This window comes from Apium graveolens, chromosome 4 (assembly GCF_009905375.1).
Source record: "Apium graveolens cultivar Ventura chromosome 4, ASM990537v1, whole genome shotgun sequence".
In the NCBI taxonomy this organism is placed as follows: Eukaryota; Viridiplantae; Streptophyta; class Magnoliopsida; order Apiales; family Apiaceae; genus Apium; species Apium graveolens.
In genome coordinates, this window is record NC_133650.1 from 267058548 (window position 1) to 267130636 (window position 72089).

The 72089-nt window shown below is 35.8% G+C and overlaps 2 protein-coding genes across 2 annotated transcripts; both read left to right on the forward strand.

The window, feature by feature from the left end:
* Positions 1-15735: 15735 nt before the first annotated feature.
* LOC141719602 (uncharacterized) lies at positions 15736-16338 on the forward strand. The gene has a single exon (XM_074521982.1). The coding sequence runs from the start codon at positions 15736-15738 to the stop codon at positions 16336-16338; it is 603 nt and encodes a 200-aa protein (XP_074378083.1).
* Positions 16339-19832: 3494 nt separating this feature from the next.
* LOC141719603 (uncharacterized) lies at positions 19833-47439 on the forward strand. The gene is made up of 3 exons (XM_074521983.1): positions 19833-20391; positions 39771-40318; positions 46813-47439. Exons 1-3 carry the CDS (start codon positions 19833-19835, stop codon positions 47437-47439), a joined length of 1734 nt encoding a protein of 577 aa, XP_074378084.1.
* Positions 47440-72089: the final 24650 nt, after the last annotated feature.

Here is a 72089-nt window from a genome sequence, read left to right on the forward strand (position 1 = left end):
GATTAAGAGGAGGAGAAAGAGATTCACAAGGAAGTTAGGTTAGGCCGTACCAAAAGTTTCAGGGTAGTGTACACCTTGTGGAGGTTTAGTTAAAATTTAATCATTGCGTAATTTAATGACTTAATTTTAATTGTATATATTAGTAATTTTATTTTCAGGTTGATAACTATTTGTACACATTTTTTACATACTTACTCCCTCTATCCCATTTTAATAGTTTACTTTGCAAAATAAAAAATTTCCAAAATATTTGTCATGTTCATCAACCCATGCAAATTTTATAGTTTCAATATTGACTAGAAAACCCTTCTCATAAATGTCCTTGTATAGAAATTAAAAATGCACATTATTTTATAGACTTTTGTGTGTGTATATATAATTGTGTACATTTACTCATCTCTTGGAGTATATGATGTTGGGTTTGTGGAATCTATTAACTAAACTCATAAAAATAGACTATTCAGATTAGTTTATGGATTAGTCTACTTTTCAGATTTGGACTATAATTTTGATTTAGGCCTAATTTCTTCTCTTATAAATATTCATGTAATTGTGAAATCATAACATAACAAATTGTGAAAGATCAATACAAAATTAGTGCGGCTTGTGGAGTAGGAATTTCCGAACCATGTATCTTGTATGATTGTCGTTTATTTTCTTTTTCTTATTTATTCACTTTGGGTTTTACTTTCGTTGTTGTATACTCAACAACTGGTATCAGAGCTTAGGTTTTCAGGCGAGTGGGAGCGATGGAAGAAGACGGGAAGGTAAAGATCGACAAATTTGATGGCAAAGATTATGGGTTTTGGAAGATGAAAATTGAGGATTATTTGTATCAGAAAAAACTATACGAACCGTTGGAAGAGAAGAAACCAACTTCAATGAAGGATGAAGACTGTAAGCTATTGGGCAAGCAGGCTCTGGAGGTTGTCAGGTTGACTTCGGCGAAGAACGTTGCTTACAATATCATCAAGGAAATGATAACTTATAGTTTGATCAAGGCTTTGTCAAACATGTATGAGAAGCGATCTGCTTCAAATAAGGTGTATTTGATTCGCTTGTTAGTTTCCACGAAATTGAATGAAGGATATTGTGTTGCTGATCATGTGAACGAATTTAATTCTATCCTCGCAAGATTGGCATCAGTAGATATTAAATTCGATGATGAAGTACAGGCCTTGTTGTCGACATCCTCATTCCCAGATAGTTGGTCAGAATTTGTCACTGATATAAGTAATTCATCTAGGAGCGGTAAGATGACTTTTGATGGAGTTCGAGATTCGATTCTTGGAGAAGATATTCATTAGAGAAACTCAGGAGAGTCATCAGGTTCCTTGTTGAGTGATGAGAGTAGAGGCGGAAAGTTCGAAAGGGGGCAGAATAAGGGGCGTAGCAGATCGAAGTCACAGAAGAGAGGAAAATCCAAAGATCGCAAGGATATTGTTTGTTGGAATTGTCAAAAGAAGGGTCACTTTAGAAATTAGTGCACGGCTCCAGCAGCTCCTAAAGGAAAGAGTAAAGAGGATAATTCAGCTAACGTAGTCGAATAAGTGGTGGATGACGATGCTTTGATTTGTTGTGTTGAATGTTCAGTTGAATCATGGGTTATGGATTCTGGTGCATCATTCCATGCTATCCTTACAAGGATTTAATGTTAAATTTCAGAGTTGGAAATTTTGGTAAAGTTCGTCTTGTTGATGATGAGACTTTGGATATTACGGACATGGGAGGTATTAATCTCAGAACCTCTTTAGGAACTAGCTGGACGTTGAAATATGTAAGGTACATTCCTAGACTGAAGAAGAAATTGTTATCTGTGGGTCAGTTAGATAAGGAAGGGTATCGAGTTACTTTCGGAGACGGACAATGGAAGGTTATAAATGGGAATCTAGTTATTGCTCGTGAAGAGAAAAATGGGACTTTGTACATTGTTGAACAATCTAGCTATGAAGCAAATGTAGTTGTTGATGAGATTGGGTCTTCAACTTTGTGGCACCAAAGGCTTGATCATATGAGTGAAAAATGTATAAAGCTGTTAACTTCGAAGGGGAAGATTCCAGAGTTGAAGAATGTGGAAGTTGGATTCTGTGAGCCATGTGTTCTTGGAAAGCAGAAACGTGTTACTTTTACAAAATCAGGGAGGACCCCCAAGGCTAAGAAGTTAGAGCTAGTTCATATGGATGTATATGGTCCAACAACAGTTGCGTCGTTGGGCGGATCTCGCTACCATATCACTTTCATTGATGATTCCACTAGAAAGGTATGGGTTTATTTTTTGAAGAATAAATCAGATGTGTTTGCTACTTTCAAGGAGTAGAAGACTGAAGTTGAAAATCAGACCGGTTTAAAGGTGAAGAGTTTGATGTCAGATAATGGAAGTGAATACAGTAGTGATGAGTTTAAAGGCTATTACGCGGGATTTGGGATTAGAATGATTGAAACTATTTCAGAGACACCACAACAAAAATGGTATTGTAGAGCGCATGAATAGAAACTTGAATGAGAGGGCCAAGAGTATGAGATTACATGCAGGGTTGCCAAAGATGTTTTGGGCTAATGCAGTTTGCACATAAGTGTATCTCATAAATAGAGGACCTTCAAGTCCTTTGGGGTTCAAGATTCCTGAAAAAGAGTGGCAAGAAAAAGAGGTAAATCTTTCACACTTGCGAGTTTTTGGTTGTGTTTCTTATATGCGTGTTAAATATTCCGACAGAGACAAGCTTGATCCGAAAGAAAAGAAGTGTATCTTCATTGGTTATGGCTCAGATGATACGGGTTACCGTTTCTGGGATGAACTGACTAAAAAGGTCGTTATAAGTAGAGATGTTACTTTTAATGAGAATGCAGTGTATAAGGGTAAGCTTGTAGTCGATTCTGAGTTTACAAAGGCCTGAGAAAGAGGAAGTAGTGCTTGAAGATATTACAGAAACATATCTTGCAGGAAATAGTGGGAGTTCGGAGAATGTTGATGACAGGGTCCAGTAACTCCACGGACTGAGATAAAAAAAATCTAGCAGAAGTGTGAGGCCACCACAAAGATATTCTCCTTCAGCATATTATACGTTATTGACCGAGGACGGGGAGCCTCAGTGTTATTTAGAGTTAGTACAAGTGGATGATTCAGTTCAGTGAAAATCAGTCATGAATGATGCGATGAGTTCTCTTGAGAAGAATGAAACTTGGTCTTTAACAGAGTTACCAGCAAGAAAGAAGGCTTTACAGAATAAGTGGGTGTTCAGGATCAAAGAGGAATATGATGGCAGCAAGAGATACAAGGCGAGGTTAGTAGTCAAGGGTTATCAAAAGAAAAAGGGTATTGACTATACCGATATATTTTCTCCCGTTGTTAATATGACTACAGTTAGAATTGTGCTAAGTATTGTGGTTGCAAAGGATTTACATCTAGAGCAACTAGATGTTAAGACCGCGTTCTTACACGGTGATCTTGAGGAAGACATTTACATGGTTCAGCCAGAGGAATTTCAGGTAGCTGGGAAAGAAAACCTTGTTTGCAAACTTCTAAAAAGCTTGTATGGTTTAAAGCAAACACCAAGACAATGGTACTTGAAGTTTGACAGCTTTATGATGAAGAATGGGTACACGAGGAGTGCCATGGATCTTTTTTGTTACTTTAAACAGTTTAATTCATCTTATATCATATTGTTGTTTTATGTTGATGATATGTTGATAGCAGGATCAAACATGAGGGAAATCAACAGGTTAAAGAGACATATGTCTGAGGAATTTGAGATGAAGAATATGGGTGCAGCAAAACAGATACTTGGTATTAGCATCATAAGGGATAGAGTTCAAGGTACTTTAAAATTATCTCAAGAAAAGTATGTTGAGAAATTATTGCAGAAATTTAGTGTCCGGGATGCGAAGACCAGAAGTACACCGTTGCCGAGTCACTTTAATCTCGGAAAGAAGCAATCACCTAAAACGGATGAAGGGAAGAAAAATATGGTTAAAGTTCCTTATGTATCTGCAGTTGGCAGTTTAATGTATGTTATGGTGTGTACAAGGCCAGACATTGCTCATGCAGTGGGAGTTTTTAGCATATTTATGTCTAATCCAGGAAGAGAACATTGGAAAGCAGTCAAGTGGTTGTTACGCTACTTGAAAGGCACACCCAAGGTTGCACTATGTTTCAGTAAGAAAGATGTTATCTTGGAAGGGTTCTCTAATGTAGATTTGGGTGGATGTTTGGATACAATAAAACGTACAACATGTTATATTTTCACTCTGGGTGACACTGCAGTTAGTTGGATGTCTCGACTTCAAAAGAGTGTTGATCTTTCAACCACAGAAGCAGAATATATGGTTATCTATGAAGCTAGCAAGGAGATGATTTGGTTGAAAAAATTTCTTGAGGAGTTGGGCAAGAAACAGGCGGACAGTGCTTTGTACAGCGACAGTCAAAGTGCTATTCATCTTGCGAAGAATCCCGTGTTTCATGCTAGGACGAAGTATATTCAGCTGAGATATCACTTTACAAGAGAGTTGATAAGCAATAGTACTTTGTCTTTGAAGAAAATCCTTGGTTTAAAGAATTATGCAGATATGTTAACTAAGGTGGTTACGAATGAAAAGTTGAAGGTTTGCGTAGCTTCAACTAGCCTTCAGAATTGATTGATGAGAAGGCGTTGCACTAGTTAGAGAGTTATTGATTGAAGAATTGATTTTACTAGACTTACAAGAGTGAAGTGAAGATTGACCAGACTCCAAATGGGAGATTGTTGGGTTTGTGAAATCTATTAATTAAACCCATGAAAATAGATTATTCAGATTCATATTAGTTTATGGATTAGTCTACTTTTCATATTTAGACTATAATTTTGATTTAGGCATAATTTCTTCTCTTATAAATACTCATGTAATTGTAAAATCATAACACAACAAATTGTGAGAGATCAATACAAAATTAGTGCGGCTTGTGAAGTAGGAATTTTCAAACCACATAAATCTTTGTCTTGTGTGATTGTCGTTTATTTTCTTATTATTATTTATTCGCTTTGGGTTTTACTTTAGTTGTTGTATACTCAACAGATGCAATCAATGTAATGTGTAAAAACTAAGTTATATTATTGTGTGAAAACGAGAAAAAAAAGACATTATAATTTCTATTTCTTAATATGTGTGAGATTTACAAAATGGAATATTAAAATTCGATGGAGGGAGTAACTTTTAGAGAAGCCCTCTAATGGTTGAAGGAAGGGCGTGTCTTGCAGGTTTATATCGAGTTGGATTCCGTTATAGTAGTTCAGGCGTTTGATAATAAGAAGCAAGATTCTTTATATCTTGGGGCTATCCTAGTAGATTATTATGTTCCTGTTTAGGACTTAAGGTCTTATTAGTGTACTTCGTTATACGTTCAACGAACTAAGCAGCTCACTTCATAACTAGAGAGACCGGGTCAATATATGATCGTAAGGAATGACATGTTGCCCCATCCTTTCACATATCATTTTTTTAATTCATATTAATATTTAGACTCCTTGTTTGTATAATATTTTCACCCTTACCGGTTACTATTTCTCACTTTCAATCATGTATTTCTCTTTATTATCGAAAAGAATCGTGTACGTATTTTATAAAATCGATATCTTTGTGCAAGTGTCTTAATATTCTCTAAAAATTTCTTTTTTTAACATTTTCTTTTTGTGCAATTTATTTTGAATAAGGATATATTTCATTATTATCGGAAAAAAGTGTGCAAGTATTTTAAAAATTCGATATCTTTGTACAAAACCTTAATATTCTCCAAAAAATTCTATTTTAATATCTTCTTTTTGTGCAAGTTATTTTGAATAAGGATATGTTACGTTATTATCGGAAAGAAGTGTGGAAGTATTTTAGAAAATTGATATTTTTGTGCAAGTATTTTAAAAACCGATATCTTTTTATTTAAGTAAGTATTTTAAAAAAGAGGATAATGTCCATGAGGTTAGCTCACCTAAATTTTATGAGGTAAAAAAATCTCATATAAAAATATGAGGACACTATTGTAATTACAAAATTTTTTGTACATTTACGAAAATACTACTAATATTGTACATCAAAAATCACGTGTATTTTAGGTATATTTTCCTGAGGTAATCTCAGGAAAATTATTCTCTTTAGAAAATCAATATCTTTGTGCAAATATCTTAATATCCTCCAAAAAAAACTCTTTTAACATTGTATTTTTGTGCAAAATATTTTGAATATGATATATTTCGTTGTTATCAGAAAGAAGAGTGCAAATATTTTAGAAAATTGATATCTTTGTGTAAGTATTTTTAAAAATAGATATATTTTTAATTAAGTTAATTGTGTTTATAGTATATATATATGTATATATAAATATATTAAAATCGGAATTACTTAGAGATGCGATAAAATCTTACGCAAAAAGTTTTAGAATTACCTAATTAAATTTAGGATTTCGTGTGCCTATATAAGATCCCTTTGAGTAAAGTCTTATAGAAATTCTGCACAAGGTACATTCCTTTTTGTTTTCTATGAGATTAAAAAATTTGCAATTTACGTTCTTTAACTGATTTCGTAAATTGGAAAAATATATGTATTCGTATGTTAGTGCTATATAATTAAGTTACTGTTTGGATATGTTTATACTCGGAAAAATCTCCGTGACTCAAAATTGTTTACACAAAATTTATTAATTATGTTGAGTTTTGAAAATCATATTTACAACATGATAGCATGTATGCTTTATCTTCTGTTGGATCCCATGAATTATGTATTTTTTGTCATCGGTGAATTACATAATTTAAGCGTGGCCATTATTTAGACATTTCATATTTTTTAAATACATAAAATATTAGTGTAGTTGGCTACTAGTTGTCCTAAATAATTACATTATTAGATTTAATTAATTCATTAAATATATATATTATTGCTAAATTACAACTACTTTCTGTTCGAAAATCGGTATTATAAAAAATTTTGAATAACTTATTTCTACCGTATATTTGACTAATTGACATTTAACACTTTTGACTGATCTAGATTTATGTCCATAAACGGAGTTTTATTCAAATGAATTTATATACTCTCTTATATGAGGTTAATCTTTTAAACACCGCATTTAATCCATAAACCATCTCTCCTTCATGTGAGAGCCTTTGTTTTTCTCTCCTTTCTTCTTCGTAAGAGTGTGGGAGTTTTGATCATGGCGAGAGTAGACGATCTTAATGACAGAATGGCGGGGATGGGTATTGAGGATGAGGAGAATACTGAACTCATCTTTGATGAGGAGGCGGAGGATGTTTCGAATAAGTTTGAGACATGTCTGGTAGGTCGTTTCTTAACAGAGAAGGGTTTGAATGTTAGGGCTATGAAGTCCAAGCTTGCAGACATCTGGCGCCCTCCACGAGGAATAACCATTAAAGATTTGAAACCAGGTGTATACTTATTCCAGTTTTATCATGTTGATGATTTGGAGTGGGTCTTAAATGGTGGACCATGGTCCTTCGACGGGGCAATGCTTGTCCTTAGTAGGGTTGGAGCCAACGAGGATCCTCTGGAGGTTCAGCTATTTAACCTTCAATTTTGGATTCAGCTTTTTGGTGTGCCTGCAGGATTAATGACGGAGTTAGCCGGAGAACAGCTTGGTAATTTCTTTGGGTCATTCATTGCTTATGATCCGAATAACAACACAAGCATTTGGCGAGAATGTATGCGGATTAAGATTAGTATTGATGTGCGCCAACCTTTAAAAAGAAAGAAAAAGATCTGCAGGAAGAATGGCACGGAATGTATTGTTCAGTGTAAGTATGAACGTCTTGGAGATTTCTGTTTTGTGTGCGGATTGGTGACTCATACTGAACGATTCTGTTCAAAGAAAATCAACATGACAGCAAGTGCTGACACAAGAGAATGGGGGGCATGGCTTCGTGCTCCGGCGAGGAGGGCAGGTGGCCAAGATCGGAGTAAATTTTTACGGGATGAAAGAGATGTTGATTGGGGCGCAAATCAAGGAAGTTCTAACGTCCAGCAGCGTTTTTCGGGGGATTTGGATAAGCAAGTTGTTCAAACTGATATGTATCGGGGTAATTCTAGTAATGCCTTATCTACAAATGATAGAATTATGGGAGCTTATTCCGGAATAAATAATGAGGCTGTTTTGGTGGCAAATTTCAAAATTCATAATGGGCCTCCAGATGATGAGTTAAATGGGCTTAATATGGAGGAAAGTAATAAAAGAAGAAGAGGCCCAGACATGCATATGTTAATGGAAGTAGAAGGTAACAGTAGAGAAGTTCACCCTGGAACTGGTCTTTCTAGCTCTGATTGTCCAGTTTCTTCCCCAACTGATTTGGCTAAGCTTGCAGTGCAAGATAGCCATCCGCAATGAATATCCTAAGTTGGAACTGTCAAGGATTGGGTTCCCTTCGCACAGTTCGAGCCCTTGGTGACCTTATAAAGTCACATAAACCTGATTTTATTTTCTTGTCAGAAATAATTTCTTTTTCTAATAAGATTGAAGAGTTGCGTGTTTCTTTTGGTTATGCTCAGTGTTTTTCAGTAGATAGAGTTGGTCGTAGTGGTGGTTTGGCGATTTTTTGGAAGAATAATGTGAATTGCGAGATCACAGGATATTCTCGTAATCATATTAATGTCAATTTTCTCCATAATGGTGTTGCTGTTTGGTCTTTGTCTTGTTTCTATGGATTTCCTGAGAGCACTCGCAGGAAAGACTCATGGGATCTTATTCGTCAGTTAGCTGGTATGACTCATCTTCCGTGGACTATTATCGGAGATTTTAATGACTTGTTGGTTAGTGCTGATAAGTGGGGGGGAAATCCTCATTCTCGTTCTCTCATGACTGGTTTCCAATCTGCTATTGATGATTCTCTGCTGGTTGATATTGAGTTGCAAGGTGGTAAGTATACTTGGGAGAAATCTCGTGGTACTAATGGTTGGGTTAAAGAGCGTCTAGACAGAGCTTTTGCAACTCGTTCCTGGTTGCACATGTTCCCTCTTTGTAAGCTTTCTCTTATTCTTACACCTGTTTTGGATCATGAACCAATTTTCTTGGACTTATTCAGCGTGTCGTTCACTCGAAAACAATTCCGGTTCCGCTTTGAGAATACATGGCTTCAGGAACCTGGTTTTCATAAGGAAACTACTGATTTTTGGCTTTCTCTGCCTCCCTCCAACATCCTCCCTAAGCTTCTTTCGGTGTCAAGTTTTATGGCCCGATGGGGAAGGAACTTCTTTCATAAGTTTCGAGACAAAGTGAGGAGATGTAAGGAGCTGTTAACAGAGCTTGTTAGTCGTATTGACAGTGATGGAGTTAGGTTATATTTGAATGAGAAGGAAAGGTTGAATGAGTTGTTGCTTCACGAAGAGATTTATTGGAAACAAAGGGCCAAAATCTTTTGGCTGACTGAAGGTGACGCCAACACAAAGTTTTTTCACGCATCAGCCTCCACTCGTAAGAAGACAAACCAAATTCCGTTTTTGGTCAATGACATGGGGGTGCAAGTCAATGACATGGAGGGTATGTGTGATGTGGTTAATACGTACTTCACTGATATTTTCAGAAGTGAGCAACAAGACTTGACAGATTCTGGTATTGAGGAGAACAGATGTGTAACAGAAGCTCAGAATTTGTTTTGGTGGCAGAGCTCACGTTTCCAGAATTTACTACTGCTGTCAAACAAATGCATCCGGACAAAGCTAGTGGTCCGGATGGTCTGAATCCAGCTTTTTTTCAACAATTCTGGCCTACTCTTGGGAAGGAGGTCTTCAACTGTTGTAGAGACTGGTTGCAATCGAACACATTTCCAGCAAATCTGAACGACACAAACGTTGTACTCATCCCCAAAAAAGATAATGATGTTAGTATGAAGGACCTTCGTCCTATAGCGTTGTGCAATGTGCTTTATAAAATTTTGTCGAAGGTGTTAGCCAATCGACTCAAACGTATTCTGCCTCATGTAATCTCCGAGAACCAAGCTGCATTTGTTCCTGGTAGGAGTATTAATGACAACGTTCTAATAGCTTTTGAGCTTATTCACCATATGAAAAAGTCATCGGGAGGTCGTGTAGGGGATGTAGCTCTTAAACTAGACATATCTAAAGCATACGACAGGGTGGAATGGGGGTATCTGAAACGTCGAATGATAGCGATGGGGTTTTGTTCTCAATGGGTCAAGTGGATGATGTTGTGTGTGACAACGGTGTCGTATGACTTCTGCTTCAATGGTGCTGTTATTGGACCGATCATTCCGTCACGGGGAATTAGGCAGGGAGACCCTATTTCCCCCTACCTATTTTTTTTTGTGTCGAGGGTCTATCCCTTTCTTTGTCTAAAGCTGCTTCTGAGGAGGTGATTCATGGCGTTAAAGTAAGTAGGTCGGCACCAGCTATCTCTCATCTTTTGTTTGCAGATGACTCATTTCTGTTTTTTCGTGCAAATACTCTCGAAACAGAGGCAGTTAAGTCTATTTTAGATGAGTATGCAATAAGTTCAGGCCAGCATATTAATTATCAGAAATCGGGCATATTTTTCAGTGCTGATGTTAAGCAGGAGCAGAAGGTCATAATCTCGTCTATTTTGGGGGTGTCTAATGATTTACAGAATAGCAAGTACTTGGGCTTGCCTTCTCTAGTGGGTAGGTCGAAGAAGCGGGTCTTCGGATTTGTTAAAGAGAGATTGTGGAAGCGATTGCAGGGGTGGAAAGCTAAGACAATATCTCGTGCAGGCAAAACAGTTTTGATTAATAATGTGGCTACTGCTATTCCTTCGTACTGTATGTCTTCCTTTTTACTCCCACGAGCTATGTGTAAGGAAATGGAGGTACTGATGAATAAATTTTGGTGGCAATCAGGGTCCACTGATAGGAGAGGAATCAACTGGATTGGATGGGATGGGCTAAGCATGTCGAAATGTCAGGGAGGGTTAGCTTTTCGTAACCTCTACGGCTATAATATTGCCCTCATGGCCAAACATGTGTGGAATTTTATCAAGAACCCTCATTCTCTAGTGGCTCGACTTTATAAAGCAAAATATTTCCCAGATGCTCACATCTTACAAGCTAAAGCTCCTCAAGGGTCAAGTTTTATTTGGCAAGGAATTATTACAGCAAAAAACGCAGTGTTGCCAGGCTACCGATGGATTCTGGGAGATGGGGAATCGATCAAGTGCATGCATGATGTATGGTTGCGGGGTAAAGATGATCTTCGAGTGGACCAACTACGTGATTATGAGAATAGAGACCTTGTGGTAGCTCAGCTTTTTAAGCACGGTACAAAGGAGTGGGATGGTGATAAAATAAGGAGTCTGTTTTCTGAAGGTGATGCACAGCTGATTATGGCAACTTCTATTCCCTGCAGGCCGGCCGTGGATCGTCTAGCTTGGTCAAAGACTACTAATGGCCAATATTCTGTGAAAACAGGTTACCAGTTTTGGCATGCCCAAAATATTGGCACTGGCACTGTTACACAATCTAGTGGGTGGAAGAAGCTCTGGCATTTGGAAGTTCCTCTTAAGATCAAAGTATTTCTATGGCGTCTTTGCAGGAATAATGTGCCTGTGAAAAGTCGATTGCAGTCTAAGGGAGTAAATCTTTCTCTTGAATGTCCCATGTGTAACTCTGGTGATGAAGACCTTATTCACATTTTTTTCACCTGCCAGTTTGCGACGTTATGTTGGCAATACTCAGGTATGGTCTTTGATTTGTCTCTGGTGGGGTCTGCCCCCTCCTGGCTACTTGATAAGTTTGAATCAGGTCCTGTTCATGAAGCTTTCAATATTGCTCGAGTTCTTTGGGGAATTTGGTTTTTTCGAAACAAGAAAGTCTGGGATCACAAAGTCGTTACAGCTGCTATTGCTATGGATTGGAGCGCTAAGGTTATTTCTGACTGGAAGGAGGCTAAAGCTAAGCGTGTTGTTCAGGTTGGTAGTACTCCCAGTGCTGCATCTTCTACTCGAGTGACGTGGAAAAAGCCGGAGGGTGGAGTTCTTAAACTAAATGTTGATGCAGGTGTGCGTTTCAGTGAGGCCTCGGTCTCGTTGGGTTTGGTTTTGCGTGACAGCGAGGGAGTTTTTGTGATGGGTAAAACAATTTTTAAAGCCATGGTGGCTACTGTCCTTGAAGCAGAAGCATGCGCTATTTATGAAGGTCTCCAGTGGTTGTGCTCGTTAAATCATGAGGTGGTGGAAATTGAATCAGACTCTCTGCTTACTGTTAGAGCCTTGCATGACTCCCAGGAAAATCATTTAGAAGTTGGTCACATCTTGAATGACTGCAAGCTTATTTTAAATTCGAAGCCAGGTTATTCAGTTTCATTTGTTAAACGACAAGCGAATGGAGTAGCTCATCTAGTAGCTAAATTACCCTGTTCTCTAAATTGTCAAAAGGTGTTTACGTCTCCTCCAGATGTATTGTTGGAGACTCTTCTGTATGACATTTCGTATTATTGAAATTTGTCTTTTATTCAAAAAAAAAAATAATTTGACCATGTCCATAAAGATATTATAATAAAAAGTTATTTTTTTAAATAAATATACATATCGATAAAAAAGATTGAATAATAAAAATATTTTAGAACATAATAAAATGGCCAAGTTTCCGCGTGTGTCAAAGACCTTTTATTTAACACATTGCTCCTCTAGGACAGGGCCGAATCTCAATTTTTATAGGTCTTGTATGAAAAATTTTTTGGGCCTATAAAAAATATGTGAAACCAATTTTTGTACGAATTTTTTTTGGGGCCTATAAAAAATATGTAAAACCAATCTTTTTTAAATGACTTGTAAAGAGATTGAAACCTAGCCAAATATTATGCCGGAAACCTCATTCCTGCCTTCAATTTATATCTAATCTCTTTAAATTTGTTAAAAAAAATAAATTAAAAATCTACTTATCTTAATATTATACAAAAATTACAAAATTTAAGCTAGTACACTATGTTACATGTTTAAAATTTATTTAATGAGAGAGACAACATGGGTTGGAAAAAAATTGAATATAAAATATTAACCATAAAACCTAAAATAAGTGCATTTATGTACTTACGCCAAGAAGAACAAAACAACAAGGGAATTATTAAATCAACAATAATAAATTGATTAAACAAAGTTAAAATTACGTGAGGTTCTTTCAACTCCAATAAACAAGAAAAATTGCACTATATTTTGAATTTATGGATTTTGTTTTGGGTTTTTAAATATATACATTATAAAATTAAATTGTAGCATATATATATATATATATATACTTATAAAAATTTTGGGTGCCTTAACCTCGGTGGTTATAGTGCTCACTAGTGGTGTACACGATTCGGATTAGATCCGATTTGAGGTAAAATTTGAACCACATCGTAAATAAATTTCTTTTTTTTTGAAATTTTCATTTATAACCGCATTATTTTCGGTAGCGAATTTGCGGTTTATGCGGTTCTACTTGCAGTTCAACCGCTTAAAATAAAACATGATGAATATATTTTAAGATTATAAGGTTACCGCGAATTTATCCCATAACAAATTTTATTCACCATAAATTTTGTTCATAGATTCTATTGCATTCCTCTCAAGTACTAATTGAACGAAGACAAGTGTTCAAAAACATAAAACATGTTGCAATGAAACAAGTTGAGCTACGGCCGTCAAAAAAATTTGAAAAATCCGATATTCGTCTGAAAAATCTGCATCTGTATCCGAAAAAAAGCGGATATTATCCGTATCCGAGAAAAAACGGATATTATCTGTATCCGAATTCGAAATATTCGAATCTGAAACTAAATACATATATGATATTTAAATTATATAAATATATAATTGTATATAATTTAAAATTTATTTTGTTAGTTTATAGTGTGTAAATGTATTAAATAATATGTTTATACAAATTTTATATAATTGTACACATACTTTATACATATATAAATATATTATTTGTATTTAATCGTAGAAAATGTTCTATAATCATCGTCAAAACGGTAGGGGCAACAAAAAATTTTAAAAAATCCGATATTCGTCCGAAATATCCGCATTCGTATCCGTAAAAAAGCGGATATTATTCGTATCCGAAATAAAATGAATATTATCCGTATTCGAATCCGATGATTGCGGATGCGGATACGAATATAGGCATATCCGTATCTCAATTATTCGACAACCCTAAATTGAGCCAGGTTTGCGAAATGCACATGCTAACTCTGCCCGTGCCATTGGTCACTAACAGTTTTCTTGGCAACGCAACTACCAAAATCACAGATGAATTAACATTTATAACATTAATATAATATAAATTAAAAATATGTGTATAATTTTTTAGTTTCTATACTGTAAAATATAATTTTAATTCTATTAATTATATAAATATTGTGATTTGCGATTACGAGATTGCGATTTTTAATAATTTAAAAATTCTCATACAACCCACAAATAAGCGATTACTAAAATTTTCATCCACAACCGATCAGCATTTCGCAATTATCCGAGAAACACCGTTCGGTTGGCCTCCTATAGTCCAGGGGCGTCGAATCACTATTCTAACAATTAGGATTAAAGAAAAACTTACCATTTTAAGAAACCGAGAAAAGAAACAAAAATAAATGTTGCACAAAAGGTTAGACAATAATGTCTCGGAAAATCTGAGAGTACGTGAAAACCAATAGTTTTAAGGACCTTTTTGGACGAAGGTGAATAGTACAAAAATGGTTCAAATATCGATAAAAATTTTAAAAACACATGAATAAAACTTTACTGACACATGATAGAGCACCTCTCTTGTTAGAGGATACGCACCCACAAAATTTATTGATTAATCAATTTATGGATTCAATCGATGGAGTTGATTACTAATCACGGTGAATTAACTATTTTTATTGATTTTTATACACCCGTGAAACTCCATCAATTCATCGATTACTATTTATCAAATAAATAATTTAAATTTATAACATAAATTTAAGTCCATCTCCATTATTTAATGGTCCCACAAATAATATCCAATAATAATTTGTTATATAATTTTAGATTTTTAATAAGATTGTGGATAAATTTAATTTTTTGATAAGATCTTCTTTGAATCACGTAATGACACGATCTAAATTTGTAGATAGGAAAATTGTCCATAAATAATATCATGATCTTCTCAGTTTAGTATCTCAAAATTATTATAATTTGTTGTCAAAATGAATGCATTGAAAAGATTGTTGAGTCAGAGGCAACAACACAGTCAAGAAGAGTCTGAAATCATGAATACCGTGGTCACCGAAACGACAATGGTGATGGACTTCATCGACACTTCAGATGAACCACAAGGATGCGGCTCACGGCGTGGCAAATCTCCCAATCATCAAAGACAAAGGCTCTCGAGGGGAAAAAATCTCATGGAAGATTACTTCGTTGATCGTTCAATTTTCAGTGAAGACGACTTCCGTCGAAGGTATAGAGTGCGCCCTCATGTTTTCAATCGCATCATGACATCTCTTTGCACTCAAGATTCCTACAAGCATCAAAAAGCAGATGCAGTTGGATTATTGGGGTTGCTACCCCAACAAAAAATGACTGCTGCATTATGAATGCTAGTTTACGGTGCAGCAGCTGATCAATGTGCCGAAATATGTAGAATGGGAGAATCGACTACACTTGAGTGCATGAAAAAATTTTGTGAGCAAGTGGAAGGACTCATTGGTAAAGAGTACCTTCGTGCTCCAACACCTGCAGATTTAAGAAGGCTTCTAGCAAGAGGCGAATAAAGAGGATTTCCAGGTATGATTGGGAGTATCGATTGTATGCACTGGGAATGGAAGAATTGTCCAAGTGGGTGGGGTGGAGCTTATAGTGGTCGAAAAGGACGTCCGACTATCATTCTAGAGGTTGTTGCTTCTTATGACACTTGGGTGTGGCACGCTTTTTTCGGTGTACCTGGAGCTCAAAATGATATTAACGTTCTAGGTCAATCTCCCGTATTTGATAAAGTTATCGCTGGAGATAGCCCAACGGTGGTGTTTCACGTCTTGCAATCTCGATGGGCAATTCTTCGTCACGGTGCTCGGATGCATAAGCGTTCCACACTTAGAAGTATCATGATGACTTACATCATATTGCATAACATGATAGTTGAGGATGAATTTGTTGCAGACGAATTTGTGGAGTCAGTAGAAGAAGATCTAATGAATCCATTAGTTTCTCGGGTTTATGACGGGCCGGTAGATTGTAATGGAGTTAGAATTCATTTTGCACCAGTACAAAGAGATGGAAGAAATCAACAAGCATTTTGGGATCGTATTGAAAACTTGGAATCAGCTTATGTACATACAATGCTTCAAAATGATTTGGTAGAGCACAATTGGGCACTTGAAGCCAATGAATAGTTATGGATGTCAAATTATTATCTCTTCAAATGTACCACTTGATAATTTGAAAGCAAGAACCACAATTTAAATAAATTTCTTTTATTGAATTAAAAAACATTGAACATAATAAAATTAAAAAGTATAATACATAGTTGGATGAAAAAACAAAGTACACAGTTGAATGAAAAATATAGATAATTCTAATCATAATGATCATCGTCAAAATGAGGAACGTAAGAACCATCACTAGTAGTCTCATTCACTTGTTTCATGATCTCAACTTTCTTTCTTTTAAACCACTTCTTCGTATTCGGAGTCATTTGGCTAGTATCCATTGTCATGATCTTTGTTTGCTCCCTTAATTCTTCAATAGCAATTCCTTTTTCCAATCTTGCTTCTTTTCGTTCTTCTAGAGCATCAAGTCTTGCATTTCTTGCTTCCCTTCGTTTTTCAAGTTCTAATATCTCCCTCGACATTTGAAGGTTTTCCTCGTCTCTTTTGATGTTGGCCTCCAGAAGCTGTTTTTGGTTACATTGCATATTATCTAAAATAGCTATAGACATCTCATCTTTTTTTGTCATACCTTGTTTTCCTTTCTTTTTGGCTTGCTTTGATGCCTTCACGCACATGGGTCTAACCGGACTAGAATGACCTTCAGTTTCTCGATTAGACTTCGGAGTCGTGAAACCTTCTTCATCAACGAAATCATCACTATTCAAATTAATTGGTGATTCCATTTGTGTTAGAAAGTTTCGTTGAAACGAAGGAGAAATGGTTGGAACGTCTACAAATTGAGGATGTGCCGCAACTGCTTCATAACAATCCCATTTGTTAAATGTTTTATTCATGTCTTTGAAATATAATCCTTGAGTTTGAGTTATCTAAATAAAATGACAAATTATGCATATTAAGTTACCATACAAATAATATATAACATATGATTGTGAAAAATAAAAAATCTTACCTCATCCACCAAATTGGTTCCGCTTGCACTATGTCTACTATCTTGATTTTTCGCACAATGCCGTTTTCTAGTGCTCTTTTCAATGGTGTCCAATGTGAATCAAGAGCAACTTTTGAACGAGGTTCGGCATGAGGATTCTCGGGAGTGCCACACCAATTTTTTGCATAATCTTCATGAATTCGCCCCCATAAATTGCTCTTGTTTGAATATCGACCGGTGATCGGATCAACGGATTGTCGAGCCCACGAAATACATAATTGTAATTTTTCGGAAGGAAGCCAATTAGTACTCATTAAATATTTAATAATTTCAAAGAAAAATAAAATTGAGAAGATAGAAAAATAAGTATTGTAAAATTTGGTACAAGCAGTAAGCAAAAGAATCAGAAGAAGTAATATATACACATAAATATTGGACCGTTGTTGCATCAAAGATATAGCCGTTATGGTGTAAAAAGTAAAAAAAAACAGGGGACCCACTGATTGCCGGCCGTTGCAACGTCCGTTGAAAATCAAAGCTGGGGTTGCTGAATTGATGGAGCTTCAAAAATTGAAGCCATCAATTTTTCAGCGGTGCATGTTCATTTTGGTGTGCCCCATCAAAAAAGCAGCTGAATCAATCTACAAACCTGCCCCGGTGCATATGCTCTTATATGAGAAATTTGACTCCGAGACAGCTTTAGTGTTGTTTTATATGTTGACTTCTTCTCGCTAATAGTATTTTGTATGATGTAATCCGATAAATAAAAAAGAAAAAGAATCTAATAACAGGTGATTTTGTATTTGGCAAGAACTAACCAAAATTTCAAAAAATGTCAATAAATAAATTGATAGGAGTCAATTTGTGAATTTTTGTTCATTATATGAAACTTGTAAATATTGTAGTTATACTTTAGAAGCTTCTAAATTGAACTGTAATAATAATAATAAAATGTAATATATTAAAATAAATTGAAAAATGACTAAAACAATTCATTTTTGAGGTCTAACTGTCAAAAATATGTAAAGGAGCTGAACAACGTCCAAAATATCTGATATATACGCATCTCGGAGATTCATATTCCTTTTTTTTTAAAAAAATGTGAAAATAATGCATGTGCCATAAGCATGTACTATTTTTTTTTATTTAAAATGAATACGCATCTTGAAGATGCAAAGAGGGACACGCATGGCACGCATGGTAGATGCGTTTTTCAAGAATGTTTAAAACGAAATTTTGCGTCATTAGATATTTTAGGTGGGTGAACACCTAAAGTGGATATTTTAGCACAACACATGAATAAATTTGTACCCTTTCCTCTTAATAAATTTATTTATTATCTCATCTTTTTTATTTGACACATGAGATTTTGTCAATTATTATTATTGATGAATATATTATGTAAATCAAATTTTTAATATATATTTTTATTCATAAAAAATAAATTTAAAAAATATTAATCTTAACTGTATAACATGTAAACATGTGTGTCAAAAGTCCTAATATATAAAAATGGATTTTTTAGTGTGCGTTCAAGTGCGTACATTATTAAATTAAGTGTTAAAATTTAATTGACTCTTTCTCACAAAAATTTCCACAAATTATGATAAAAAATGGATTAAATTTAGTAATTATAGTGTGCATTCGGGCACATGCACAAATCCATATATTAAAAAAAAAGAGTGAGAGTGAGAAATTTTTTTTAAGGCTTAATTACCTTTTGAATCTTTTGATTTGTCTTAAATTTTGCACCAATATACTCATCTGTCACTGTGATTTTAAAGTGTTTTTTATTTCCCATGAATTCTTGAAAACGAACATTTTAAACTTTAGACCGGGAAAAAAACCGAAGGACAGGGGAAAAAACCGATACACACCGGGCGGTCCACAATTTAAAAGGTACTTTTCATTATTTCAAGGATAAAAAGGAACAATTTGAAACGAGAGGGGCTATGTGTATAATGATACAAATCTTAAGATTTAAAATGTTATTAATTAAGCTAATTTTTAAATTTAATCTTGACAAGAAGTAAGAGTAACTCCAATGGTGGATGTCAACGTCACGTGGCACGACGGGACTTGACATACTTGTTAGCATTCCATTGGAGTTATTGAGATTTCAAGTGAGGTGACATCGGTGTCAACTTGTAAAATAGGATGTCAAATTTATTTGTAATTTAATTTGTGACCCCAATAATGAATAAACTATTATATTTCTAATTTATTTGTATTACACATATTTTTTGTATTATTTTAGTGAAGTTGACATTTATGAGTGCTAATTATGAGAGTATTTTGCGAAAAAAAGCCAAAATTAATGTGAAAAAAACAATTAAATATAATAATTTTCCCTCAAGGGTGCCAAACATCGGAAATGCGGTAACAGTAAAAGGGAATTGTGCATTGTGTCTCCAGAAGTTAAACTTCTGAAAGTGGCTTCTGTTTTCTTTATTCACGAGTGGCGTGTACCTTGGACTCAATGTTTTGAAGTTTCCCACTGATTTCATCAAGTTACCAACTACAATTTGCTTTTCAATATTTACCATCTCTCTATTCATCTATCATTAACATGATCAATCACATGAATTCTGAATTGTACAATGCTGTCATTAGCGACGACATTGATGTCCTCAATGCGATGCAACGCACAACCAGCTTAGAAATAAGCAATCAAAGAACACCTACTGGCAGCACCATGCTTCATCTCGCATGTCAATACGGGAGTTCAAGATGCGTGGAAGAGATTCTAAGTGTCCACGAATCACTACTATGTATGATCAACTCAAGAGACGAGACTGCGCTTCACCTGGCAGCACGACATGGACACTATAAAGTGGTCGAAGCACTTATACTCAAAGCTAAGACCCCCATTCAACAGCTTAATTATCTCCAATACACAGCATCTACGCTGCTACAAATTCTGATTAGAACAGAAACTGTGGAACTTGAAACTGCCTTGCACACCGCGGTTCGGTACAATCATAACAATGTGGTTGAATTGCTAGTAAAAGAAGATCCTGGCCAACCACATATTCAGAATAAGTACAAGGAAACTCCACTCTACATGGCTTCTGTTAGGAATAACACTGATATAATTAAAACAATTCTTCACAACTGCGAATTGCCAGGTGTTGGGCTTCATAGCAGTTATGGAATATAGCAGAGGAGGAGGCGGTACGTATATTTTTAAAAATGTAGATCATCTTCTAATTGCTCTTTTTTTTTACATAATTGAAGAGAGTTCTTGTGCTGTGTTACTTTCTTTGGTTTTCTGTTGAATCCTTATTCGAGTTTTTGGTTTAATTGTTTTATGATAAGATAAAGGATACAAGAAAGCCTAATTGAAATGTGATAAGAAATCTATGTTACTCGGACTCGACTAGAAGTGTCCGACATGAATATGTGTTCATGTATCAGACTCGGCAACATTTTAAAAATTATACATGTTTTGGCCTAAATAAGTATTCATGTCCATGTGTCAGGTGTCCGACACGGTACTCGGAGGTAAAATCAAGAGTCCAAGTAACATAGATTTCAATACATACATTGTAGCTTACGATTGTTTTTTTAAAATATCAGAATGTGCGAAACTTTTGTTAGAAAATTAGGATTTTAGAGCTTAATTTAATTATGTTCTTGATGTTAATCCTAAAATCTAATGATTGAAAATTGTTCAATGATATTTGAACTTAAATTTTCATTTATGATTTTAAGAATTTTCTTAATGAAATCCATATGAAATGAGAGTTGAAAGTAGCTTGGAAAAGCTTGGAAAAAATTTTGAGAATGTTTGTCCCACGTTGAAATAAATAAAGGTGGTTGTGTGCTTTATATGGTATTACCCACATGAGTAGTATACAACTACTAAGGTGTGTGATGGTCCATTGTGTTGTTATGTGCTTCACGCGCGCACACACACACGCGCCGCCGCCCTGCCACGCACCGCACCGCACCGGACCGGGTCGGGTCGAAGGGCGATTTGGGCGAATGTCTCGGCGTACGCGAGGCGACCTGGGCGAGGATTTTATTTATTTGATAATTAATTTTAATTCGAATTTATTTATCAGTGATTGGATTATTATAAATTGTTGGGCTTAGTCTAAATACCTTGAACCTGGACAAATAATCTGTTCTGTAACTGATGAATAAAATCAGAACTTAAGTTCTGATATGATATCTCAGAACTTAACTTAAGTTCTGATATCAGATCAGAAATTGACTTCAGTTCTGATAATAATGTGGGTGTTAATGTGAAAAGCTGTTACAAGTAATTTAAATTCAAAATCTGATCAGTTTTGATTTTTTATTAATGAAGCTGTTTAATTCAGACATTAAGTGTGTGGACAGTTTCATTTTCTCCTCTCCTATAAATAGAGGTTAAAGTGAATGTATTAGACACTACATTCTCTTCTCTTCAACCTCTCTGCATTTCTCTCCCAAAAGTCCTGAAGTGCTGATATTTTCCGGCGACTGAGGTGCTGGTCGAAGTGGAGCTTTTGTTGCTGCTGTTAACATAAACTCCGAGCTGTTTTATCCTGGTGGAGATATTGTGCGCATCCCAAACGTAGCAGGTAGGGGCAATATTCTCTTCAAGAGCAGCCAGGACTTCGAGCAAGGCCTGGTGACTCAGCTGTGATCATTTTTCTTGGCATTTTGTATCTGTGAACCTTTATTTCAGTCACTGTTAAAAGCTATGGTTTCGGGTACATCTTTCTTTCTCTCTTCGTTATTTCAGTTACTGATTTTGTTTACCTGCATGTTTTTGTTAGATATATTTGATAATGTCATGGCTAATATGTTTTATGTTTAGATTTCAGATCTTATTTGAACAGAACAAATCAGTACTTAACTGATCAGTACTTATACTGGAAGTCAGAACTTAAGGGATATCAGTACTTATGTTATCAGGAGATAGATATCAGAACTTAAGTGCTGAAGGACGATCAGATAAGGACAGTAGCTGATTAAAGTTAAGAAGATCAAGATAAACATAAGAAGAGATATGCATGAAGAAGGAATTCCGTGAAGAATGGAATACTTGGAATAGAAGATATCTGATTGATATATTGTAGGAAGCAGAATTATATTCCATATCAATTAGCGAATATCTTGTAACTGTGTAGTATATAAACACAGGAATAGAGTTTACACTATAAGTGTTATCGTTATCGAAAATATTATTTATTATAACTCTAGAAGCTCTCGTGATATTTTGTTCATCACTGAGAGATAACAGTTCCAGATTGTAACAGAGTTTATTGTTTTAATAAAGTTTGTTTTCTGTTACATAAGTTCTTGAAGTTTGATTTGATTGTAATAAACACTGTATTCACCCCCTCTACAGTGAAAGTGTGACCTAACAAGTGGTATCAGAGCTATCTGTTAACACACATACAGTTAAAGATCCAAACACAATCATGTCTGACACAGAAACTCCAACTAAGCCTACCAAAACTGAGGAATCATCAAAGACATCAACTCAGAGTCGATATGAGACTATCAGAGTTCCCATATTGAGACCATCTGAATATCCCATATGGAAGGTAAGGATGACCATGTTTCTGGAAGCAACAGATCCAGAATACCTTGATAGAATCAGGGAAGGGCCTCACAAACCTACCAAGCTCGCTGTTGTAGTTCCAGGTGAAGCAGCAATGACCGTACCAAAGGAAAAGAATGATTACACTGCTGAAGATATAGCATCTATTGCTAAGGATGCCAAGGTACGTCACTTATTGCATAGTGCCATTGATAATGTAATGTCAAACAGGGTAATCAACTGCAAGACTGCTAAGGAGATATGGGATGCACTGGAGACAAGGTGTCAAGGAACTGAAACAGTTAAGAAGAACAGGAAGACAATACTCACTCAAGAGTATGAACACTTTGACTCTAGGACTAATGAGTCATTGACTGATGTATATGAAAGATTTGTCAAACTCTTGAATGACTTGTCATTAGTAAATAAGGAGTATGATCTTGAAGATACAAACCTCAAATTCCTGTTAGCTCTTCCTGAATGTTGGGATTTGAAGGCAACAACAATAAGAGACAACTACAATCTTGATGAAACAACTCTTGATGAAATCTATGGAATGCTCAAGACTCATGAACTTGAGATGGAACAAAGAAGCAAGAGGAAAGGAGGAAAGTCAAGAACTGTTGCTCTCAAGGCTGAAGAGGAATCCCCCAAACCATCTTCCTCAAAGAAAGATAAGGGTAAAGCTCTTATCATAAAATCTGATACTGAGTCATCAAGTTCTGAGAGTGATGATGACTCAGATTCTGAAAGCTTGCCTGAAACTGATGCTGATGAGGAGATGATGAAGCTGTGTGCTCTTATGGTGAAAGGAATCACAAAGATTGCATACAGGAAGTTCAGGAAGGGAAAGAAGTTTTCCAGGAAAGGCATAAGTTCTGATAAGAAAAATTTCAGAAGATCTGAAGGAAGAGGAGGAAAGTCTGACAGAGGAGATTACGCTAATGTTAAATGTTATAATTGTGGTGAGAAAGGCCACATATCTCCTGATTGCAAGAAAACCAAGAATGACAAAGGCAAAGCTCTTGTCACAAAGCAGAAAAGCTGGACAGACACCTCAGACTCTGAAAGTGAGGAGAACTATGCATTGATGGCAAATGCTGATAAATCAAGTTCTGAGAGCAGTTCTGAAGCTGCTGAAACAAAGGGCAACAGGAAAAATATTTTAGTTCTGGACAGTGGATGTTCAGGACACATGACTGGAAATAAGGCCCTGCTATCAGACTTTGTGGAGAAAGCTGGCCCAAGTGTTTCTTATGGAGATGGCAACATTGGAAAAACTTTGGGATATGGCAATATCAATCTTGGGAATGTCATTATTAAAGATGTAGCTCTGGTCTCAGGACTTAAACACAACTTACTGAGTATAAGTCAAATCTGTGACAGAGGTTATCATGTTGATTTCTTTGCAGAACATTGTGAAATAGTTAGTAAATCTAAAGGAAAAATTGTTCTGAAGGGATTCAGGCGTGGTAACATTTATGAAGCTAAGCTTTCAACAAGTTCTGATGGTTCTGCAATCTGTTTAGTGAGTAGAGCCTCAACTGAAGAAAGCTGGAATTGGCACAAGAAACTCTCTCATTTAAACTTCAACAAGATAAATGAACTGATCAAGAAAGATCTTGTGAGAGGACTGCCAAAATCAGTATTTGTTCCTGATGGTCTTTGTGACTCATGTCAGAAGGCTAAACAAAGAAAATCTTCGTTCAAGAGCAAGACTGAATCATCAATTCTTGAGCCTTATTATCTGCTTCATGTTGATCTATTTGGTCCAGTGAATGTCATGTCTATTGCAAAGAAGAAATATGCGTTGGTCATAGTAGATGAGTTCACCAGATACACATGGGTGTATTTCTTGCACACAAAAAGTGAAACTGCATCTATCCTGATTGATCATGTCAAACATCTGGATAAATGGATCAAAGATTCTGTGAAAATTTTAAGGAGTGATAATGGCACTGAATTCAAGAATTTGATAATGGAGGAGTTCTGCAAAAATCATGGAATAAAGCAGGAATTTTCTGCTCCTGGAACTCCACAGCAAAATGGAGTTGTTGAAAGGAAGAATAGAACTCTAATTGAAGCTGCACGAACAATGCTTGAAGAAGCAAAGCTTCCAACCTATTTCTGGGCTGAACTGTGCAGACTGCTTGTTTTACTCAAAATGCAACACTCATTAACAAGCATGGAAAAACACCATATGAGATGGTGAAGAACAAGAAGCCAAATCTCAAATACTTTCATGTATTTGGATGTAAGTGTTTTGTTCTCAAGACTCATCCTGAACAGCTATCCAAGTTTGATCTAAAAGCTGATGAGGGAATCTTTGTAGGATATCCACTTTCTACAAAAGCCTTCAGAGTCTATAATTTGAGAACAAAAGTGGTCATGGAATCTATCAATGTCTCTTTTGATGACAAGAAGATCACTGGACTTGAAGATTGCATTGATCATGATCAGCTGAGATTTGAAAATGAAGATTCATATTCTGATACCTCAAGTCCTGACAGTCTAAGTCCTGATACTGTGAATTCTGATGGATTAAACTCTGATGTTATTGAAACTGTGGTGACTACGTCAAAGGAAGATGCACCAATGCAGGGGGAGCATACTCAAGATATTATCACATCTCAAGAAGCATCAGAACATACATCTGGCTCTTCAAATTCTGATTCGTCAAGTTCTGATAAGCCAAGTACTGACAGTGCTGAAAATCTAAATACTGAAGGATCCAACTCAGAGAGCATAGTTTCAGGGGGAGCATCAGAAAATGAAACCGAAGACAGCATGAATCATGGGGGAGCATCCAGTTCTAGAGAAAATCTTCCATCTGCAAGGAAGTGGACAAAATCACATACACCTGATTTAATAATTGGAAATCCTGAAGCAGGTGTCAGAACTAGAACAGGTACTTCTAATGAATGTCTTTACAATTCTTTTCTCTCTCAGTCTGAGCCAAAGAAAGTGGAAGAAGCTCTTCAAGATGCTGATTGGGTGCAAGCAATGCAGGAAGAGTTGAATGAATTTGAAAGAAACAAAGTCTGGACCTTAGTGCCAAGACCCAAGAATAGATCGGTTGTTGGTACAAAGTGGGTATTCAGAAACAAAACTGACAGTGATGGCATAATTGTAAGGAACAAGGCAAGGCTGGTTGCAAAAGGATATTCTCAACATGAGGGAATTGACTATGATGAAACATTTGCTCCAGTTGCTAGGTTAGAAGCCATAAGGATATTCATGGCTTATGCTGCTCACAAAAAGTTTACTGTCTTTCAAATGGATGTGAAAAGTGCTTTTCTCAATGGAGAATTGGAAGAGGAAGTATATGTTGAACAACCTCCAGGCTTTGTAGATTCCAAACATCCAGATTATGTCTACAGGCTTGATAAAGCACTTTATGGACTTAAGCAAGCTCCTAGAGCATGGTATGAGACTTTAGCTCAGTTTCTTTTGGAAAGTGGATTCAACAGAGGAACTATTGACAAAACATTGTTCTATCTCAACCATGGCAAGGACTTACTTCTGATCCAGATTTATGTTGATGATATTATTTTTGGGTCTCCAAATGACAAACTTTGCAAAAAGTTTGCCAAACTAATGCAGTCAAGATATCAGATGAGTATGATGGGAGAACTTAGTTATTTTCTGGGCCTTCAAGTCAAGCAGAGTGAAGAAGGAACTTTTATTTGTCAATCTAAGTACACCAGAAATTTGCTGAAGAAATTTGGAATGCAAGACTGTTCAAGTGCATCCACTCCCATGGCCACTGCAACAAAACTGGATAAGGATACTGGTAATTCAGTAGATATTACTGATTACAGAGGTATGATTGGCTCACTTCTCTATCTAACTGCTAGTAGACCAGATATCATGTTTGCTACCTGTCTTTGTGCAAGATTTCAAGCAGATCCAAGAGAACCTCACTTAACAGCTGTAAAAAGAATCTTTAAGTATCTTAAAGGAACAGCTGATCTAGGATTATGGTATCCTAGAGAATCAGATTTTAAATTAATAGGTTACTCAGATGCAGATTTTGCAGGTTGCAAAATTGACAGGAAAAGCACAAGTGGAAGCTGCCAATTTCTTGGAGGCAGGTTGGTTTCTTGGTATAGCAAGAAACAAAAGTCAATTTCCACATCAACTGCAGAAGCAGAGTATATTGCTGCAGGAAGCTGTTGTGCACAGATTCTTTGGATGAAGAATCAGTTACTGGATTATGGGTTAACATATTTCAAAATCCCTATTTACTGTGATAATCAAAGTGCTATTGCTATGACAGGTAATCCAGTTCAACACTCTATGACAAAGCACATCAGCATCAGGTACCATTTCATCAGGGAACATGTGGATGAAGGTACAGTGGAATTGCATTTTGTTCCCACAGATCAACAAGTAGCAGATATCTTCACAAAACCACTGTGTGAAGCTACCTTTTCAAAATTGGTAAATGAACTTGGAATGATTTCAGGTTCTTTCTCTAAATCTGCTTAAACTTGTTCTATGTTATCAGACTTTATGATCAGTATTTACAGAATTAATCTCTTTGTATATTCTGTGCATTAATTGATAAATGTCTTTAAGTACTGACTGTTGTCTGATATATGTTTCTAAACTCTGATAAGTGATATGTCTGTTTCAGTAACTATTCGATCCCATGAGGATAACTGTGCTAGATACTGACCTACTAGTCTTAAATAAACAAATGATCCCATGAAAGAAGTAATTATTTCTGTGGAAATCTTATGACACAAGCAAATTCTGATAACTGAGCTTAGTTAAGTTTACTTTGTATATCTTATTACTAAGTCACAAATTAGAATAATGCTACTCATCTGTTTAAGTTCTGATTCTAGTAAAACTGCTGAATGTACTAAGTGCTGATAAACCTCACTTATCAAAAGAAAAAGAAAAAGAATCAAAGAATTATATCAGGTACTCCTTTGAGATCTAGAGTAAAAATGTGAAAGGGACGACCCAAGTGCATTGCTGGTATTAAGTAAATATGCATTAGAAAAGCAAAATATTTTCTTGGTGACTTTTCACACTCTATGATTACTGGAGAAATACTCTGATAATAGCATAAATTCTGATAAACAGTCGTGACTCACTTACACTGAGAAGCCTCTGTAAAATAGAATTTCAAAAGATGCATAAAATTAGCACAAAAACAGTTGAGGTGGACTCATGCATGAACTCATTTATCAGTAGGTTTCAGGATAATGACAGCTCTTTAGCAAAATTTTAATTATGACTTATTTCTAAGATGTACTGAAGTAGATCAGACTTTACTCTTTGTCTGTTATTTAGCTTAATGCACACACACATCACTCCATATGAATGATGAAATTTCTGTGGTGGTCTATGTTATTTTAGATAAACAGTCATTGTGTCACTTCTGCACAAATTCTGAGGACAAGTTCTAGTTACACGTTCTGATGATTAAGTTCTGACGTTCATAACTAAGAACTTGTATGAGTATTTACTAAGATAGATATTCCTTGTTCGAGTTAAGACATTATGTTCTGATGACTGTTAAGTTCTGGTATAGGTCTAAGTTCTGATTTTTCAGTCTAACCCTTTACTTGACTTATTTATGAGTAAAATTTGGTAACAGTCTCAGATTAATTTCGAAATGTTGAAGTGGAAGATTAATAGTCTATGGTTAAAACATAATGGCACTCGTCCTTGAACAGTTCCCTCTTGTTACATGTGCACATTCCTTTCCAATGACTGTTATTCTTTTTCAAAATCTAGGGAGACGAGGTAGAATTAATTCTACCTGTCTGCATTCAATATCTTTGTGTCTCTTGGCATTCTCTTGCCTATATATGCAACCACTTCACATCAGTCTTTCCATCACATTCTTCTCACACTCTTATCCTCCTTCTTCTGTCAAAAACACAATGGTTCGATACAACATGTTTTTGAACACACAAACCTTCACAATGGAACTCAGTTGTGCCGAGTGGCGGCAGGAGTGGCATATAACAGCCATTCCTGAGGAGATCTGGGACTCTGTCCCACAGGAGGTGCTGGCTCACCTTCTATTCTTCGAGATGGATTATCATCGCCATCTGGAGCGCCTGGAGGAGGAAAGGCGGGAAGCTATCCGTCAGCAAGAGCGAATCATTCGACTCGCTATCTTGTTTGTCGAAGATAGGAAGAGGAGGAGGACTTAATCTAGTCTTCTTCCTGTTCTTCTTCATCCTCAGCTTTGTCAGGCTTCTTAGCTAGGACTAAAGCTGTTGATGATAGGATTAGAAGCTTAGGGAAAATCTTGTATTGATGTAATTTCTATTTCATATATGTATTGACTTGATATATTAATGAAAACTATCTTTACTTCAAGATTTTGTCTCTGAGTTATTTTATCTTGTGTTGATAAATCCTGATTGATATTCTGATGACCATTTAAATTTTGTTTTTATTTAAGTTCTGATTCTCCGTCAGCACTTATTCATAGAAATTATCTCGGTCATTTTTAACAAGATTCAATTTCAGAATATTAATGTTGCAGTGAAAAACAATCCAATCAGTGATAACGGGTTAAAATTTGAATTGTTTCCCTTGATAAAAGGAACAGTTTTTTTCCTTGAAACTCAGCAAATGGGTAAGTCATGATTACTGTTTTCTCGAGCCCAGTAACTATCCGTTATTACTGCATGTCTGACAGGTGTCCAACGGTAACATTTTTTTTATAAGTACAGCAGAGAGAAGATTTCTTTAATCTTTTTAATTTCTTCATCTTCTATCTCTCTTCTTACTTTTACTCTCTTTCACTTTACTATTTCCGTTGTTTACATACAGATATTATATCAAACACCTATCAGGCATACTTAACTCTAAATTTTTCACATGGCACCAAAGGATTTAATCATTGATGGAGCAAAGTTCGTTCCAAACAACTATGCTGCAATTCTTGATCATACTGAAGCTCCATCTGAATTGCATTTTGTGCAAGATCTTCTTGCACATAGTGAGGTTGGGTACGCCTTAACTCAGCCTGAATTCTTTTCAAGTCAACAAGTTCTGAGGTTCTGGAGGACTGGCGTTTTTGATGATGGTGGTAACCGTGGAACTCCCAGTATTATCTTCCAAGTGGGTGATTCATCTTTTGTAGTCACTCCTGGTACAGTACGCAGGGCTTTACATCTTCCAGAGGATTGTACTTTCTCAGTTCCAGAGGACTCAGCCCTTCGGGAGTTAATGGCTGAATTGGGATATGAAAAGAGTCTGACGAAACTTGGACAATTGAAACGGGCTAATATCAGAAGAGAATGGAGTTTCTTCTTCGATTGCATCACCAAGGCCTTTGGCAACAAGTGTTCAAATTTTGATGCCATCCCAATTCTGAGTCAGCATATCGGGTATGCTATTATCCATCAAACTCATTTTGATTTTGCAACTGGAATAATTGGTTTTATTGGGGATAGGATGACAGAGGATCGAGATGTTGTTTATTTTGCTAGATTCTGTCAACTTATTTATACGTATTGTACTGCTGAACCCCAGTTAGTCAGCACTCAAACCCCACCTTTTAAGGTTGCAAAAAGGTACTTTAACGACCTGATAAATGCTGACACAAAGAAATCAATGGTGAGACAATTACAGATTCCTCAGTCTGTGAAACAGATTCTGGTAAATGCTGATCCAGCTACTTACAAATCTGTTTACTCAAATGTTCAACCAACTCACCATAACCAAAATCCATCAACCTCAGTCCCTACCTCTCATTCTACTCAACCTACCCTCAGAACTTATCTCAAATCCTATCTCTCCACTTCACAGAATGCTCAACCTTCTTCTTCAGCACCTACTGTGAAGCCTACATCCTCTAAGCCAAAGAGAACAAAGACTGTTCCTCAAACATCTCAGAAGAAGCGGAGGATTACTTTGAGAGATGAATCAGATTCTGAGGATCAGATTCCATCTTCAGAACCTATGATAGATGAAGCTGAGAAGGCAACTTCTCAGAAGGATTCTGCAATTGGGGGTTCTAGGCTTCTCAAGAGGCTTAGACGTATGACGGTTCCTGCTACTCCCAAGGAATCCAAATCAACAAGAAAGTACAAGAAACAGAGGGCACAGAGGCCAGTTTCAGATGATGAGGAGGAAGCAGCTAAGGAAGGGGATCAGGAATCTCTGATCTCACAAGACAAGGAATTTGCTCCAGTCACTTCTTCTCCATCAACTCCATCTCAGGAACCTGTATCTGACAAGGCTAATTCACCTTCTATATCTCTTGTTGATCCAGGCACAAGTGCTGAAATTGATATTCAGAACTTGGTTGTGCCTGAAATACTTTTCTTAGAAGCTCCAACAACAAATAATCCTTCCACAACACCTATTACTGATGCTGTTCAAACTCCTGAGTTATCTCTAACACCTTCTCTGCATCAAGATGATGATCAGATTTTAGGTGAGCATCAGGATATGACTGTTGATCAGAACTTAGTATCAGATCAGCAATTAGAGGATGTTGAAGCCTCCATTGCTACTCATACAGTTGTCTTATCAGAAGATACTGATTCTTTAAGTTCTGATGCTGCAAATGTTGGAGATACTGGTGAAGCTGCTACAACTGTAGATGCTGATGCAGCAGGTCCTTCAGGACATACTCCTCCACTGACTCTTCCTAAGTCTGAACTGCTAAAGGAGTTTGTTATCAGGGATACACCAGTACCTTGGAGTGAAACTCCTGCAGGTCAGGAGTGGACTAAGGAATGGAACTCAGTTTCATGTGTTCCAAATGCTTTACATCTTGCTGAGCACTTGACTAAAGCTGATGAAATGTTAAATTCTGATGATTTTAAAACCCAGCTTAGAGTCACTGCATTGAGTACTAAACATCTACAAGGTCTTCATTCCAATACTCATGCAGAGCTACACAAGATTCAGGAGAACTTTATTAAACAGGAACAAGTTTGGAAACTTGATAAGAAAAAGTTCTTCCAACCTACCATTGACAGGGTTGCTTATATTGAGAAAACTCAAGAGAAGCAACAAGCTCAGATTGATCAAATTCTGACAAATCAAGCTTCTCAGCAATCGCAACTTACTGAAATCCAGACCTCAGTGGAATTACTTATCTCTCTTTTATTACCTGCTGATGCCAAAAAGGGGGAGAAGGTAATTAAGTCCAAATGCAAGACCAACAAGTCACTGCAAGGAAAGGATGATGGAAAAGATGACCAAGGAAACTCTGGAATGGGTAGTGGTCATAGTCAAGGTAGAAGGTTTACATCAAGACAAGCTAGTCACAGAACAAGTTCTGATACTGGGAAAAGAATAAGTTCTGCTGCTGGTAAAAGGATAAGTTCTGATGAACTTCTAGATCTTGATGAGGAAATGTCAAGACAGTTATTTCTTCAAGAAAATCCAGGGATGGACTTGGAAAGTTTAAAGGAAGAAGAAGCCAGACTTAAATCAGAGAAAGTCACATCTAAATCTGAAGCTTCTGGTAAAAAGTTACTTCCAAAACCTAAAGGCATTGTGATCAAAGAAAGGATACATACTGAAGAAACTTTGGCTAGATCACAACCACAGATAGATCCAAGATCCAAGGGTAAAGAAAAGGTTGGTGAACCTATCAAGCCTTATGTACCTCCTGAGGAAGAAGAAATTACTGTTGGAAAAGATAATCTTGCTCTGACTTCAAGAAAAGTTCTTAAAACAACCTCTGACATGGCTCAAGTTGTTCAGAGTCAAGAAATTGTAAGTTCTGATATTCAGAAGAAGCAAGTAACCTCTGACACAGCTCAAGTTAACTTGATATCAGAAGGAAGATCAAATACACTCCTACCAGGATTCACTAAAGCAAAACAGACTCAACCTTTGAAGACTACTGCAAGTGGTTTTGAAGCAAGAGTAGTTACTGGAAAGGAAGCTAGAGATAAAACTGGATTGGGAAGTGCTGATGAAAGAAGAGTACACAACACTACTGATGATCCAACTTCCTTGTGTGAACCAGGTATCGGAGCAACTCCTGAGAGATTGAATCAACTAGAATCTGTACAGATGGTTTACCATACCTACTTGAAAGAATACATCATGTTGTATTTCATGACAGATGGTAGGGTTTATCATATAAGACAAAATGCCATTCCATTGAAGTATTTTGAAGAATTGGAGCATGTATTATTCTTACTTCAAGTGGATGACAGAATAACAGAGACTGCTGCAAACTACTTAAAGGAACAGATTCAGAGACAGAAAAGACTTTATTCTGTTAAGTCTGACAGCAGATATGTTCCAAAGTACAGAAATCACAATGGTGATATTGTTGATATGAAGCCTAATACTGCACAGATCAGAACATATCTTGGTATTAAGGGGCTTGAATTCAATCTAGAGTCTAATAAAGCTTATGTTATAAGACTAGATCGGGAGTTGGGAAAAGCAAAGATTAATGATCTCAGAGCTGCAATATTTCAAACTGGTGAAGATACTGCAGAGCTTAAAGATGTTAAACGGAGAATGATTGATGAACTCAGATATGCTGAGAAATGTTTGTTGAAGAATTATCTCAGAACAACTCCTGACATCAGAGAGATCAGAAAATGATGAAGCCAAGTCGAAGATCTACAACTGCTTAAATTCTGATATTTATACAGATTGAAGTTGTTATCAGAAGTTGAATTGGTAAAAACTTTAAGGACTGTAAGTTGTAGTTATCTTGTCTATTTCTCATGCATTTGTACTTAATGTTTTTGACATCATCAAATATCTGTTAAACTTGTATATTTTGTTAATTTACAAGTTGGGGGAGATTGTTAGATATATTTGATAATGTCATGGCTAATATGTTTTATGTTTAGATTTCAGATCTTATTTGAACAGAACAAATCAGTACTTAACTGATCAGTACTTATACTGGAAGTCAGAACTTAAGGGATATCAGTACTTATGTTATCAGGAGATAGATATCAGAACTTAAGTGCTGAAGGACGATCAGATAAGGACAGTAGCTGATTAAAGTTAAGAAGATCAAGATAAACATAAGAAGAGATATGCATGAAGAAGGAATTCCGTGAAGAATGGAATACTTGGAATAGAAGATATCTGATTGATATATTGTAGGAAGCAGAATTATATTCCATATCAATTAGCGAATATCTTGTAACTGTGTAGTATATAAACACAGGAATAGAGTTTACACTATAAGTGTTATCGTTATCGAAAATATTATTTATTATAACTCTAGAAGCTCTCGTGATATTTTGTTCATCACTGAGAGATAACAGTTCCAGATTGTAACAGAGTTTATTGTTTTAATAAAGTTTGTTTTCTGTTACATAAGTTCTTGAAGTTTGATTTGATTGTAATAAACACTGTATTCACCCCCTCTACAGTGAAAGTGTGACCTAACAGTTTTGTTTTGTTAACTGTGGTCTTGGCCTAAACTTACTAAATTCTTTATACACTTGCTTCTATGTTGCTATATTTGTTAGTGAGATTTACAACATTCTTGAAGAGAATATTAGTTATATAGAATTTAGCATAATGGTTAACGAAAGTGAGGTTATCGTTGGTGGTGGTAGCAGTTCGGGTGCAACTGCTGGGGCCATTGATTGGACCACCTATAGTTTCCCACAGGCTGTTGAACTAACCGGTTTACCGGAGAAATTCAACGGTGGCATTGGCTTTTCTCGCTGGCAGAAAAGGATGAAGTTGTGGCTGACTATAAAGGGTCTGTGGCCGGTTGTGGAATATGAGAAACCAGAAGTGGATCAAGAGAAGGCTGACACAGTTAAGGCTTTTGCGAAGTGGGCTGAAAAGGATGGAGTGGCTAGGGCGGCCATTCTGGCGGCACTAACAAACACTTTGTTTGATGTCTATTCTTCTGATGCCTACTCTGCAAAACTCTTATGGGAGAAGCTGGACCAGACACATAATACTGACTCACAAGGTCTAGAAAAGTATTCTGTGGCAAGGTTCCTCGAGTTCAAGCTGGTGGACAATAAGTCCATGACTGAGCAGGTGCATGAGTTCAAGATGATAGTGCATGCTTTGAAGGAGTCTGGAATGAATCTCCCGGAGAAGTTCAAGGTGATGAGTGTGATTGAAAAACTCCCGAAGTCTTGGGAAGAGTTCTCTCTCTCCCTGAAAAGACAGAAAGGAGAGATCACCTGGACCAACCTTATGCTGGACATCTCGGTGCAAGAACAACACAAGTCCAAACAGGGACATGTGATGCCAACTGAACACGGTACCTCGAAGGTAAACATAGCAACTGTAGGACAAAAGAGGAAGGCTTTTGCTAAGAAAGCTAATAGTAATAAACCTAAGAGTGACAAGGACAAGGCCAAGAAACCCAAGGCAAATAAACCATGCTGGTCTTGTGGGCAGGTTGGGCACTGGAGTAAGGACTGCCCTACGAAGAAAGCGAAGAAAACCGAGGTAGCGCAAGCAAATGTTGTGCTTAGAACCGCAAGTGGGCCTGTAGTGAACATGGTTGTTGGTGAGGCTACGGCTTCTGAAACCGACGTTGACCGGTATGTATCCTACAACCCTGTGATATTTTCTACCTATCTGTCAAATGAATGGTTGATAGATACTGGAGCTAATGTACATATTTGTGCTGATATTAGTTTATTTGTATCTTATCAACAGAGTCATAGCCTGACTGTGAAGATGGGGAATGTTAGTGTTGCTCAAGTACATGGAGTTGGAAACGTGGATCTGAAGTTCCCTTCAGGACGTATTCTATCTCTGACGAGAGTGCATCATGTTCCCAACATGCGTAGAAATATAATAAGTGGAAGCTGTTTAGTTTCTAGTGGTTTTGAAATTTCGTTCAAGTGTAATAAAGTAGTTCTTATTCACACTGGTACATTCTTTGGCAAGGGTTACTTGTCAAATGGTTTATTTGTTATTAATGCGGATCCCGTTTTGGGAAATTTGAATAATAATGTTATTCCTACTGTTAACTGTATTGAATCCTCAAATATATGGCATGCTAGACTAGGTCATTTAAACTTTGGTGCTCTTAAGAACATGATGAACTTAGAGTTGATTCCAAAATATACCATAGAAAAGAATTCTAAATGTCAAGTATGTGTGTCTGCTAAACAGATAAGGAAACCTTTTCATAACGTTGTTAGGGATTCAGACTTGTTAGATTTAGTACACACTGATATTTGTGAATTTGGTGGTGTGTTGACCAAGGACCGGTTTAGATACTTCATTACTTTTATAGATGATAGTAGTAGATACTGTTATGTTTATTTACTTAGACATAAGGATGAAGCAATTAGTAAATTCATTATATATAAAACTGAAGTAGAAAAACAAACTAGTAAGTTACTTAAAAGGTTGAGATCTGATAGAGGTGGTGAGTATACGAATAATGCTTTTAATGAATTTTGTGCAAACAATGGTATAGTTCATGAAGTTACTCCACCATACACACCTGAGTCTAATGGGGTTGCAGAGCGAAAGAACAGAACATTTAAAGACATGATTAATAGTATGCTTATTAACTCTGGGTTGCCTAAATACATGTGGGGAGAGGCTCTAAATACGGCTTGCCATATTTTGAATAGAGTCCCTCTGAAACACATGGATAAAACACCCTTGGAGTTATGGAAAGGCAGGATGACTAGTCTTAAGTATCTTCGTGTGTGGGGGTGCCTTGCTAAGGTGCTTGTTCCTGAACACAAGAGAAAGAAACTAGGTCCAAAGACTGTTGACTGTATCTTTCTGGGCTATCTTGAAACCACTACAGCTATGAGATTTTTAGTGTTAAAATCTGACATAGATGGTATAGTGGCAAACACGATAGTTGAATTTTGAGATGCGACATTCTTTGAGGATGTCTACCCTATGAAGACTGGAATACCTGAAATGATTTCTGATGAAGATCCTACTCACACATCAAGTTCTATTCATGATCATGTGGAAAAGATGACAAATGTGGGGGCGGAACCTAGTAGTAGCTCTAGTCCTAAGGAACTAGAGGAACCAAGGAGAAGTAAGCGTGCAAAGGTAGTCAAGGATTTTGGAGGTGATTTCATCATTTACAATATCGAGGACGAACCTTTAACTTTCCGGCAAGCTATGGATTCTTCTGAGTCAAGGCACTGGAAGGGCGCTGTCAAGAGTGAAATTGACTCTATTGTTTCTAATGGAACATGGGAGTTGGTTGATCTCCCTCCTGGGTGTTCTACTATTGGGTGCAAATGGGTCTTTAAAAGGAAGTTGAACCCTGACGGCTCAATAGATAAGTACAAAGCTAGATTGGTAGCTAAGGGTTTTAAGCAAAAGGAAGGAATTGATTATTTTGATACATACTCTTCGGTTGCAAGAATGGTAACAATCCGAATGCTTATAGCATTGGCTTCAGTCCATGGTCTTATCATCCATCAGATGGATGTAAAGACGGCTTTTCTTCATGGTGAACTTGAAGAAGAGATTTATATGGATCAACCTGATGGATTTGTTGCATCAGGCAATGAAAGGAAAGTATGTAAGTTGATCAAGTCCATCTATGGATTGAAACAAGCTCCCAGAGATTGGCATAAAAAGTTTGATGAAACTATATTGCCTTTCAGTTATAAGATTAATGAAAGTGATAAGTGTGTCTACACTAAAGTTAAAGGTAATGAGTGTGTTATTTTGTGCCTATATGTGGATGACATTTTACTGTTTGGAACCAATATTGAGATTATTAACGAGACTAAAGAATTCTTGAAAAGGCATTTTGAAATGAAGGATATGGGTGAGGCAAGTGTGATTCTTGGAATCAAACTGATTCAGTCCACTGAAGGAATAACCTTGACTCAATCTCATTATATAGAGAAATCTATACTTGAGAAATATGGTTATTCACAGTGTAGAATCGCTAGTACACCTTATGATTCGAAAGTTGCCCTTGTCAAGAATACTTCAGGAGTGCCTGTGTCTCAGTTAAGGTATTCTCAGATTATTGGGAGCTTGCAGTATCTTGCTAACTGTACTAGACCAGATATTTCATATTCTGTGTCTAAATTGGCTAGATATACAAGCTGTCCAAACAGAACTCATTGGGATGCTCTTGATAGAGTACTTAGATATCTAAAAGGCACAATGTACCTTAGTTTACACTACAGGAGATTTCCTGGTGTGCTTGAAGGGTACAGTGATGCAAGTTGGATAGCTAAGAAGTCTGGTTCCAATGGAGTGACTGGATACGTGTTCACCTTGGCTGGTGGAGCAATATCCTGGAAGTCAAGCAGACAGACTATTGTTACTCGGTCTACTTTTGAGGCTGAGTTGTGTGCACTTGATGCCACAGGGACGGAGGCTGAATGGTTACACGGACTTATGTCTGCAATACCTGTAGTAAGCAGACCGCTTCCTGCTATTGCTATTCACTGTGATAGTCGAACAACTATCGACAAGATTAACAGTAAAAAGCATAATGCTAAAACTAAGAGACACATCCAAGTTAGACTCAAGTCTATAAGGGGTTTAATGACTGATAGGATCATAGCTATAGAGTTCATAGGAACTCAGAATAATATAGCTGATCCTCTTACTAAAGGACTGGAACCTGCAGTGGTCCTTAAGTCAAGGTTGGGGATGGGACTGTCAACCCATCATAATTCAACAACAGTGGGAACCCAATACACATGAGAGGAGATCCCTCGAAGTATATTCAATGGGTAATAACAAGCTGTAAGGATGAATTGGAAGTATCTTTGCTACATAGTTACTACTATAGTATCTGAGTCTATCCCCTGTAAACCTAGAAGGTACTAACACTGCCAGAAAAGCAAGAGTGTTAAAACTCTGAATGGGATCAAGTCATTTGACGAGATAGAGGCAGTATATCTCTGGAGATGCCCAGCTAAGCGAATGTAATTGTGTGGTCGTAATTAGAGGATAGGGTTAATCCTTGAAGCATTCGATGAACAGGATCGAGACATGACCATTAATGTCTCAAAGCCGTAGATTGGCACCATAACCTTTGACTTGTCGTCGTCTATGGAATATGGTTATACTAAACGGATTAAGATTCAAGGTGAAACATTCCATCTGAGTCCGATAGCCATTGAAGTAGAGGAATTAGGAGGGTTCAAACCCGGAAGGGTACCGACTCTGAAAAACAAGTCATGATGGGAAATTGATCGCATTTCTGTATGGATTTGTGGGGGATTGTTAGAAAATTAGGATTTTAGAGCTTAATTTAATTATGTTCTTGATGTTAATCCTAAAATCTAATGATTGAAAATTGTTCAATGATATTTGAACTTAAATTTTCATGTATGGTTTTAAGAATTTTCTTAATGAAATCCATATGAAATGAGAGTCGAAAGTAGCTTGGAAAAGCTTGGAAAAAATTTTGAGAATGTTTGTCCCACATTGAAATAAATAAAGGGGGTTGTGTGCTTTATATGGTATTACCCACATGAGTAGTATACAACTACTAAGGTGTGTGATGGTCCATTGTGTTGTTATGTGCTTCACGCGCACACACACATACACGCGCCGTCGCCCCGCCACGCCACGCACTGCACCGCACCGCACCGGACCGGGTCGGGTCGAAGGGCGATTTGGGCAACCTCTCTGCATTTCTCTCCCAAAAGTCCTGAAGTGCTGATATTTTCCGGCGACTGAGGTGCTGGTCGAAGTGCAGCTTTTGTTGCTGCTGTTAACATAAACTCCGAGCTGTTTTATCCTGGTGGAGATATTGTGCGCATCCCAAACGCAGCAGGTATGGGCAATATTCTCTTCAAGAGCAGCCAGGACTTCGAGCAAGGCCTGGTGACTCAGCTGTGATCATTTTTCTTGGCATTTTGTATCTGTGAACCTTTATTTCAGTCACTGTTAAAAGCTATGGTTTCGGGTACATCTTTCTTTCTCTCTTCGTTATTTCAGTTACTGATTTTGTTTACCTGCATGTTTTGTTTTGTTAACTGTGGTCTTGGCCTAAACTTGCTAAATTCTTTATACACTTGCTTTTATGTTGCTATATTTGTTAGTGAGATTTACAACAACTTTTACTGGAGAAAAGAAAAGAACTCATAAATGTAGCAGATAATCATGGGTGGACGGCATTTCATTTCGTTGCACACAGCGATGCATGTACACTAGTTAAGGATTTAGTGAGTGCAGGCAAGGCAGTGGGATACCGACCAGACAAGAGGTATAAGAGAATACCCCTTCATCTAGCAGCATTTGACGGGAATGTTAAGGTGATGGAAGAACTTGTGAAATATGATCCAGATACATGGGAGATTTTAGATGGAAAAGGTCGAAATATTTTGCATATGGCCCTGGAGAAAGACAGAACTCGGGTAATCAGCTTTATACTGTCACGAGGTTTTAAAGCGAACAACAATCTTTTTATTCAAAGGGACAATGAAGGGAATACACCACTCCACCTGATGGCTAAGTTGCGACGCTATCTCCCGGAAATTATGAATCACAGCAAAGTGTACTCTGAGCTTGACTGCGAAATTATAAATGATGAACATCTTTCTCCACTGGACGTACTTTATTTGGGGCAACAGACTGATACTACAGCCAATATGGTAATTACTCGAATAACTTGTGACTTTTGTTTATGTACTGTTATCAATCTTGTACGACAAAAACATTATATATATATATATATATTGAATATATAAATAATTCACAAGAACATTGCTAATTCTTAAATCACATAAGCATATAAGAATTAACAATTAAATTAAGAGAAGAGTTTGAGAAAATAAACAGAGATTGGATTTAATCTCGAGTCCAGAAAACTGTCTTCTTAAAGCAGTTCCGCCCCGCACCATCCGTGTTTAGCGACCTGCTTCCCCGGATAAAACGAGATACTAGTATAATCGATAGATCGAATATACTCTCAGCGAACTTGAACTGAGCCCGAGAACTATCACCGGAATATTGGAAAAATTTAAGACTAAAGAGACCGAGAATGAAAGAGATGACTCTTATTTACTCGACTTAATAAAACTGGTGCCCTAAGACTCTATTTATAAAGAGAGGCTTGAAATGACTTGTTTTTTTTTTCGATGTGGTACATGGTATTTATAAGAAAAACTAAGGAATAGGTTTGTGCTACTCTCGATGTGGTACAAAACCACTTTTCATATTAAAAGGTAAAACTTTGGAACATCAGTTCTCATTCACCTTTTACTCATTTCGAGCGTGTAAATATGCGTTGGAATCCCCTCGAAGAGGAGAATACATTCCAATAAATACACACCACTAACACATAATGTGTCTCACTCATATAGAGTCTCAAAATGATTCACAACTTAGTCTAAAATGCTAAGTTTGTCCAACAATCCCCCACAAATGAGATTGATGGTCCAGCAGCACGCACCATATAGACAGACAGATGCGGAGTTTGACTTGGTGATAGTTTCGGCGGTCAGATATAGCATATGATAGGTAGAGAATGCTCATTGAACCTTCGCTCGAATAAGTATATCGACTTTACTAGTAGACAGTATGACGCGATGTCCTTGAACTGTTCGACCATTTGTGTAAATGATGACATACTCATCACTATATCTTTCCTGACTCATTCAGTTCTCATGATTATGTCCATTTTGGCCCTGGAACATCGTCCTGGTTCTGCAAGAGTTTCTAAAGAATTGTGCCTCGCAATTCTCCTTTGAAGCGGCCATACTTCTCTCTTACATAGGTGATCTTTATCTTATGGAGTAACCCGCGTTTACTCAACCGAATATTATGTATTCAAACTTGAAATCCTTGTATTCGTCAAAGATCATTAAAAGCATAAAGTTTAACCTCGTACCTTACGGGTCTCACTGTTTCATCATCATAGAAATAGGCCAGGGGTTACCCCCACAGTGATTTGGTCATCATGATTTAGTTGTCCCATTGAACCAAGTTCTTGGGATCTCCAGTCAGCAAGGTTGGGTGTCCACCATAACGCCGTTAAGCAATAGGCAAAACGCATTCCTCTCGATGATTTGACAACTATCTCTCGGTCTAACTAGATTCCCTTGGCTTAAACAGATTCGCTCAGTTTAATTATCTGGTTAGTGGATCCAAACATTATCATTTGACTTTACATAGTCAATCATGATAATTCTCATTGAGAATAGTTGTTTAATGGTATTATGTCATCATCATAGATGTGAGACATACCATTTCATACACAATAATGTGATCTCCCAATTTGCATATTGATTACACGATATATGCATATTGAAGACATATTTTCCTTGTCATTTAGGAATATCCTTACAAAGTGGCTATTCAGCCTTTTAACTGCATTTATTTTATGCACCAGACTCGTATTCCATCATGAATCGAGCTAAGTTTAGGATTTCCATGACACGGCTGCTAAGTGTGAAATGTATTCTCGAATGACTTTTAAGTTCTTAAAGTCAAATATCTAATTTACATACTATATTCACATAGTACAATTAGATATCTTTCGTATTGCAGTCCAAGCTCACGAGCACATATCATACACCTTAAATCTCATTGCAATCACTTCCAAGTGACCAATTTCCATTGTACTCGTGCATCTACCCAGTTTACCAACTGTGTAGCCTATGTCTAATTTTGTACAATTTTAAAAGTACAACAGACTTGCAATCCTTCTTGAGAGATCCTTGTTCATCTACGCTTGGATAAATATAAATCCATTCTAGTTATGACAACTTTAGCTTCGTTGATCTCTTCAAAATTCACATCACTAACATGTGACATGTATCATCTAAAACTTTTAAAGTCACGAAGATTGTAATCTTCAAATCAAAATTTTTCAATCTCATCAAGATTTTCAGAGATGATCCTCTTGTCATTACTTCTCGTAATGATCAGATCACTCATATGCAATCAATTATGACTTGCATATCATGTGTAAATAACACATGCACACTTGTCAATTCTCTGATTTTGAATCAGTTTGACATCTCATATTGACATATTTCACATTTATGAAATAACTTTACTAGTTATTACTTAAGGCTTCACTTGTTATTGATATTACCAGCTTTTAGCGTCCCAAAAAACCAGCAATTTCAGTTTGCATCATTACCGAGTTTAAGCATCCTTAAACTGGCAATCCTTATTCACATAGCAACCAATTTTGAGCGTCCTCAAAATGGCAACCATGTCATTTATTTGAAGCCATTGCTTATCATAGCAATATCAAATTTAATATGCCATTATTTCGTGTCAATATTGTTTCACTCAACATGATAACCGAAAATACAGATTTTCTACTCTTGCTTTATCTAGAGCAACCCTCAGGTTCACGTAAATAGATATTTCTCCAAATATCTATTTAGAAAGACCGTCTCAATGTTCATTGATGCACTTTTAAATTTCACAATACGATAATTTTAGTATCATCTTAATGAACCTTATTCTCAAAACTCGAGAATATTTCATAAATTATATAAGGTCATCACTTTTGATTGTAATATTTTATTATCAATCTGACCTTATACTTCCTTCAGACCCATATATATTTTCCCAATTTGAAAAATCATTTGGGTCATAATGCTTCTATCTCGTAAGAAGATCTATATATATATATTTTTTTTAAACAAGATTCTGTCAAATAGAACCACTCTCTCTATTTCTTAACATCCTTTCCCCCACAAAGGACATAGAGAGAACATACACAATCCATTTTCTAGTACACGTGCTAGAAAATCTTGATTTATTGACTCTCAGTAATAGTCAAATTTTCTCTTGATATATTCACTTAACAAGGAATTATACGAGAAGCGCATTGCTTCTATTAAATTTACGAGTTCGCCTTCAAGCAAATTATCAAGACATTCGGGACTAGCAATTATCCAAGTCTTTTGCTCTCTGTAGGTTCATCCTCACATTCATCCAATAACTCGTAAGTTCATTTAGATGACTTTTAATTACAAATCTACTAGGATCTACTAGCTTATCGCATAAGCATTCCTAAACTCTGTAATAGTATTCTTACGAATCTCAAAAATTAGATTCATATATCGGATATTATGAGACTCAACCATTGTCTATGTATCTATCCAAAATATCTCAATTGATTTTGGATCTCATGCTACCAACAGAGGTATTAGTATCAAGTTTCGAGATACCCCCACATTTCAATTGTTTTCAAGAATGTTTCATTACATTCCACTATTCATAGAAAATTCAATAATTTTGTATTCTAGATACCCCCACAATTTTAATATTTTACAGAATGTTAGAAAACATTCCAAAACTAATAGAAAATTTAATTATTTCCTTCTGTGGTATCATGTTTAAGGAACGATTAGCCCTTCATAACTAATATCCTCAAATTCAGTGATAGGCTGAGCTGATCACAATCGTTTTGCATCTCTCTCAGAGCGCAACTCAAGCCTGCATCTACTCCATTTATTTAATCCGGGTAAGGTGCAACGACCTCATGAATATTCATGTTGCAAACAGAATTTGCCCGGTGATTATTCATCATCAAATTTATTCACTACCATCTTAATTATCTGTATTAAGTTGGATTTACCCTTGAGTTTATAGAGCACACATCTCTCTATTTAGCTTCAATATTGACTCGACTACGAGTACGAGTGACAAATGTTTTACTATCAAACCAGACAGTAAACATGTATCATGCCACTACCTCTCATCTGAGCAGGTTTTACGTCATTCATTAAAACCTATAAGATTTTAATATCATGTTTAAAGAACTTCCCGTGGTTCTTATCATTAAAAATTCAATTACCGAATTTCTCTAAAATATTTACATGGTTCATACGAACCTACATTTCTGGCTCACCTAATGGTACAACCAGAAAATGCCCAAGGAAGAACATAAATTTTCAATAAACCCACATTCAGTGATCCTTGATCAACTGATGCGTTAGGGTTAACAACTTTTCGGATTCTCTCTGAAGTTCAGCATAAATACTGATATCAATATTCGCCGTATTAAGTATCACATTGATCACTATAATAGGCTCGTGTGTCACTATCGCAGCAGACCGACACCAACACGTGAAATTACTATTTAACTGGAGGAAAAATCCAACCAGAAAACTATAATTTATGTGCCGACCCATAACTTGTACTCCAGGCCCATTAGGGTTTTTTAATGTGGAGAATCATGAGCAATTGTAATGTGGTTCACTTCAGCTGCACAACTCGTCACATTGTTTAACAACAAACATATTACTGCATTATATCCAGTGCAACACAAGTGGAAATACTAGAACAAATTTTTCCAGTCAAACTAATGTTAACTAACGAGACACGTTACATAATAAAACAACTTATGCCTCCATTAATAGCTTTCCAAAGCCTCCATATAGACTAAAAGCATTTTGTTAACAAATAAATCTATTAAAATAAGATGTTTAGAATTACATAGTTTGCATCACGTTTATTGTCACCAACCTATGCTTGTAATCTATTTTCTCCAATTAAATAGATACGCGGTAAGACCTCTATTTATCCAGTAATACAAGTTTGTGATATAACTCCATTATTAAAGATTAAACAATAATAATTGATGTCTTATCATCACTAAACAATGATTAAAAATTAATCACCAAATAATCAAGTTTCATCATGAAGGGTCACATTTATGTAGCCATATCATTTAATTGCATAACAATATCATGTTATGAACTTGCAAACACGCATGTAAACTATAGCATATACGATTCTTGTATCAGTATACTAATAATTCCGAAATCAATTCAGAATTAAGAAACTCTAGCTCATATATATTATCAATCACCATTTTAATTAAACAAAACATAATAAGCTATCCATTAATAGCGAACACATGGACAAATTATAAATTTGGGTTTAATCTACCAATTTATAATGATCAACCCGAGAGAGATGTCACCAAATATGTCCACTTGAATATAAGTTGATCATAAATCAATAACTATTAAAGCATCAATAGTCTTATAAGAAACCAATTATCCAACAACTTTGTGCTTACTTTTGCCTCGTACCTGTTATGCTTAAACAAAGCACCACTTAAAATCAAATTTATATTAATTTCAAGCACATGGCAACAAGTGATCAAATAAATTAACGCACTAAATTTAATTTAATTAATGAGGCAAATAATGGCCACTCATATACCCATAAATAAATCCAATTTAAACAATCAAATTGACATTTGCATCTACACACAAAAAAGTATGAAAATTGAAGAAAACTGCTTTAAGATCGTTATCAATCTTGTACGATAAAGACATTATATATATATATTGAATATATAAATAATTCACAAGAACATTGCTAATTCTTAAATCACATAAACATATAAGAATTAACAAATAAATTAAGAGAAGAGTTTGAGAAAACAAACAGAGATTGGATTTAATCTCGAGTCCAGAAAACTGTCTCCTTAAAGCAGTTTCGCCCTGCACCATCCGTGTTTAGCGACCTGCTTCCCAGGATAAAACGAGATACTAGTATAATCGATAAATCGAATATACTATCAGCGAACTTGAACTGAGCCCGAGAACTATCACCGGAATATTGGAAAAATTTAAGACTAAAGGGACCGATAATAAAAGAGATGACTCTTATTTTCTCGACGTAATAAAACTGGTGCCCTAAGACTCTATTTATAAAGAGAGGCTTGAAATGACTTATTTTTCTTTTCGATGTGGTACATGGTATTTATAAAAAAAACTAAGGAATATGTTTGTGCTACTCTCGATATGGTACAAAACCACTTTTCATATTAAAAGGTAAAACTTTGGAACATCAGTTCTCATTCACCTTTTACTCATAGCGTGTAAATATGCATTGGAATCCCCTCGAAGAGGAGAATACGTTCCAATAAATACACACCACTAACACATAATGTGTCTCACTCCTCATATAGAGTATCAAAATGATTCACAACTTAGTCTAAAATACTAAATTTGTCCAACATGTACATAACCAACTTTACATCCAAATAATATTGATTGTGAAGTATGCTGAATGTTAATTTTATGCATTTAGTTCAAATCACAAAGAATGCAAATATAACATGAGATTTGCTGTAAGCAAGAAACAATCAATTATTGTATTGCAGGTAAGTGTTTTCAGGATAAGCAAGGCACTTATAAAGGCCAATATTAAGCAACATTGGGACTTGTGGCATGGACAAAGACAGACCGACGTCGAGAAAGGAGCCATACTTGAAAAACATTATCAACAAATTGGTGAAGAAAGGATTAACAGATTTAAGAACGTGATCAACGCACGTATGGTAGTGGCTGCGCTTATTGCCACAGTGGCCTTAACAGCAGGATTCGCGATGCCAGGTGGTTTTAACGAACAAAGAGGATACCCGGGCCTTTTAAGAAAGGCAGCTTTTAAAGCATTTGTTTTAACAGATGCAATAGCCCTGTTATCTTCCGTGTCTGCATTACTCCTATACTTCGTGACAACAATGATTTCAAGTCTCCTGGATGTAAAAAGATTGATTATTGCCTCTGCATCTCTCAACGTTGTTTCGATTATAGCAATGATGCTGACTTTCAGTACAGGAACATATGCTGTGCTAGCTCCTTCGTCGGACCTGGCCATTAGTGTTTGCGTCCTCTCTTCGGTTCTTCCTCTGCCCTTCTTCATAATGTTTTTCCCCTTTTTCCGCCGCGTCTTTTCTCTCCTCTTTTTGGGAGGTCCCAGAATTGTTGTACTTGCTAGTGGCCATTAGTCTTGTAATTTCCTGTAATGTGATTGCAGAATCAAGCAAAAGAAGCCCTGAACTAAAGATGAAAATACAAGCAAGATGTATTGAAGAACAAGATATTTGATCTGCAAAATTAACACTATTTGTTAGAAAATTAGGATTTTAGAGCTTAATTTAATTATGTTCTTGATGTTAATCCTAAAATCTAATGATTGGAAATTGTTCAATGATATTTGAACTTAAATTTTCATGTATGGTTTTAAGAATTTTCTTAATGAAATCCATATGAAATGAGAGTTGAAAGTAGCTTGGAAAAGCTTGGAAAATTTGAGAATGTTTGTCCCACATTGAAATAAATAAAGGGGGTTGTGTGCTTTATATGGTATTACCCACATGAGTAGTATACAACTACTAAGGTGTGTGATGGTCCATTGTGTTGTTGTGTGCTTCACGCGCACACACACACACGCGCCCGCCCGCCCCGCCACGCACCGCACCGGACCGGGTCGGGTCGAAGGGCGATTTGGGTGAATGTCTCGGCGTCTCGCGTACGCGAGGTGACCTGGGCGAGGATTTTATTTATTTGAGAATTATTTTAATTCGAATTTATTTATCGGTGATTGGATTATTGGGATGGGTTCTGAAATAGACTAAGTAGTCTAAATATATTGAACCTGCAAATAATCTGATCTGTAACAAGTTCTGATATTAGAATCAGAACTTAAAAACTGATGAATAAAATCAGAACTTAACAAGTTCTGATATCAGAATCAGAACTTAAGTACTGATGAGTCGAATCAGAACTTAAGTACTGATGAGTTAAATCAGAACTTAACTTAAGTTCTGATAATAATGTGGGTGTTAATGTGAAAAGCTGTTACAAATAATTTAAATTCAAAAGCTGATCAGTTTTGATTTTTTCATTAATGAATTCAAAATCTGATCAGTTTTTATTTTTTATTAATGAAGCAGTTTAATTCAGACATTAAGTGTGTTGACAGTTTCATTTTTCCTCTCCTATAAATAGAGGCTAAACTGAATGAATAAAATAATACAACACACTACATTCTCATCTCTTCTCTTCAACCTCTCTGCATTTCTCTCCCACAAGAACTGAAGTGCTGATATTTTTCCGGCGACTGAGGTGCTGGTCGAAGTGGAGGTTTTGTTGCTGCTGTTAACATAAACTCCGAGCTGTTTTATCCTGGTGGAGATATTGCGCACATCCCAAACGCAGCAGGTAGGGGGCAATAATCTCTTCAAGAGCAGCCAGGACTTCGAGAAAGGCCTGGTGACTCAGCTGTAATCATTTTCTTGGCGTTTTGTATCTGTAAACCTTTATTTCAGTCACTGTTGAAAGCTATGGTTTCGGGTACATCTTTCTTTCTCTCTACGTTATTTCAGTTACTGATTTTGTTTACCTGCATGTTTTGTTTTGTTAACTGTGGTCTTGGCCTAAACTTGTTAAATTCTTTATACACTTGCCTCTATGTTGCTATACTTGTTAGTGAGATTCTCAACATTCTTGAAGAGATTATTAGTTATTTAGAATTTAGCATAATGGTTAACGAAAGTGAGGTTATCGTTGGTGGTGGTAGCAGTTCGGGTGTAACTGCTGGGGCCATTGATTGGACCACCTATAGTTTCCCACAGGCTGTTGAACTAACCGGTTTACCGGAGAAATTCAACGGTGGCATTGGCTTTTCTCGCTGGCAGAAAAGGATGAAGCTGTGGTTGACTATAAAGGGTCTGTCGCCGGTTGTGGAATATGAGAGAACCAGTAGTGGATCAAGAGAAGGCTGACACAGTTAAGGCTTTTGCGAAATGGGCTGAGAAGGATGGAGTGGCTAGAGCGGCCATTCTTGCGGCACTAACAAACACTTTGTTTGATGTCTATTCTTCTGATGCCTACTCTGCAAAACTCTTATGGGAGAAGCTGGACCAGACACATAATACTGACTCACAAGGTCTAGAAAAGTATTCTGTGGCAAGGTTCCTCGAGTTCAAGCTGGTGGACAATAAGTCCATGACTGAGCAGGTGCATGAGTTCGAGATGATAGTGCATGCTTTGAAGGAGTCTGGAATGAATCTCCCGGAGAAGTTCAAGGTGATGAGTGTGATTGAAAAACTCCCGAAGTCTTGGGAAGAGTTCTCTCTCTCCCTGAAAAGACAGAAAGGAGAGATCACCTGGACCAGCCTTATGCTGGACATCTCGGTACAAGAACAACACAAGTCCAAACAGGGACATGTGATGCCAACTGAACACGGTACCTCGAAGGTAAACATAGCAACTGTAGGACAAAAGAGGAAGGCTTTTGCTAAGAAAGCTAATAGTAATAAACCTAAGAGTGACAAGGACAAGGCCAAGAAACCCAAGGCAAACAAACCATGCTGGTCTTGTGGGCAGGTTGGGCACTGGAGTAAGGACTGCCCTACGAAGAAAGCGAAGAAAACCGAGGTAGCACAAGCAAATGTTGTGCTCTGAACCGCAAGTGGGCCTGTAGTGAACATGGTTGTTGGTGAGGCTACGGCTTCTGAAACCAACATTGACCGGTATGTATCCTACAACCCTGTGATATTTTCTACCTATCTGTCAAATGAATGGTTGATAGATACTGGAGCTAATGTACATATTTGTGCTGATATTAGTTTATTTGTATCTTATCAACAGAGTCATAGCCTGACTGTGAAGATGGGGAATGCTAGTGCTGCTCAAGTACATGGAGTTGGAAACGTGGATCTGAAGTTCCCTTCAGGACGTATTCTATCTCTGACGAGAGTGCATCATGTTCCCGACATGCGTAGAAATATAATAAGTGGAAGCTGTTTAGTTTCTAGTGGTTTTGAAATTTCGTTCAAGTGTAATAAAGTAGTTCTTATTCACACTGGTACATTCTTTGGCAAGGGTTACTTGTCAAATGGTTTATTTGTTATTAATGCGGATCCCGTTTTGGGAAGTTTGAATAATAATGTTATTCCTACTGTTAATTGTATTGAATCCTCAAATATATGGCATGCTAGACTAGGTCATTTAAACTTTGGTGCTCTTAAGAACATGATGAACTTAGAGTTGATTCCAAAATATACCATAGAAAAGAATTCTAAATGTCAAGTATGTGTGTCTGCTAAACAGATAAGGAAACCTTTTCATAACGTTGTTAGGGATTCAGACTTGTTAGATTTAGTACACACTGATATTTGTGAATTTGGTGGTGTGTTGACCAAGGACCAGTTTAGATACTTCATTACTTTTATAGATGATAGTAGTAGATATTGTTATGTTTATTTACTTAGACATAAGGATGAAGCACTTAGTAAATTCATTATATATAAAACTGAAGTAGAAAAACAAACTAGTAAGTTACTTAAAAGATTGAGATCTGATAGAGGTGGTGAGTATACGAGTAATGCTTTTAATGAATTTTGTGCAAACAATGGTATAGTTCATGAAGTTACTCCACCATACACACCTGAGTCTAATGGGGTTGCTGAGCGAAAGAACAGAACATTTAAAGATATGATTAATAGTATGCTTATTAACTCTGGGTTGCCTAAATACATGTGGGGAGAGGATCTAAATACGGCTTGCCATATTTTGAATAGAGTCCCTCTGAAACACATGGATAAAACACCCTTGGAGTTATGGAAAGGCAGGATGACTAGTCTTAAGTATCTTCGTGTGTGGGGGTGCCTTGCTAAGGTGCTTGTTCCTGAACACAAGAGAAAGAAACTAGGTCCAAAGACTGTTGACTATATCTTTCTGAGCTATCTTGAAACCACTACAGCTATGAGATTTTTAGTGTTAAAATCTGACATAGATGGTATAGTGGCAAACACGATAGTTGAATTTCGAGATGCGACATTCTTTGAGGATGTCTACCCTATGAAGACTGGAATACCTGAAACGACTTCTGAGGAAGATCCTACTCACACATCAAGTTCTATTCCTGATCATGTGGAAAAGATGACAAATGTGGGGGCGGAACCTAGTAGTAGCTCTATTCCTAAGGAATTAGAGGAACCAAGGAGAAGTAAGCGTGCAAAAATAGTCAAGGATTTTGGAGGTGATTTCATCACTTACAATATCGAGGACGAACCTTTAACTTTCCGCAAAAGCTATGGATTCTTCTGAGTCAAGGCACTGGAAGGGCGCTGTCAAGAGTGAAATTGACTCTATTGTTTCCAATGGAACATGGGAGTTGGTTGATCTCCCTCCTGGGTGTTCTACTATTGGGTGCAAATGGGTGTTTAAAAGGAAGTTGAACCCTGACGGCTCAATAGATAAGTACAAAGCTAGACTGGTAGCTAAGGGTTTTAAGCAAAAGGAAGGAATTAATTATTTTGATACATACTCTCCGGTTGCAAGAATGGTAACAATCCGAATGCTTATAGCATTGGCTTCAGTCCATGGTCTTATCATTCATCAGATGGATGTAAAGACGGCTTTTCTTCATGGTGAACTTGAGGAAGAGATTTATATGGATCAGCCTGATGGATTTGTTGCATCAGGCAATGAAAGGAAAGTATGTAAGTTGATCAAGTCCATCTATGGCTTGAAACAAGCTCCCAGAGATTGGCATAAAAAGTTTGATGAAACTATATTGCCTTTCAGTTATAAGATTAATGAAAGTGATAGGTGTGTCTACACTAAAGTTAAAGGTAATGAGTGTGTTATCTTGTGCCTATATATGGATGATATTTTATTGTTTGGAACCAATATTGAGATTATTAACGAGACTAAAGAATTCTTGAAAAGGCATTTTGAAATGAAGGATATGGGTGAGGCAAGTGTGATTCTTGGAATCAAATTGATTTAGTCCACTGAAGGAATAACCTTGACTCAATCTCATTATATAGAGAAATCTATACTTGAGAAATATGGTTATTCACAGTGTAGAATCGCTAGTACACCTTATGATTCGAAAGTTGCCCTTGTCAAGAATACTTCAGGAGTGCCTGTGTCTCAGTTAAGGTATTCTCAGATTATTGGGAGCTTGCAGTATCTTGCTAACTGTACTAGACCAGATATTTCATATTCTGTGTCTAAATTGGCTAGATATACAAGCTGTCCAAACAGAACTCATTGGGATGCTCTTGATAGAGTACTTAGATATCTAAAAGGCACAATGTACCTTAGTTTACACTACAGGAGATTTCCTGGTGTGCTTGAAGGGTACAGTAATGCAAGTTGGATAGCTAAGAAGTCTAGTTCCAATGGAGTGACTGGATACGTGTTCACCTTGGCTGGTGGAGCAATATCCTGGAAGTCAAGTAGACAGACTATTATTACTCGGTCTACTTTTGAGGCTGAGTTGTGTGCACTTGATGCCACAGGGACGGAGGCTGAATGGTTACACGGACTTATGTCTGCAATACCTGTAGTAAGCAGACCGCTCCCTGCTATTGTTATTCACTGTGATAGTCGAACAACTATCGACAAGATTAGCAGTAAAAAGCATAATGCTAAAACTAAGAGACACATCCAAGTTAGACTCAAGTCTATAAGGGGTTTAGTGACTGATAGGATCATAGCTATAGAGTTCATAGGAACTCAGAATAATATAGCTGATCCTCTTACTAAAGGACTGGAACCTGCAGTGGTCCTTAAGTCAAGGTTGGGGATGGGATTGTCAACCCATCATAATTCATCAACAGTGGGAACCCAATACACATGAGAGGAGATCCCTCGAAGTGTATTCAATGGGTAATAACAAGCTGTAAGGATGAGTTGGTAGTACCTTTGCTACATAGATGATACTATAGTATCTGAGTCTATCCCCTGTAAACCTAGAAGGTACTGACACTGCCAGAAAAGCAAGAGTGTTAAAACTCTGAATGGGATCAAGTCATTTGACAAGATAGAGGCAGTATATCTCTGGAGATGCCCAGCTAAGCGAATGTAATTGTGTGGTCGCAATTAGAGGATAGGGTTAATCCTTGAAGCATTCGACGAACAGGATCGAGACATGACCATTAATGTCTCAAAGCCGTAGATTGGCACCATAACCTTTGACTTGTCGTCGTCTATGGAATATGGTTATACTAAACGGATTAAGATTCAAGGTGAAACATTCCATCTGAGTCCGATAGCCATTGAAGTAGAGGAATTAGGAGGGTTCAAACCCGGAAGGGTACCGACTCTGAAAAACAAGTCATGATGGGAAATTGATCACATTTCTGTATGGATTTGTGGGGGATTGTTAGAAAATTAGGATTTTAGAGCTTAATTTAATTATGTTCTTGATGTTAATCCTAAAATCTAATGATTGGAAATTGTTCAATGATATTTGAACTTAAATTTTCATGTATGGTTTTAAGAATTTTCTTAATGAAATCCATATGAAATGAGAGTTGAAAGTAGCTTGGAAAAGCTTGGAAAATTTGAGAATGTTTGTCCCACATTGAAATAAATAAAGGGGGTTGTGTGCTTTATATGGTATTACCCACATGAGTAGTATACTATTACTAAGGTGTGTGATGGTCCATTGTGTTGTTGTGTGCTTCACGCGCACACACACACACACACACACGCGCGCCCGCCCCGCCACGCACCGCACCGGACCGGGTCGGGTCGAAGGGCGATTTGGGTGAATGTCTCGGCATCTCGCGTACGCGAGGCGACCTGGGCGAGGATTTTATTTATTTGAGAATTATTTTAATTCAAATTTATTTATCGGTGATTGGATTATTGGGCTGGGTTCTGAAATAGGCTAAGTAGTCTAAATATATAGAACCTGCAAATAATCTGATCTGTAACAAGTTCTGATATTAGAATCAGAACTTATGAACTGATGAATAAAATCAGAACTTAACAAGTTCTGATATCAGAATCAGAACTTAAGTACTGATGAGTCGAATCAGAACTTAAGTACTGATGAGTTAAATCAGAACTTAACTTAAGTTCTGATAATAATGTGGGTGTTAATGTGAAAAGCTGTTACAAATAATTTAAATTCAAAAGCTGATCAGTTTTGATTTTTTCATTAATGAATTCAAAATCTGATCAGTTTTTATTTTTTATTAATGAAGCAGTTTAATTCAGACATTAAGTGTGTTGACAGTTTCATTTTTCCTCTCCTATAAATAGAGGCTAAACTGAATGAATAAAATAATACAACACACTACATTCTCATCTCTTCTCTTCAACCTCTCTGCATTTCTCTCCCACAAGAACTGAAGTGCTGATATTTTTTCGGCGACTGAGGTGCTGGTCGAAGTGGAGGTTTTGTTGCTGCTGTTAACATAAACTCCGAGCTGTTTTATCCTGGTGGAGATATTGCGCACATCCCAAACGCAGCAGGTAGGGGGCAATAATCTCTTCAAGAGCAGCCAGGACTTCGAGAAAGGCCTGGTGACTCAGCTGTAATCATTTTCTTGGCGTTTTGTATCTGTAAACCTTTATTTCAGTCACTGTTGAAAGCTATGGTTTCGGGTACATCTTTCTTTCTCTCTACGTTATTTCAGTTACTGATTTTGTTTACCTGCATGTTTTGTTTTGTTAACTGTGGTCTTGGCCTAAACTTGTTAAATTCTTTATACACTTGCCTCTATGTTGCTATACTTGTTAGTGAGATTCTCAACACTATTTAACAATTATGAAGAGAAACACTCTACATTTCTGTCATTTTAACTAAGTCACTATTTACAATTCTCACACATTACATCCATGCTACTCTAATGTTTATAGGAGGGATTGAAGCCATTATCTGTCCAGGGGGTCAATTTTAAATTAAAACGAAAATCTGAATATTGAATAACAAATAGTAATGTGCAAATATAAATGCTATACACTGTTAAAGTTTTATCAGAAATGTTTATTGTCAGATTTTGAGTCCTTCATTGTTACGTCCCAGAAATTCACTAAACATGTGCGGTATGACATGACGACTTCAGAACGCGACATGACGACAGCAATGCAAGACGGCTGTAACGGGAAGATAACAAACATGAAGACCTAGTCAATAGTTGAGCAACAATGAAGGTATAAACGTGTGTAGTTGGTTCTGAAGATCATGCCAAAAATATTCAAATTGGGGATGATGCATCAGTCAGAGAAAAAGTAGGCATTATGAAGAGTGAAAATAGGAGGTGCACGTTAAATTTTGATGTATAAATACAAGGCAATGGAGTTAGTTTAGACTTTAGAACACAACCACTTCAACTACATAAATCTACTACACCTAGAGGTGGTTTGGTATACGTATATTCATGCAAGAATTCTAAATTCCCAGGAATTAATTATTTATAGTGTTGTTTGGTTGGCTATAATATGGGAAATATAAATAACCCCCGAAAATTAAAATATCCCCATAATTAAGGGAGTGGCTTACCGACTCTCCCATGGTTAATGACACTTCCCAATTTAATAACCCATAAAATTATAAAATTATCCCACAAAATGAAGAAAGAAGCGCGGGTAATCACATTAACAAAAGGACGGTATAATTTTCAGTTTATTCTTCTTTTTGTTATTTAGATGTGGTAATTACAAGTACTTATAGTGAAATTGAATTTTAAATTTATTTTATTGAAGATTTGCAATGATTTTTTTATCGATTCAGATTAGTGTATTCAATCTTTTCTAATTTTTATAAACTGATTGTGGTATTATTTAAAACTTTATGCAACTAATTGAATTCATTATTTTCTTGTGTGAAACTTGTGCATATTATACAGTTATGGCGCGCGCACCTTTGAGTAATCGAAAACAAATCCTGACTTCTTGTATTGTGATATATAGATATATCATGATTATGCTTGTGGAAATAATAGCTGAGTTGGAGCATCTAATTGCTCTGACAAATATTAATATTTCTAAATCTATAACCTACATTTTTGACAATTCTACCCAAGAAAGATTGTATGCCAGGCACTTAAATCTTAGGCCAATGATTGAAAACAGTGATATAGCTTGTTTAGATAACCTAAGAATAGATAAAGCTTATTTTTATAAGTTATGTGAGATGCTTAGAGATATTGGGGGACTGTGTGAGAACAAAAATTCGAGTTTAGAGGAAGTAACTACAATATTTTTGTACATACTTTCTCATGATATAAAAAATTGAAGAACTCAATTGCATTTTAGAAGAAGCGGTGAGACTATATCTAGACATTTTAATTCTGTACTCCGGGCTATTCTTAAATGCCATAATCTGTTATTGAAAAAGCCCCATCCAATAACCGAAAATTGTCAAGACGAGAGATGGATGTGGGTTCAGGTAATATAGATTTTCTAAAGCTTTTAGATTTTTTTTATTACTTCTGCAAATTTGCATAATGTCTATTAATGAAAAATTTATATTTATAGAATTGTTTAGGTGCTTTGGATGGAACACACATTAAAGTTCGAGTTGGTGACAAAGATAAAGTTAGATTTAGGAATTGAAAAGGAGAACTAACCACCAATGTACTAGCAGCTTGCACACATGACATGCAATTTACATATGTCTTACCAGGATGGGAACATATGTCTTACCAGGATGGGAAGGTTCAGCACATGATAATAGGGTATTACGTGACGCACTTTCTAGAAAAAATTCCCTCAAGGTCCCTCAAGGTAACATTAATTTTAGAGGTTTTTTACAATTATAAGAAAAAATTCTAAATTTATTTTTAAATTTTTAAAAAAAATTGCACTTTTTTTATAGGAAGTTACTACTTGTGTGAGGTTGGATATATAAATTGTGATGGTTTTTTTAACTCCATTTAGAGGTGAATGATATCACTTGAGTGTGTGGAAGGATGGTACTCAACCAATATCGGCTCCAGAATATTATAACATGAAGCATTCTCAAGCTAAAAACGTTATCGAGAGATCTTTTGGATTGCTTAAGATGCGGTGGGGGATCCTAAGAAACACTACTTGGTACTCTAGGAAGACTGTTGGTAGAATTATTTTGGCTTATGCATTGTTGCATAATTTCATTCGTTCACACATGGCTCTTGATCCTATGGAACATTTACTTGGAGATGACATTGAAGATTTAGAAGAAAACAACATTGAGATTATGGAGAGTAGTAATGAATGGACTGATTTTAGAAATAATTTAGCAAATGAAATGTACGAGGCACACCTGCAGACACGACATTCCTAGGCTTAAAGAAAATTGTTTAACTAGCATCGACAACTATCCTCAGCCATTTAGTAGTGTTTACTATTTCTTTTATTAGTTTCTCTAATTTAATTATTTTTATTGGATTAATGATTTTATAATTTCTTTGCTTGGATTGATATTTATTTCATAATTGTACTACTTATCTGACTTGTTAAGGATTTAATAAATTTGCACATTTCATTTCATTACTGTTAATTATATTTTTATTGTATTGCTACTGTTACATTATTACATTTTATTTTCCAATTTAAAGTCATGTTCCATGTCTGCATTATGATAATTTTTATGTAATTTTTAGTAAAATATGCAACGATCTCAAGGAAGAAATAAGCAAGCTGCAAATGAAAGCAACTCAACCAGAAAATGCTCTAGGTGGACACATGCTGAGGATCGTGCACTTGTCACCGCGATCAATGATCTTCCAAAAATGGGTGGTTGTAAAGCAGACAATGGTCAATTCAAAAATGGTACTTGGGCTAAAGTGGAGGCTATTATGTTACGGAAACTACCAGGTTATGACAAAAAAGCCAAACCTCATATCAAGTCCAGAGTAAAACTCTTGAGGAGACATTATGATGCCATTACAGAGATGTTAAGTCCAAATGCTAGTGGTTTTGGATGGAACGATGAAGGGAAGTTTGTGACATGTCCGCAATCAGTTTGGGATGACTGGGTGAAGGTAATTATCTTATTTAAAGTCTCATTCTTAGTGTCATGTTTCTGTTGGTATATATGTTGATTCCTGAGTAACAAATTTCAATAGTTGCAGTAGTTTAAAACTATCACTCAATCATTTCAGACCAAAATAAGGATCTGATAACATAGAGTACAACACATGTTGCTTATAATGCTCTTGATGATAAATGATAAATATTTTTACCTACACCTTCTCAGTGATTACCTCATGTGCATCTGTAAGTTTTATTTAGGAGCAACTAGTTTATACATCTGAAATTAAAAAAGTGTCTAGGTGCACTTAGTTTTTGGACCTTAATGATATTTTTACAATTCTAAATTTATTGAATGCATGATTACATTTATGTTTTGGGGGATTATAAAAATTGAAGTTTAACATATGATGGTTATTTTCATTAACTAAATCCTTTCAACCAGGCACCCAATATTGTGATTTTGTGTGCAAAATGTACTTAGTAGGGCATCTGTTAAGTGTATCTAGTGAAGATATAATAAATAAATAAGTAAATAACATGAAGAGAATAATACAGAGCAAAAGCTTGATAAAGATACTAAGCACCAATATTGCAGCATTTGCACTACTAAGCTAGTTTTTATATTTTCCCATTTTACTCTATGTTAAACATTTTGTCATTAACTAAAGGCTTAATGACTTGTTGGCCCCTAAAGGATGGACCGTTATATCCATCAGCCCCAAAAGTATGAAGTCATACCTTTTGACCCCTGTAGTATTAAGTATCGTACCTTTTAACCTTTTTTCGCTCCAAAATGACATATTGGTGAATATCAGAGGGTAAAATCGACTTTTACTAAGGAAAAATGGTTAAAAGGTATGAAGACGGATACCACAGGGTTCAAAAGGTGGACCTCTGTGCTATACTTTTTTTTCAAAGCTGGTTCTCTTGTGTTTCCTTTTTATTTGTGTGTGAATTATTTTTGACTTACACGATGATATAATATTTCAGTTCGCTTCAGAAATGGTAATATATTTTTTAGGGTGATGAACAGGTAAATATATTTGGTGGCCCAGTACTATTCTTATGCATTTTTAAAGCGTGTTCCATTTCAGTTCAAAAATGCTAAACACAATTATGTACATGATAACTAACTAACAAATTCCAGGCATACATTAGCCTAGTTTCCTGTAGTTTGCAACTTGTATATTACTGTAGTACCACTATATTCTTTCTGTTTGAGTAGGACTAAAACATAAAACTACTTACTTGAAATTTTAAATTTTGAATTTTGCAGAGGTGGTGAAGAAGCTTAAAAAATAATCTTTTCGCGGGTAGGTTGTCTTTGTTAACACTCTCAACTTGACAATCTTAAGCTCTAGTCTGTAAATAAATTTAAAGTAGTACTTGACGAATCTCTTTGACATATATATTCATATCATACTATAAAATTGAATGTTTGCATTCCATGTGTGCTCTATATTCTTCTTGTTGATGTGTTGAATCTTCAGAAAAATCATCCTATGTTGCTCTGAATTTAGATTTTGCTAGAAAATCAATGGCTTCGCCTTTAGCCTACACCGCTCTTTAACCATTTGCAACTGTCACCTGGTCTAAGCATGATTTTGTTGAAAGTGAATATCAATTCCAATTATGGCATGTTATTGATTAATAAAGATTTAGATATTCTGTATTAATTCAGCAAATACAAATCTGACAAAATGTTGTTTCATCTCTGCATTAGCATTCATCAGATTAACCCTTTTTAGTAAAAAAGAATATCCGAGTTTTAATTCATGAGAGTATGTGTAACTATTCTTTATAGGGATTTAATAGGCTTAATGACCTTTTGGCCCTTAAAGTATGGGCGGTTATACCTACCAGCCCCAAAAGTATGAACTCATACCCTTTGACCCCTAAATTATTATGTATCATTCCCTTTAGCCTGTATCGGCATTTAAACGACATCTCGGCCCATATCGGAGGATAAAAATGTCTTTTACTAAATTTTCTTCCTGAAGATTGATGTTTTTTATACTCTTTGAACCCTAGAGTTGCGAAGACTTCAGTTTCTCTCAAATTAAACATCATAAACTCAATATTAGTGGCGATTATAGTGGCGATTAACAATTTTTGAGCTTGGATTGTGTGGATCATTCAATGGCATATAGCGATGACACCTCTGTTGGTATTTCTCTTATCCTCATATTATGTTTTATTGATAAATAATGGATATTTTGATCGATTAGTTCAATATAATGCTTAAAACTCTGGGTATGTGTGTTCCTATTAATGTTTATCCATTTATTATGTTCACACAGTCTTTGTTGACCTTTGATTTGTTTGTGTGTTATACCTAATGAGTAAATAATGTAGTCGGATATATATATTTGTGTGTTAAATATGTTTACATCCATTTATATTATGTTGAAGGTGATGATGTTGTAAGTTTGTCTTTGTTTCATAGTGGGAAGTTAAAGTGGCTTCCAAGAACTGAATATGTAGGAGATAAAGTCACTGTGTATCCTTTACGAGACCTTGATGAAATTAGTTTAGAAAATCTTAGAGCGTGGACTAAGGCGTTGGGTTATGGGGGCTTTGTTTCTCTATATTTCAGACTGCCTAAGAGAGAGTTGGAAGTGGGATTAGTATTAGTAAAAAATGAAGTAGATGTATCTACAATGAAGTCTTATGCTGTAGAGAATGATAATAAAATAGATTTGTATGTCCACCATTCTAATGAGGAAGAATTAGTGCCATTTGAAGATCAAACTATTCAAAGGAGTGAAGGAGATGACAACAATGATGAAGGAGATTGGAGTGATGAAATTGATGATTATGACTTTGTTGATAGTGATTACTCTATGATAGATGTGACCTTCTTTTTTCTAAGAATGTTGATGAGGAAGTGGAATGTATTGGTAGACTTAGGCAATGACTTGGTCTAAGTGAAGAGAGACAGGTTGAGAGGGATGTGGACATGGAGGGTGAATATGACAGTGATGATCTGGAGAGCTTGGCACACTACAAGAAAAACACAATCAGACAACACCGATTAGACAACACTCGACCAAAAAAGTGTTGCCCGAATTTTTCATACAATGGTTTTTTTGCAACCAAAAAATTGGCCTTGTCTGACGTTAATTACTACAAGCGATAAAAAAATGTTGTCTAGTAAAACAAATCAGACAAGTGTTTTCAAAATTAAGATGTTGTGTGAATGGGAAGGCTTTAGTATTACTACAACGCTTTAAAATCCATTGTCTAGTTGATGAAGACAGACAACCCTTTCTAAAGTGATGTTGTGCAAATGAGTAAAATCGTACAACGATTTTTAAAATACATTGTGTGAAAATGATTGAGATAACGTCTTGTTTAACGGTTGTGGAAATGAGACAAGTGTTTTTTCTACTAGTTATTTAAGCTCGAATCACACAATGTATAAATTAGGTGTTGTCTAAATGATACCTGATAGACAAGTGTTTTATATTGTATGTCACCAATATCAGACAATAGTCTAATTCTTAAAACCGTTGTCTTTCTTACTAAATTTAAAAACGTGTTGCACAACAAAATATTCAAATAAATCGTTGTCTAGTTTATTATAATAAAAATAGTAATAATTTCAAAAAAAATAATTTCCAGACAATTCAATTTAAATTTTTTAAAAACAACAAACTCTAATTAATCCACTTTCATCTAGATTAAATATTTAAATTTTATATTTCAAAATAGTTTAATTATCTACTTTATAATTAATAAAAAAAATAATCACAAGTGCTTCAAGTTTACATTGTTAATTATTCAATCCAAACAAGTGTTTTTCGACAAAGCACGTTGTATTAATCTACCTTATACAAGTATTTTTAAAATAAAACACTTGTAACAGTTAGACAACCGTTATCTATATTTATAATCTGTTGTAAAATATGTAATACTACAACAGTCTTAAAGAAAAAACTGTTGTAGAATTCCAACAACGACATTTCATGAAAAACACTTATGTAAAGTAACTTACCACAACATGATTTTAAAAAAAACCGTTGTCTATATTTTTACTAGTTTTAATTTTTTTTCGGAAAATTTATATGCCACCGTTAATTAATTTATATGAGTAACCAATAACTTACACTAAATTAATTTGTGTGTATTAAGATTTGAAATAATCTTTTTCATAGATTTTTGAATTCTTTTACTTATTAGTACTAGACGTTACACGAATATTAATAGCATCAACAGATAATCACATTGATAAGGATATAATGTGTATATTATAAATGTTCACTTGGATTGTTAAGTTGGTATAATAAGAGCCGTTTATTAAAAGTAGATTTAATATCAGCCGTAAGATTTAAAAAAGTTGATCATCTAAGACAACGGTTTTTTTCAAAAAAACTGTTGTCACAATTTATTTCAGACAAGACTTTTTCATAAAAAACCGTTGGGTGTTGCCTCGTACTAGATTTTTTTCATACCTGATGAAAAAGATAAATTTTTTTAATAATTTTTTAGAGGATCCAACCGTACGGATGTTAAGAAATACTCATTTTAGTCACATGAAAAAAGTATTAAAAAATTTCAAATTCATCTCGAATGTTAGGATTAGAAAAATCTGGTAAAAGTACCCGTCCCGACAACGAGACTCGTTCCCGATTTACAGGATTAATTTTTTAAAATGATTTTTCGACGATCCAACCGTACGGATGTTAAGATATATCGATTTTAGTCATAAGAACAAATTATTAAAAAATTTGAAATTCATTTTGCATGCCAGGATTAGAAAAATCTGGTAAAAGTACCCCTCCCGACACCGAGACTCGTTCCCGATTTACAGGATTAATTTTTTAAAATGATTTTTCGATGATCCAACCGTACGGATGTTAAGATATATAGATTTTAGTCATAAGAAAAAATTATTAAAAAATTTGAAATTCATTTTGCATGCCAGGATTAGAAAAATTTGGTAAAAGTACCCCTCCCAACAACGAGACTCGTTCCCGATTTACAGGATTAATTTTTTAAAATGATTTTTTGACGATCCAACCGTACGGATGTTAAGATATATCGATTTTAGTCATAAGAAAAAATTATAAAAAAATTTGAAATTCATTTTGCATGCCAGGATTAGAAAAATCTGGTAAAAGTACCCCTCCCGACAACGAGACTCGTTCCCGATTTACAGGATTAATTTTTTAAAATGATTTTTCGACGATCCAACCGTACGGATGTTAAGATATATCGATTTTAGTCATAAGAAAAAATTATTAAAAAATTTGAAATTCATTTTGCATGCCAGGATAAGAAAAATCTAGTAAAAGTACCCCTCCCGATAACGAGACTCGTTCCCGATTTATAGGATTAATTTTTTAAAATAATTTTTCGACGATCCAACCGTACGGATGATAAGATATATCGATTTTAGTCATAAGAAAAAATTATTAAAAAATTTGAAATTCATTTTGCATGCACGGATTAGAAAAATCTAGTAAAAGTACCCCTCCCGACAACGAGACTCGTTCCCGATTTACAGGATTAATTTTTTAAAATGATTTTTCGATGATCCAACCGTACGGATGTTAAGATATATCGATTTTAGTCATAAGAAAAAATTATTAAAAAATTTAAAATTCGTTTTGCATGCCAGGATTAGAAAAATCTGGTAAAAGTACCCCTCCCGACAACGAGACTCGTTCCCGATTTACAGGATTAATTTTTTAAAATGATTTTTCAACGATCCAACCGTACGGATGTTAAGATATATCGATTTTAGTCATAAAAAAAATATTAAAAAATTTGAAATTCATTTTACATGCCAGGATTAGAAAAATCTGGTAAAAGTACCCCTTCCGACAACGTGACTCGTTCCCGATTTACAGGATTAATTTTTTAAAATGATTATTCGACGATCCAACCGTACGGATGTTAAGATATATCGATTTTAGTCATAAGAAAAAATTATAAAAAAATTTGAAATTCATTTTGCATGCCAGGATTAGAAAAATCTGGTAAAAGTACCCCTCCCGACAACGAGACTCGTTCCCGATTTACAGGATTAATTTTTTAAAATGATTTTTCGACGATCCAACTGTATGGATGTTAAGATATATCGATTTTAGTCATAAGAAAAAATTATAAAAAAAATTGAAATTCATTTTGCATGCCAGGATTAGAAAAATCTGGTAAAAGTACCCTTCCCGACAACGAGACTCGTTCCCGATTTACAGGATTAATTTTTTAAAAATGATTTTCGACGATCCAACCGTACGGATGTTAAGATATATCGATTTTAGTCATAAGAAAAAATTATAAAAAAATTTGAAATTCATCTTGCATGTCAGGATTAGAAAAATCTGGTAAAAGTACTCCTCCCGACAGCGAGACTCGTTCCCGATTTTCAAGATTAATTTTTAAAATGATTTTTTTGACGATCCAACCGTACGGATGTTAGATTTTGTCATATTAAAATATTATAAACATTCAAATTTATTTTATTTTATTTTATAAAAATAATTTCTTAAATCTATTTATAAAAAATTTATAAGTATACAATATTTATTTATCGAGTTTTCTTGTTATAATTGGTTTCCCTCCTTCAACTTTTCATTTCCCCCTTCTTTTCTTTTCATTACCCGCTTCCCCCTTCAACTTTTCATTTCCTTCTCTGTAAACATAAAACACAAATCTAAATCTCTCTATCTCTCCCTCCTAACCCTCTCAATCCACCTCTATTTCAAACACTAATTACACTCTGAATGACGAATTAACTTCATAGCCGTCTGCTGTTTGTGCTTCCATTTTCGATCCGAAGGATCTCAGCTGCTTGAATTGAGTTGGTATTCCAAAGAAGATTGTGGTCCTATTGAGTTTTGATTTAGGTTGTGGTCTCTCCCCTTCCCTCTCTCCCTCTCTTTCTCCGCCTCTACTCTTCTTGTTAGGAAAAATCTATACATACATAAATATTTGCTTTGATTTGAGCCTCCTTTGATTGATTTGTATGTTTCTTTAATGGAGTATGGTTCCGTTTAGGGTTTCAATTCGACTTCAATTTGGGGTTTTAGTTTGTGTTCAAAACTAAGGCTTTAGGGCTTATTTGTGGATTCAATGGAAGGTGCTTGTCTTTAATTTTGAGGTATCTCTCTCTCTCTCTTTCTCTCTGTCTAACTCTCTCACTCGTTTTAGTTCTTATTTTGTGCTGATTTTAGTTCTTATTTTGTGCGTACAAGTAAGTGAACCATTTGCATAACATAGAACTTCTCATCCTGAACTGAACCATTTGCAGTGAATAATGCACATTTGAATCGCATTAAGTGTTGTCTCAAAGCTATATTTCGTAATTAATATATCTTTTCGAAGTGTAGTTTGTTTAGCAGGCAATGACTTGTTCACTCTCAGTATCTTTACTTTCTTGGAAACTAAGAATATTCACTTTTTGCAGTTTCAGGATTTTATCTCATATTTAAAGCAGAGGGAATGTGCTGGAGTTATTAAAATTCCAGCAACAATGCCCATGTGGGCGAGGCTCCTTTTCATTCTCCCGTACTCGCCCGAACTAGTGTCCATGCTCTCTATTAGTCCAAGTTCACCTGATTGCCTGGTTGCTCTAGTTTTGCCAAAAGAAACAAACTTTGAATGGGTATGACTTCTGATCATCTAGAAATTTAGTGGCTTCTTGTTTAGCAATTATTTTGCCATTAGATCAGCAATGCGGCAGCTTTGGAATGGTGGTAGATGTGTACATTAGAATGTTATCATGAGTGTGGAGAATATACAAGTCCAGTGCTTTAGAAGCTCCATGTAATTTGTACTTCCGGCTCCTAGATAGGATCTTTTTTGTTTAGTTTAGTTGACCGAGAGAAGCAATAGTTTTGTGTACTAGCCGTAATGGTATTTGTGTAGATTTAGGGAACTTTATACCAGAGCGTGACCGTGATTGTCCCATCCACAACTTATAATCCTTGATGCCGACATGCCTTTGTACAAATACAAATAACAAAGATTCTTTCTGGACCCTCATGATCTGATCAGGTGTTTATTTTATGTAGCATGTCGTCTTTATCCTTAATCGGACATACATGAACTGTATTTTTATTCCAATGCAAACAATTTTTTTTGCTTCACCTGTCAGCAATGCATCAAACTTTTAAATTGCAGTGTGGTTGTGTAAAATCATTCATACTTCTTCTTTTGTTAACATACATTCTCTCCGGTGTGTGTGTATGTCTGTGTTCTTTTCATACATAGATGGGAGAATTGAAACATTTTTTTCATGAGCATAAGCTGATACTAAATGAAGCTGAGTCTGTTGTCAGCAAGGATGTTGATTGTGCTAGTGCAGACAGCCAATAAACAAACTCATTGACGCATTTTATACGTGCAACACTACCGCTACTGAAGGTTATTCATCAAGTAACTGTGCAGGTTTCTTTTTACATAAAACTTGTTCTGAGTTGCCCTCAACATTTACACACCCTATGATCCCCCAACACCCTCTAAGCCTCATTGCGCGTCCATATAGAAAACAACTGCTTTACCCTTGTGATGCTTGTGGAGGTTTATCTCAGGGCTTTATGTATGTTTCTGAAAACCAATTTTTTTGTCTGAAATGTGTAGCATCCCAACTTAAATTTCTAGAGGACCGTATCCTTCTTCATCAAGGTCACAAGCACCCATTAACCCTAGTCCAAACAGCTGCTTTGTTGCTGTGTCATGCTTGTAACACTACATCTATAGACTTGTCCTATATTTGTACCATATGTTCTTTCTGGATGCACAAGAGTTGTGCCGATGCACCCATCACCTACCAATGTAAATATCACAACCAACACACGCTCATCTTGGCCTACTCTCTTCCCCAAGTATATCGTAAATTTTACTGGAACTGTGGCATCTGCAGTAAAATTATAAATCCCGTCTACTGGGTTTATTATTGTGCAAATTGCAGGTTTTTTGCTCACTTGAAATGTGCTGCTTCATCAAGTGTAATGTTGAGGTTGATGTACAATTTTCTCCTATTATTTTTTATATCTTTACTATTGATTACTTCTTATATAAATTTCTAGTTCTACTTGGAGTTATTCTGACAGAATTGTGTTCTTTCTTTTGCAAAAGTAACGATGATGAAGTAGATAGCGGCGAGTCCAGGTTGATGCAATTTCCAGCACATGATAAAGCATCACTATATAAAATGATGCAGCAATGTATAATGAAGGCAACAAATGCTCTGCATAATTCTGCCACTACCGCGGAAACTTTACCTCATATAGACTGTTGGGGCCATGAACACCAGCTAGAACTCGGAAACTTCGACTTTCTCTACAGATTGTCGGGATAGATGATTTGAAAAAGGAGGTTGACAAAAGAGGAAAAGATGAAGCTGTTACAAGCAGGACCTCCCAATCTTCACCAAGAGAAACTGCGAGGAAAGGTGGTATCTTTAGAAAGCAGGACATTGACAGTCTCTTCATGGAAGTGAGCCAGGTGACACTATGGGCATTTGTTTATTTTCTATTATGTCTTGGTTTGATTTCACTTTATATTAAGAGATCCAGTTCTTTGTTTTTCTTATAATGCAGGAAGGAAAAGAATATTAACTTAAGAGTGGTTGTCGATTTATTTTGAAGATTGTTTTCTCCAGATTGGGAAATTGCCTATCACATGTTGTAATGATATTGCAAGGACAACATAGCTCTTGCGGAAGACGTGAAGAGAACCTGAAAAGGCCAAGTGAGCTCTGAGTAGCCAACATCAAATCCTTGTAGACTCTATATTTTCTTTAATTTTTAGTAGAAATCTTAGACTCATGAAGGCAGTGATATCAATATGCTTTTAGCTTTTGTATAACTATGTTGTTGTGATTTTCGATCATGGATTAACTTTAGAACTTTTGTTTAGATTTACAAAGTTAATTTCATTTGATTACTTGTTATATTTTGTGTAAGACAACGCTTTTAAGAACCAAGCTTCATTAAAATATCATGTCTTTAATACTAAAACAATGCTTTCGAACACAAAACTTTGGTGCAAAATTAACTCTCACAACACTAGTAAACCATTGTCTATATAATATTAAGATATTTTATCAAAGGTATTCATGCAATACGTTTGGACAAATAAACAGTTGTATGTATCTGATCATGCCATACATTAAAATTCAAAACTGTTGTGTGTAGAAATTTATTACAAGAGTTCTACGAGCTCAATTTCATTTTTGTTGTCTATCTGAATACACAACAACGTTTATACAACAATAAGTGTTGTAGGATTGGTTTTAATGTTATACCTTACACAACGGTTTTCTGAGTTTGTGAGAACCCTTGAGTAATGTCGCTTGTTACGACGAAAACAAGCAAAAAACGTTGTCTTTTCTGGATGTAATACAACGGGCTTAATCCATAATCATTGTCTGTATAATCTCAGACAATGTTTTTTAGCCGTTGTCTGATCCAACTAACAGACGGCGGCTCAATAGTCAACGGAAAAATAGGGTATCAGACAACGGACATAAACCGTTGTTGAAGCTTGTTTTCCTTGTAGTGTCTAGGTGTGTAGGTGCACTTAGTTTTTGGACCTTAATGATATTTTTACAATTCTAAATTTATTGAATGCATGATTACATTTATGTTTTGGGGGATTATAAAAATTGAAGTTTAACATATGATGGTTATTTTCATTAACTAAATCCTTTCAACCAGGCACCCAATATTGTGATTTTGTGTGCAAAATGTACTTAGTAGGGCATCTGTTAAGTGTATCTAGTAAAGATATAATAAATAAATAAGTAAATAACATGAAGAGAATAATACAGAGCAAAAGCTTGATAAAGATACTAAGCACCAATATTGCAGCATTTGCACTACTAAGCTAGTTTTTATATTTTCCCATTTTACTCTATGTTAAACATTTTGTCATTAACTAAAGGCTTAATGACTTGTTGGCCCCTAAAGGATGGACTGTTATATCCATCAGCCCCAAAAGTATGAAGTCATACCTTTTGACCCCTGTAGTATTAAGTATCGTACCTTTTAACCTTTTTTCGCTCCAAAATGACATATTGGTGAATATCAGAGGGTAAAATCGACTTTTACTAAGGAAAAATGGTTAAAAGGTATGAAGACGGATACCACAGGGTTCAAAAGGTCGACCTCTGTGCTATACTTTTTTTTCAAAGCTGGTTCTCTTGTGTTTCCTTTTTATTTGTGTGTGAATTATTTTTGACTTACACGATGATATAATATTTCAGTTCGCTTCAGAAATGGTAATATATTTTTTAGGGTGATGAACAGGTAAATATATTTGGTGGCCCAGTACTATTCTTATGCATTTTTAAAGCGTGTTCCATTTCAGTTCAAAAATGCTAAACACAATTATGTACATGATAACTAACTAACAAATTCCAGGCATACATTAGCCTAGTTTCCTGTAGTTTGCAACTTGTATATTACTGTAGTACCACTATATTCTTTCTGTTTGAGTAGGACTAAAACATAAAACTACTTACTTGAAATTTTAAATTTTGAATTTTGCAGAGGTGGTGAAGAAGCTTAAAAAATAATCTTTTCGCGGGTAGGTTGTCTTTGTTAACACTCTCAACTTGACAATCTTAAGCTCTAGTCTGTAAATAAATTTAAAGTAGTACTTGACGAATCTCTTTGACATATATATTCATATCATACTATAAAATTGAATGTTTGCATTCCATGTGTGCTCTATATTCTTCTTGTTGATGTGTTGAATCTTCAGAAAAATCATCCTATGTTGCTCTGAATTTAGATTTTGCTAGAAAATCAATGGCTTCGCCTTTAGCCTACACCGCTCTTTAACCATTTGCAACTGTCACCTGGTCTAAGCATGATTTTGTTGAAAGTGAATATCAATTCCAATTATGGCATGTTATTGATTAATAAAGATTTAGATATTCTGTATTACTTCAGCAAATACAAATCTGACAAAATGTTGTTTCATCTCTGCATTAGCATTCATCAGATTAACCCTTTTTAGTAAAAAAGAATATCCGAGTTTTAATTCATGAGAGTATGTGTAACTATTCTTTATAGGGATTTAATAGGCTTAATGACCTTTTGGCCCTTAAAGTATGGGCGGTTATACCTACCAGCCCCAAAAGTATGAACTCATACCCTTTGACCCCTAAATTATTATGTATCATTCCCTTTAGCCTGTATCGGCATTTAAACGACATCTCGGCCCATATCGGAGGATAAAAATGTCTTTTACTAAATTTTCTTCCTGAAGATTGATGTTTTTTATACTCTTTGAACCCTAGAGTTGCGAAGACTTCAGTTTCTCTCAAATTAAACATCATAAACTCAATATTAGTGGCGATTACAGTGGCGATTAACAATTTTTGAGCTTGGATTGTGTGGATCATTCAATGGCATATAGCGATGACACCTCTGTTGGTATTTCTCTTATCCTCATATTATGTTTTATTGATAAATAATGTATATTTTGATCGATTAGTTCAATATAATGCTTAAAACTCTGGGTATGTGTGTTCCTATTAATGTTTATCCATTTATTATGTTCACACAGTCTTTGTTGACCTTTGATTTGTTTGTGTGTTATACCTAATGAGTAAATAATGTAGTCGGATATATATATTTGTGTGTTAAATATGTTTACATCCATTTATATTATGTTGAAGGTGATGATGTTGTAAGTTTGTCTTTGTTTCATAGTGGGAAGTTAAAGTGGCTTCCAAGAACTGAATATGTAGGAGATAAAGTCACTGTGTATCCTTTACGAGACCTTGATGAAATTAGTTTAGAAAATCTTAGAGCGTGGACTAAGGCGTTGGGTTATGGGGGCTTTGTTTCTCTATATTTCAGACTGCCTAAGAGAGAGTTGGAAGTGGGATTAGTATTAGTAAAAAATGAAGTAGATGTATCTACAATGAAGTCTTATGCTGTAGAGAATGATAATAAAATAGATTTGTATGTCCACCATTCTAATGAGGAAGAATTAGTGCCATTTGAAGATCAAACTATTCAAAGGAGTGAAGGAGATGACAACAATGATGAAGGAGATTGGAGTGATGAAATTGATGATTATGACTTTGTTGATAGTGATTACTCTATGATAGATGTGACCTTCTTTTTTCTAAGAATGTTGATGAGGAAGTGGAATGTATTGGTAGACTTAGGCAATGACTTGGTCTAAGTGAAGAGAGACAGGTTGAGAGGGATGTGGACATGGAGGGTGAATATGACAGTGATGATCTGGAGAGCTTGGCAGACCATGAAATTGAAGATGCCAGTCTGACTGAGAAGAGGAGAAATGCATACTCTGGAATTATTTATCCAATATATTCTGTTGAAAATTACAGAAAGGCATACTCTGGAATTATTTATCCAATGAATGGTCACACAGTTTGGGATAGATGTAACATGGTGATGAAACCACCCATGGTTGAGAAGCAACCTGGAAGACCCAAGAAAAAGAGGAGGCCTAAGATGCCAGATGTAATTGAGAAAGAAGAACATGGGAAGAGGATGTTGTGCAGGTCTACTCAACTTACAGTGAGGTACATCTATCTGACATTTTCTGTTTTTAGGTAATTGGTCATATAGATTAGTAAGTTGTGGTTAATGTCTTGTATAGGTGTGGACAATGTCATTTGACATGACATAACATGAGGACATGTCCCTCACTCAAGGAGAAGAATGAAGCAACAATAAATGAGGGGGATGATGAGCAAGAGATTGAGGAGACCTATAATGAAATGAATGGGACTAATGGGCCTGGTGATGAAATAATATTGGAATAACCCAAAGAAGGGCCACCACTTACATAACCAAGCCAAATGCAAGAGCCAGCTGTGGTGGAAGCACCATTTGATGATGATGCACCTATACAACTTGCAGCCAGGAAAATCAAGAAACTGAAAGAGAGA

Bases quoted from the DNA above. Each gene is read 5' to 3' on its own strand.
- LOC141719602 (XM_074521982.1), top strand. From the start codon at position 15,736: ATGATTGGGAGTATCGATTGTATGCACTGGGAATGGAAGAATTGTCCA.
- LOC141719603 (XM_074521983.1), top strand. From the start codon at position 19,833: ATGATCAATCACATGAATTCTGAATTGTACAATGCTGTCATTAGCGAC. The intron at 20,392-39,770 runs GTGTTGGGCTTC...TTTGTTAGTGAG, and splicing joins TCACAACTGCGAATTGCCAG to ATTTACAACAACTTTTACTG. The intron at 40,319-46,812 runs GTAATTACTCGA...ATTGTATTGCAG, and splicing joins CTGATACTACAGCCAATATG to GTAAGTGTTTTCAGGATAAG.